This window comes from Pinus tabuliformis, chromosome 2_2 (genome assembly GCF_031772625.1).
Source record: "Pinus tabuliformis cultivar Carrire ecotype Pingquan chromosome 2_2, CPIR1, whole genome shotgun sequence".
Classification (NCBI taxonomy): Eukaryota; Viridiplantae; Streptophyta; class Pinopsida; order Pinales; family Pinaceae; genus Pinus; species Pinus tabuliformis.
In genome coordinates, this window is record NC_142300.1 from 813,693,295 (window position 1) to 813,764,733 (window position 71,439).

At 39.3% G+C, this 71,439-nt stretch overlaps 5 protein-coding genes across 8 annotated transcripts; 1 reads left to right on the plus strand and 4 right to left on the minus strand.

The window, feature by feature from the left end:
• The first annotated feature begins 12,549 nt into the window (after positions 1-12,549).
• Positions 12,550-13,587, plus strand: LOC149195440 (uncharacterized). The gene has a single exon (XM_089407920.1). The coding sequence runs from the start codon at positions 12,550-12,552 to the stop codon at positions 13,585-13,587; it is 1,038 nt and encodes a 345-aa protein (XP_089264046.1).
• Positions 13,588-18,406: 4,819 nt separating this feature from the next.
• LOC149195441 (uncharacterized) lies at positions 18,407-19,624 on the minus strand. 2 transcript variants are annotated; one of them, XM_089405270.1, is made up of 2 exons: positions 19,045-19,624; positions 18,407-18,890 (listed from the first exon to the last, which is right to left on the minus strand). In XM_089405270.1, the coding sequence occupies exons 1-2, from the start codon at positions 19,181-19,183 to the stop codon at positions 18,487-18,489; spliced, it is 543 nt and encodes a 180-aa protein (XP_089261396.1). In that variant the 5' UTR covers positions 19,184-19,624; the 3' UTR covers positions 18,407-18,486. The 2 variants fall into 2 exon arrangements, with proteins under 2 accessions (XP_089261396.1, XP_089261397.1); XM_089405271.1 differs by having other exon boundaries at positions 18,407-18,912; positions 19,045-19,518.
• Positions 19,625-20,903: 1,279 nt separating this feature from the next.
• Positions 20,904-24,603, minus strand: LOC149195442 (uncharacterized). 3 transcript variants are annotated; one of them, XM_089405269.1, is made up of 8 exons: positions 24,330-24,603; positions 24,107-24,201; positions 23,438-23,904; positions 23,151-23,306; positions 22,786-23,042; positions 22,474-22,634; positions 21,372-22,365; positions 20,904-21,285 (listed from the first exon to the last, which is right to left on the minus strand). In XM_089405269.1, the coding sequence occupies exons 3-6, from the start codon at positions 23,849-23,851 to the stop codon at positions 22,517-22,519; spliced, it is 945 nt and encodes a 314-aa protein (XP_089261395.1). In that variant the 5' UTR covers positions 23,852-23,904; positions 24,107-24,201; positions 24,330-24,603; the 3' UTR covers positions 20,904-21,285; positions 21,372-22,365; positions 22,474-22,516. The 3 variants fall into 3 exon arrangements, with proteins under 3 accessions (XP_089261395.1, XP_089261394.1, XP_089261393.1); XM_089405268.1 differs by having other exon boundaries at positions 20,904-21,221; positions 24,107-24,603; XM_089405267.1 differs by having other exon boundaries at positions 24,107-24,603.
• Positions 24,604-56,876: 32,273 nt separating this feature from the next.
• LOC149195443 (uncharacterized) lies at positions 56,877-59,479 on the minus strand. The gene is made up of 3 exons (XM_089405273.1): positions 59,084-59,479; positions 58,448-58,770; positions 56,877-57,457 (listed from the first exon to the last, which is right to left on the minus strand). The coding sequence occupies exons 1-3, from the start codon at positions 59,165-59,167 to the stop codon at positions 57,391-57,393; spliced, it is 474 nt and encodes a 157-aa protein (XP_089261399.1). The 5' UTR covers positions 59,168-59,479; the 3' UTR covers positions 56,877-57,390.
• A 7-nt stretch (positions 59,480-59,486) lies between these two features.
• Positions 59,487-64,551, minus strand: LOC149195444 (uncharacterized). Its single transcript, XM_089405272.1, has 9 exons — positions 63,997-64,551; positions 63,341-63,820; positions 63,029-63,184; positions 62,038-62,919; positions 61,644-61,951; positions 61,025-61,526; positions 60,675-60,938; positions 59,782-60,583; positions 59,487-59,631 (listed from the first exon to the last, which is right to left on the minus strand). The coding sequence occupies exons 2-4, from the start codon at positions 63,554-63,556 to the stop codon at positions 62,782-62,784; spliced, it is 510 nt and encodes a 169-aa protein (XP_089261398.1). The 5' UTR covers positions 63,557-63,820; positions 63,997-64,551; the 3' UTR covers positions 59,487-59,631; positions 59,782-60,583; positions 60,675-60,938; positions 61,025-61,526; positions 61,644-61,951; positions 62,038-62,781.
• Positions 64,552-71,439: the final 6,888 nt, after the last annotated feature.

Genomic DNA, 71,439 nt, shown 5'->3' on the forward strand with positions numbered 1-71,439 from the left:
AGGAAAGACTCATTTTGAGTGTTTTGTTCAAGGGCGACACAATTGACGCTTGTTGCCATCAAATACAGAAATAAATGCTTTGTTCCCACTCTTTTTTGGAATATATAATTTTTTGTCTTTTTCATATTTAAATCCTGAAAAATAATAAAATAATGCCTATAGTACAATGGAAAGAATGAGTGTTAATGGAAAATGCATTAGTTCCTAGGACTGGAACATCCATATGCTCAATGCAAGGTGGCGAATATTGGTCGTCAACACTCAAAGGAATGTTCTTTCCGTGGATAAAAGGTGTCAAATCACATAGGCTAATGAATGCATGGTTTGAACTTGTAGAAATGTCATTGTAAAAAATGGCTTATACACAAGTCCAAATGAAGTCGGCGTAAGGCCAAAAGGGTACAAGTAGTCAATATGCAATGCAACATTACAACTTAACACATGGGAGTCTCTAGGGTATAAATCCATAATAATAGCGAAAAATAAGAGGAAAGAGGCTTCATCGCAAAGTCATGGTGGGACTAAAATGGACTCCCGAGCCTAAGAACAAATTTTCAACATGAGTGTCAAGTGACAACAAGGTACTATCTAGGGTGCCCATGATAAGGTAGGATCCTGTTAGGCCACCATACTACTAGTGTAACCCCTTATTGTTATTAGTACAACCCCCTTATTATATTGTTGTGCCCATGTAGTCCCCATATTGTTATTATTGTTCCCCATAGAAGCCCACTATTGTTATTATTGTGCCCTTACATTATTATTGTTATGTCGGCTTTGATTATATTATGACCCCTTAGACTCTATATATAGAAAGGAGGTCTTGTCATTTCTGTCATCCAAGAATTGTTCATTTGTGTAATGTAAAGGAGGTTTCCCCCTCGAAGAGGCTTATTTCTAAGGCATTGATCTATATTTTATATCTTTTTGTGAGCTGGTTTCATAACATTTGGTATCAGAGCTTTGGATTCTAGGGTTTCGCTGCTCCAAATAGGTCATCGAGGCATTTTCGCTATAGCTTGTTTTCTGCGACGTTTAAGAAGTGAAAAAAAAGTTATTTGAGATGAACATGTGCTAAACCTCGGGTCCAAATTTCAGAGCTTGTCTCGCTATATTTTCGAAGAGATTATCTATGGAAGTTAGGGTTTTTGCAAGCTCTAGAATTTCAACTAAAACAAGTCATCATGGGATTTTCACTATAATTGTTTCTCTACGAAATCGTCATAGTTGTATCTCTGAGCATCAGATTGAAATTTCGTAAGAAGTTACAGAAAGAGGACGAACTTTAGTTTCTTGTGTATATTTTTCATATCCAAAGGTCAAAACAGTGACACGTGGCACTTCATACAAGTTCGCTCTTCGGAAAAAGTATATAATCATGTCATCACGTGAGATTGGCAATAAATCTTTCATCGAGAATCCAATTGTAATTAGACTTGTGGAGGTACAAAGATGACACAGAGGGCTATTATACGTCACGATTTTAGAATTGGAAGATCTGAAATTACAGAGTTACAATCGTTTCAATATCAAGCTCCTAAAATCAAGAAAAGGAAATATGAGGAAGTTTGATGGCAAGGATCCGGTAAATTGGATACTACATATGGAACAATATTTTGATCTACATGAGGTTCCACTATTACAAAAGGTACATATTGCATCTTTATATCTAGAACCAAATCAATTTTTATGGTATAAAGGGCTTTGTTATCGTAAAGCACTTGTCACTTGGTCAATTTTCACGGAAGAAATGATAGCACATTATGAGGATACAAAGAGTAACACCTTCTTTAGCCAATTGATAAATCTTGAACAAAAAGGTTCAATGGCAAAGCACATTGAGGACTTTGAAAAATTGAATATAAAGGTAAATGATATTCCAAATAAGTAAAGGATCGATGTCTTCATAGGGACTTTAAAGGATAACATTCAACATGAGGTTCGTCTTTAGGAACCTGATTCATTGGAGAATGCATTCAGGTGGGCGAAAAAAATTGAAAGCGAAATTATGGAAACAAGGAATTCCACCACTCATGACTATAATTATGGAAGTGTTTTTTCTCCTAGACTTCCACAACCTACAAGTTTACACGACAACAATTGGAAGGAAAAAGAGAAAAATGTCTTTGTTACAATTGTGATAGCAAATACATTAAAGGTCATAAGTGTGTTGAGAAGAAATTATTTTACATTGATTATGAAGAGGAGGAAGAAAATGATCAAGAAACGTCAAAAGAAGAGGATATACACTAGGAACCAACCCGAGAGAAAGAAGAAATGAATCCGACCATATCTTGTAAAGCATTGACAAGAATTACCACTCCTCAAACTCTCAATATAGAAGGACATATCAAGAAGAAAAATGTCCAAGAAGTGAAAGATCACATCGAGCATCAAGAAATGAATCTGACCATATCTTGTCAAGCATTGGCAAGAATTACCACTTCTCAAGCTCACAAGATAAAAGGACATATCAAGAAGAAAAATGTTCAAGAAGTGAAAGATCACATCGAGCATAAAGAAATGAATCCGACCATATCTTGTAAAGCATTGGCAAGAATTACCACTCCTCGAGCTCGCAAAATAGAAGGACATATCAAGAAGAAAAATGTTCAAGAAGTGAAAGATCACATCGAGAAAGAAGAAATGAATCCAACCATATCTTGTAATGCATTGGACGGAATTACCACTCCTCAAACTATCAAGCTAGAAGGACATATCAAGAAGAAAAATGTTCAAGAAGTGACATCGAGCATCAAGAAATGAATCCAACCATATCTTGTAATGCATTGGAAGAAATTACGACTCCTCAAACTCTCAAGATAAAAGGATATATCAAGAAGAAAAAGATTCAAGCAGTGAAAGATCACATCGAGCATCAACAACAAGTTCTCCAACTTTTAAAGGATAATGCCACTTTAGTGCAGAATTGAATGAAACAACAAGTAGATCAACATCATAGTGAAAGAAGTTTTGATTTAGGCGATTGGGTATTTTTACGGCTACATCTCAAGCAAGCTATTTATGAGAAGAAAATGTTGGCAATACTACATGCACTTAAGAAATGGCGACCTTACCTAATGGGAAGACACTTCAAGGTAAAAATGGATCATGATAGTATTAAATACTTTTTAGAACAAAGATTATCTTTAGAAGAACAGAAAAAATGGGTCACAAATATGTTGGGTTATGACTTTGAAATCATCTACAAAAAAGGGAAGCAAAATGTTGTGGCAAATGCACTTTCAAGAAAGGATGAGGATGTGGAAGCATTATTGTGCGCCATTTCTATTATCCAACCAGATTGGATAAACGAAGCAAGGAAGGAATGGAAGAATGATGAAGAAGTGTGGGCACTTATTCGAAAGTTACAACAATATTTCAGTACATCTGATACATTTAGCTGGAAAAATGATTCATTATGGTACAAAGATCGCTTATACCTTTGTAAGAATTCCCAACTCAAACAAAAGATTCTTATGGAATTGTACACTTCTCCCTCAGGAGGGCACTTAGGATTTTTTAAAACTTACCACAAGGTTAAGAAGGAATTTTTTTGGGATGGCCTTAAATCGGATATTCAAAAGTTTGTGGCAAAATGTTTGGTTTTCCAACAAAATAAGGTTGAAACAATTAAGACCCCAGGTCTGTTACAACCTTTATCCATTCCAAGCCAATGTTGGGAGGAGGTTTCAATGGATTTTATCACAGGTTTACCCAAGTCTGAAGGAAAGAGTGTCAACATGGTGGTAGTTGACAGACTTACCAAGTATGCACACTTTTGTGCATTATCACATCCATTTAAAGCCAGTACAATTTCTACTGCATTTATGCAAACAATTCAAAAGCTACATGGAAACCCAAAGATTATTGTAAGTGACAGAGATTCCATTTTCACTGGAAATTTTTGGACAGAATTATTTTCTTGTCTTGGTACTCAATTAGCTCATATTTCATCTTATCATCCTCAATCTGATGGGAAAACTAAGATAGTAAACAAATGTTTGAAAGGATATCTTCGTTGCTTTGTATCTGATAAATAGACACAATGGGTCAAATGGTTGCCTCTGGCTGAATGGTGGTATAACACTTCCTTCCATACTGCAACAAAAATGACCCCATTTATGGCACTTTATGGATATCAACCACCATCCATCACATCATATTTAAGAGAAAATTCTAAGGTTCAAGCAGTTGAACATCACATCGAGCATCAACAAAAAGTTCTCCAACTCTTAAAGGATAACCTCACATTGGCGCAGAATAGAATGAAACAATGGGCAAATCAGCATCACAGCGAAAGAAGTTTTGATGTAGGTGACTGGGTATTCCTACAGTTATAACCATATAAACAAATGTCCCTCAAGCAAGCTAAGAAGGATAATAAATTATCACCAAAGTATTATGGTCCGTACAAGGTGGTGCAAAAAATTGGTATTATGGCATACAAATTGGAGCTTCCCGCAGCTTCTCGAGTGCACCCAATTTTCCATGTTTCATGTTTAAAGAAGGTTATAGGTGACAAGCTCCTAGTTCAAACAATATTGCCAAAACTTGACGAGGAAGGAAAAATTATATTGGAACCGGAAGCGATCACAGAAACAAAAACTCGATAGCTACGAAATCGATCAATTTCAGAGTATCTCATCAATTGGAAGAACTTATTTGCTAAAGATTCCACATGGGAGGATGAGAATTTTATACAGAAGCATTCAGAACTACTCAAGCATTGAGGACAACACTTTTTTGAAGGAGAGGGACATGTTAGGTCCCTATAATACTAGTGATTCCCCCATTACTATTATCGTTGTATCCCTTATTAATATTCTTGTGCCCCTATTGTCCCCATATTGTTATTATTGTGCCTCGTAGAATCCCTCTATTGTTATTTTTGTGCCTTTATATTATTATTGTTAGGTCGGCTGGTTATATTGTAACCCCTTAGACTCCTATATATAGAAAGGAGGTTTTTTCATTTGAATCATCCAAGAATTGTTCATTTGTGTAATGTAAAGGAGGTTGCCCCCTCGAAGAGGCTGAATTATAAGGCGTTGATCTATCTTTTCTATCTTTTTGTGAGTTGGTTTCATAACAGAAGACCAACTCCTTGACATCCTCGCGATGATCGAAGGTGGCGAACTGATGCCAAGCTTGGTTGTCTTTGATGGTGTTCGCGTGCTCAATGGTGACATCCCGTTGAAAGTGAACTCTTGCCTCCGTTGCATCCGGGTACACTGATATGGCTCCTCTGTCCAACTCGTCTGATAACATGCGCATCATCGTCTTGAGTACAACTGGACCAATAACATATTGATGCATAGTGTTTGTGCTGATCTCCAAGAGTGTGTTGGTGATTATGCACATCAACTTGTTGACATACATGTTCAGCTCCAGTCGGACTTGGTTGTTGTCTTTGCCTCGGTGAGTGTGCTGATGGGTGGGATGGCATGCGCGCGCACAATGACATCCATGCTCCTGAACACCCTTACATGTGATCGACAGCGCTGCTCACCTTGTTTGCTCTGTGCCAACTACTGGGATGAATTTATAACTTGTATGGGAGCAGTTTCATCAGTATATGCATGTTGTGTCTCATGTTGTACATGCTCCTGCTGTAACTCCTCTCATCTGTGCAGCTCTTGTTCTTCCTTGAGTTGTCGCTTCAACACCTGCAACTCCTTCTCTGTTTCTCTCTCTGCCTCCACGCGATCCTCTTGTCGCATCGTCACCTCATAGCCTCAATCTCCAACGCTACTTTCATCACGAGTGTATCTGCTTTAACTCGCAGCTTTGCTCCGCCTCTGCACTATCAACAACATTCCTCTTGCATTTGTCGCATGCATGTCTGCTACCTTCTGTTGTTGCTGATGGTGTTGCTTGTTGTGATGTCGTTGTCATTTCATCTTGGCATCTTTGTCTATGAACAACTCGATGTCTTCATAAATAGGCAAGCTCATAGACACTTGCTCAACTCTATCACCAGTTGCGCTCTCAACAGTGTCCTTTGACTATGCTCTCCTGGAGGTCATTGTACCTGTGCTGCTGAGAGGCAAACGAACACATGTGATGTCTAGAGACATAACAACACTCATAGCAAGCAATCTGTCAGTTGAAAACCAAAACAAACTTGAGGACTGACTTGCAACATACCTGTGTGACTGATTGTGAAGATTGCAAAATTTTCACCGGGAAGTTGGGAGACTGACTGCCAAAACTGCGTAAGGCACAGTCCTAACTGTCAGGAGGTTGGATAAGTGTTGGAACTATGCAATGCATAGTCCAGTCTGGCCTGCTGAGGACTGAAACTGCACAATGCACAATTTCAACCAGTAGTGACATGAAAAACCAGCAAACTGCATTACGCAGTTTCTAGGGCCAGCAAGGCACTACCTCCCAGAATTGCGCAATGCAAGCCTGGAGGTCAGTGCTAGGCCAGACTTGCGCAATTTCCAGAGGGAAGGCAGAGCCTTCACTTCAAAAAATGCACAATGCTAGCCGGGCAAAGCAAGGTTCGAGCCAAGGCATCCCAGACCCACCGATGGGCGACTGAAAACATGAGAAGTCTGAATGCATTGTGAAACTGAGTGTAAACAAGAGTGAATGATCATGCATGCAAACAGTAAGTGCAGGATCCAGTAAACGGGAAAACATGCATGTGCGTGAAGTGAGTCACTGCAACAGCGACCGTTGGTGCAAAAACAGTGTCATACATGTGACAAGAGTGAGATTTAAACGAAAACTAAAACGGTGCTCCTACAAGCTAACATACATTAAAACGACAGCAAGGGTTCATTGAAATCAAGCAGACAACATTTACACAAAGCGAAAAACAAAAAGCGACAGAAACGCAGCGCAAGACATGAGAAACAAACTTACCCTAAAATAGTTAAGCTGAAAGTGCTGAAGACTCTTGGATGCGATGTGGGATGTCAGAGCTGCAAAATCGATGTGAGGTATGAACTCTACAGCGTCCAGTACATAAGATTTGATAAGATCAAGGTTATGATGCGCATGCCACAAATCTAGGAAAAAGCGACACTTGGCGAGAGGTTTCTAAAACGATCTTTGCATGTAACCTCCAACTACTAAAAATAGATCCCTAAAATCTAGGGATTCCTTTTGCATGCTGCCTTTTGCTATTTCTAGAAAAGCAGGCCATGCATGCAAACCAGTTTTTCTCAGCCTAGAGGGAACCTGTCAACATGAAAGCACATGCATCGGTCTGTGAATCAGGGATGAAAATTTGCGGAGTTTCTAGGCTGAGTAGAGTTGGTTGTCTGTCAGACATTGCAGAATTTCTGGGCTGAGGCCTAGTGCCGGGTTAGATTGCCAAGTTTTTTTGAGGGAGCACTGCTTCACTGTTCTGCGCAATTCTGGAGCCCAGCAGGCTACCTCGCTGATTTGCACAATTTCTAGAGGGAAGGTTGGTTCCCCTCCAGAATTGCACAATTTTCTAGGGGAGTCTCTCAACCAGCAAATACTCTAAGTCTGGAATGCCGATCTGCGGGAGGGAGACAAACACGCTGACATGCACAGGTCGGCAGGCCACTAAAACTCAATTGAAGCTTGTGTGCTTGACAGTGCAAGACATGCTGCTAAGGATGGTTGGTAGGGAGGCTCCAAAACGAAGCTCAGGCAAAATTTTGGAGGGTGGTTGTAGCCGCTACAACACGATTATACATTCTTAATGTGGAATTGGATAGTATATAGTTTGAAAGATTTGAATTTGGTTTTTGTATATAAATGTTTAGAATTTTTAAGTACCTATACCTCAATGTTTACTTCAATTTAGTGTTATAGTCCTAAACAACTTGCAGAGCAATGGTAAGGTAGGCAATGTCGGTTTTTTTATACTTTGGAAATGAAATTATTATGTGTTCTGGAAAATTATAGAGTCGGGTCCATCAAAAGGGAGATCCAGGGCCAATCGCTTGCAAAACTATTCAGTAACGCTCTGCCCATGTTCCTGCAACAAAGTTGGAAATCTACATGGACATGAAAACAACTTTTGTGAAACTATTCAACATAGATCGTAGATGACGATTTGTTAACTCATAAAACATTCAAAACAAAAATGGAATCTCCCATATACGATGTCAATTAGCCCATTACAAATCTATCCAGCAATGGAAATTAAACATTCAAATGTTCATTGTAATTCTTATCTACATTTTGACTATTCAACAAAACATAAACTTAAATGCCACTCTTTCATCAAATCAACACTTCACAATATACTATGGAAACCCTTGGCCCTCCACACGTTGATCACATTTCAATGGTCGTCTTCAATTTTCCCTTTTAGAAAGTACCCAAACATCTGATCCCCTTTACAGGACTTATAGATTCCTGTAGTTACTAATTACAGGAATTTCTTGCTCCATATATGTGTGTGTGTGTGTGTTGGAATGATGAATGTGTCCTAGTCAAATGCATTCTCTATCTTTGTGATGTGAATTGCATCACAGTTCAAGTTAATATAGAGTAAGCGAAATTTGATGTTATGGTTTAAAACCTGAGACTAACCCCGCTCTTGGACACCTATTTCACACTCCACTTGCACTTTAAATCTTTTATTTGTTTTCATTGGCCAAGGAGCATGCAAAATAAAACGTGAGTAAAAGTATGCAATCAGTTAAGGAAGAATCATTATTGTCGAGCTTTGAAAATTCGTAACATATTTCTTTATAGTTATTTTCAAGCCTTGACAACGGATGTCGTCCAAATGGTATATTTATTGAAACTTTGGACAATTATGTTAAAAGACAGGAGCCTCTGCATAATTTTGAAATTAAAAGCAATTAGCTTCTACACTTTACAACTTGGAGCGTGATTTTAACCATAAGAGAGCTAGCATATTCTTTAACACCTATAGAGAAGTGTGAGCTAGAATATTCTTTAACACCTTTAGAGAAGTGTGAAAGATTAGTTTGGAAGTTGGGAAGTCGACAACATGAATAGGTGGAAGTGGGGGAATAAGACACTTGGACGGATCTTGGTATCTCTGTCCGAATGACATTGTTGAAGACACATATGCATGGCCATTTGACATGTGGTTAGATATGTTGCAGCGTCTTCGTTCTCTTGTCGTCTTTGTCGTTGGACAGAGCATCTCATTGATGATTTGATGCGGTGGCCATCTGTAACTCAACTGAAGCAACCTATGTGCAAATGGAATTTGAGACACTGAGACACAACCTACTATTGAGACATTGAGACACTCAGATCTTTGCAAGAGTTGCAGACAGTGAGACAGTGAGATGTTTGAAGGTGAAAAACATACCAGGATTGGCACAATGGATGAGGGGGTTGGAGCTTGCGGCAAAGCTTCGGAAGCCATCTATTAATGAAGGGAAGCTCTCTATTAATGAATGCTCTGAGTTAGAAGAGCTACAGAGTATCGAAACATTGATACCTTTGGAAGAGTTGCAAGAGCTGCAGAGTATCGAAACATTGATACCTTTGGAAGAGTTGCAGGCAGGTAAGCATATGTGTGAAGCTTAAGAGCATCAAGGGGTTTGAACCTGCTAGAAAGCTTCAGAAGCTAAGTGTTAATGGTTGGGTGCTCTACATTAGAATAGCTTCCAAGTATGGAAACATACATTGGTATCTTTGGAAGAGATGTGTGCAGCAAAAGAACATCAAGAATTTGGAGGCTGTCACAAAACTTCAAAAGTTAAGTATGATGGATTCTGCAGAACTCAGCTTCTCGGGGTTGGGGTCAAATATCAGCGTGAACATTTTCGAATTCAGCAAAATTCAAATGGTCTTGAGATCAACTCTCGTCATGAACATTTCCCACGCCATCAACAAGTATGCCCAAAACACAAACGCAAGCGCAAAACTCAGTTGGTCTCGAGGTCAACTTTCGACATGAGCATTTCCCATGTCGTCGGCAAGTATTCACAAAACTAAGCTGGTCTCAAGGTCCACTCTCGGCATGAACATTCCCATGTCTTCGGCGAGTATGCCAAGTGACTTCCGCTCAACCCGATCTCTTTACACATGTCATATTTTAAGTGGACAAAAGGATGAAAATGGAGCGCATGGATTGGCTGGCTGAACAGTGTTTGCCCAACCAATTCCATATAGGGAACACTTTCGCCCAGCGAATTCCATATAGGGAACACCTTCGGTGTAATAATGTAATAAACAAAATTACCATCGCGAACCCAGGATGATGTTATCAAAAAATAAAATAATGTAATAAATAAAATTTTCACTGGACTATCCACGTTATAGTGGCCCGTTCACATCATTGTGGTCCCGTAACCCCATCAACTATGGAAATTGGAAATTGGACTAAGGAAAAGCCCAATAAGCGCAAATTTGGAAATTGGAATAAGGATAGGGCTTGAGGTTCCCGAGTTTAAAGGTTTAATCCCGAGCCTCTCTCGAATAGTGAGTCATCTGTCAGAAGTGTCTTAATTCATACTTCCAGCATTACCTAATCCAGGTCTTATTTTCAATGCTTAGTCAGATTCTCATTTATAGTTGGTACTATCTCCTGATTTGGCAATCCATACCCTAGTTATTATCCTTGGAAGGGAGGTTTTTCTATATCTGTGCCCATTAAAACATTCCTTTCCGCGTCTTCAGATCGCCAAGTTCTTTGTCAGAAAAGTCTTATCCCCCACTTTTGGCATTATATCATCCAGGCATTTCATTCAGAGGCCGGACTGCTGCTCATTTGTTCTTGGTTTATAAAACCTGATTTGGAAATCTATCTAGGACAAAATCCTACAGTTAAAGCTACGTGGTCGAGTTGGAGGTGCATGGAGGGTGGGTCAGACGTATCGGCCATGGAGGCCATGATACGGGCTGCCATACAGGCTGAGAAAGAATGGGGAGGCTCCACGTTAGCAGGAGGTTGGAAATCAACTTTGGATGATGTGGTCGTTCAATCAACAATGCCAGATGCTGACAAGGATAAAAATCGATTACAAAATGTCTTGCATGAACATGCAAATCGTTATAACAAGTCCCGGAACCCCGTTAAAACCACTCCTCCGCCTGCTGCTTTAAAACTGGATAGTATATCCTTATCTGAACGTATAGAAAGCCTCCAGGACCTTGCCTTAGTGGGTAGATGGCACTTTCCAGAAATGGATGATGCCGCGATGAGAAATTGGCTTGTGTCACAGTGGAAACCACTGATAGGATACCTTCCCATTGTATCAAAGCTCATGAAGGAGTGGTACTGCTTTCATTTTTTAAGCGCTGGTGATGTAGAAGCCATTCAGTCTCGGCCTTGGGTACATGGAAGAAGTTTCCCCGCACTCCACAGGTGGTATATTGGATACAACCCTTTGAAAAACACCCCCTCGAATAATTTGATCTGGGTAAAGCTCCCAAATCTTCCTCTGGAGATGTGGTCCAAAGAGACTTTAACAGAGATAGGTAATTCTATTGGAAGATTTGTCTACGTTGACCCATGGTGTCTAGGGGAAAAAGACAAACGCATTGCATGGATACTTATTGAAAAGGCCTACAGGGGTGGATTTCCGAATCACATAGAGATTGCCTGGAGGGATTTAAAAATAAAACAAAGGCTAGATTTCTAGGGTATCCCCTTCAGATGTGCCGCTTGTCACAAGACAGGACATCTAATAAGAAATTGCCCTCGGCGCCCGATTATAAAAAGAAGGGTGTATCATGAAAAGGCCCGGGCGGCTTCACCACTGTCCTCTGATCAAGAGAAGCTATCTCCTACAGCCAGTTTGACTCCGACAGATCTGTAGGTTGTTCAAGATCTCAAGAATCTTGAAAACAGAACCATTCAATCTCCTCAGTTTTTCTCTCAAGATCGCTCTCTGTGCCTCGGTTCCAAGCCGGAATCTTTCTCTATAACTGATTTTAGCGCCAAAAAAGAGTTACAACCTTTTCTTTGCTCGCCCCCCCTGGGAACCAAAGGATGAAAAAGCAATTCCTCCCCCCCTGAACCTCCAAGCCAAAGGATTTTAAAGTGGGATCCCAAACCATCCTCATTTCATCTTCCTCGCCTATGCCCGATAAAATCCTTTTTCCCTCCTCAAAAGGCAAAGAGCCGATGGTATCTGCCACTCCTTTAAATTCCCCGGTCTCATCTCCAACAAATTTGTATGACAGTGACTTAGATTTTCTTCTAAGCAAGAAATCTCTCGAGATGGAGCCCTTAACCATCCATAAGCCTCGGTATCCCTCGCCCCCGCTCATTAGCCCAAACTCTGCTAAAAATATAACAGTGAGGAAAAAAAACAATGGGGGAAGCAGACACTATCGGGGGAGGACAAAAGATGCGGCCTGTGGAGTAAGGACCCTGTCCCTTGTGGACATTCCCATCATTGACATGACAGAGAATCAGCCTCTTAGAGCAAGCGCGGCTGGAAAACTCCCCAAATGACTTTCATCATATCAATGAATATTCGAGGTCTGGGAGCAGATCTCAAATTTTTGGCGCTCAAAGAGCTTTTCTTCTCAACCAAGCCAAAAATCATTCTAGTACAAGAAACCATGCACAACAAACAGGCGTCCATTACCTACTTCAGGAAAATGTTTCCCTCATGGCATATGGCAGCCTCGGAAGCCAAGGGCCTTTCGGGAGGGCTAGCGGTTATGTGGGATCCTTCCTGGATCAAAGCTAAAGCCTACAAATGTTTTGCTGGAATTCTCATCACAACGTTTATTAGAGGATATAATTGTCCCATCAATATCTTGAATATCTATGCCCCTTATAAGAACAGGACTCACTTTTGGGATAAATTTTTTGATTCAGAAATATTTGACATTGAATCATTAATGATTGCAGGCGATCTAAACATTACTCTAAGCTCGGAAGAACGATGGGGAAAACGCAGGAAGACAGATCCGCTCTCAGATCGAATTAAGTATGAATTCCTCCACAGGAATCTTGTAGATGTTGCCCCGCCCAAAATGTCGCCCACGTGGGATAACGGAAGAATGGAAGAGGCCTACATTGCAAAAAGGATAGACCGGTTTATAGTTCATGTCAGCATTATTGACAAAATGGGCATGCCTTTTTCGTCCATTGAAAATGTCTTCATTTCCGACCATAGGCCAATTTCTCTCAGCTGGAGGGATAAGGGGTATAGGAATGGGTACCCCTTCAAATTCAACAGAACATGCCTAGAGGACCCAGCTTTCAATGAAGAAATAACAAAAGTTAGGAAGGAATTATCTGCAAAAGGCTCGCTTCCTCCTTTTATGACCTTTAGAGACAAGATGGCCTCAATGAGAAAAGTGGTAAAGGAATGGCAACATAAAAAAAGACAGTCGGACAGATTGGCTCTACAAGAAATACAAAAGGAACTGGACGATATTTCCAAGTTTTTGAAAGCTAACTCTCTCCCTTTTAGCATGAGATGCCGCCTAAATGAGCTAGAAAGAAAAAAACAAAATATTCTAAAGAAGGAGGAAGCCTTATGGAGATTAAAGAGCAGGGCGATCTGGCTCGAGGAAGGTGATAGGAACACTAAATTTTTCACAAGTATGCAAATGCCAGGCGGGAGAGGAACACTATATGGAAAATTAGTGATGGTCAGGGAGGTTTTCTCTTCTCTCAACAAGAAATCTCAAAGGCAGCAGTGAGACATTTTAAAGACCAATACAAAAGAAGGGAAAATAGCAGCTTTCAAGATATCCTATGGGGTATTGATCCGGTCCCTCAAATGTTCGATGATGGAAAAAATGAAGATCTCTTCCAGCCTATAACAGAGGAAGAACTTTTAAGAGTTATGAAGGCCTTCAAGAAGGATAAATGTCCTGGCCCGGATGGCTGGACAATAGAATTCTTCATACATTTCTTTGACATCATCAAACTTGATCTGTTAAGGATGGTTGAAGCAGCAAGAATCTCAGGCAACATTCACCACATTACATCATCCACGCAGATTGCTCTCATCCCAAAGAAATTGGAAGTGGACTCCTTTAAAGATTTTAGGCCGATTTCCTTGTGCAACATAACTTTCAAAATTATCACAAAAATCATAGTAGAGAGGATCAAAGCGACATTATCCAGCTCATTATCAAAGGACCAACATGTGTTTTTAAAGGGAAGAAATATAATGGATGTTGTCGCCAGCACTCAGGAATGTCTGTTCTCCATGATCTCAAATCAATCTAAAGCAGCCATCTTGAAAATTGATTTACAAAGAGCTTATGATTGCTTAGACTGGGGTTTTATCAGGTATTTATTAGCAAAGATTGGGCTGAAATCAAATATCATAAATTGGATTATGGCATGTATTGAGAACGTGAACTATGTTGTCATTATAAATGGGATCCCTTCCCATTTCTTCCCAGCAGAAAGGGGTCTGCGTCAAGGTTTCCCTTTGTCGCCGTTGTTGTTCATCTTAGCAATGAACTTTTTAAGCCTTCATATCAATAAGGCAGTTTCAGAGAACAAATGCAAGCCCGTGAAGATTTGCAGGAACAACTTCATCTCGCACAATTTATTTGTCGATGATGTGCTTATTTTTGCAATGTTGTGCAGGATATCGTGGATATGTCTCAATGACATTCTTTATAGGTTTCAAAGTGCCACCGGCTTACAAATAAACAAGTCCAAGTCCATTCTCTACCACAATGACGCCAATATGGAAACAATGGAATGGATTTCCACCTTGTTTGGAATCGGTACGAGGTCAATTAAGGATGGATTAAATTATTTGGGTTTTCATCTAAAGGCAAAGGGTTACTCTAAAGATGATTGGCAATGGCTTATTGATAGATACTACAAAAAGATATCCGCCTGGGAATATAAGTGTCTATCTCTGGCTGGAAGAATCGTCCTAACTCAAGCAGTCCTATCGCAACTTGCTGTATACTGGGCTCACATTTTCTTCCTCCCGGCAAGTATCATTCAGAAAATGAACAAGGTCACTGCAAATTTCATATGGGGCAGCAAATCAGTTCAAGGAAAATATCATCTCACTACTTTGGAAAAGATTTCTAGGCCGAAGACTACAGGTGGATGGGGATTATTGGATATGAGGACCTTCGGGAAAGCACTCCTGTGCAAATCTTTGTGGAGGGGTATCTTCGGGGAAGGGCCGTGGAGCACTACCATTAAAACAAAATATTTGAGAGGAAAAGGCATGGAATACTGGTTCCGTTTAGGGAGGATTGGAGCAATGCATGGCTCTGCCATCTGGCTCAGTTTCTGCAAAATAGAACAATATTTCTTAAGGAACCTGAAATGGTGCTTTCAATCTGGCACAAGAATCCTGATCGGAATAGATCCCATCATGAGTAGGCGCGAGAGCATTTCAATTCCCGAAAGGATCCTAATTTTCCTCCATAGAAAAGGTTTCTTCACGTGGGATAAGTTGATTGCAGGTTGGCAAGGCCCTCTCCCTGTATGGAAAACGGCTAAAGATCTTGGTATGTCAGAGTCTATGGTAAGTCTTTGGAACTCAATCAGAATCGTACTGAGAAGCTATGGGTTTATCCGGTCCAGGCCGCAGGATTATTTAATCTGGAAAACGTCAAATGCAAATTTACAGGTATGCGTAAAGGATATTTATACAGATTTGATTGGTTTGAAGCCCTTGTATTCTAATCCCACTTTCCCCTCAGCAATTTGGAAATCAAGATGCTCTCCCAAATTAATATACTTCTTATGGTTGGTGTTTTACAATAAAAATTTGACCTAGGAGAATTTAAAGAAAAGGAAGTGGCATGGGCCAAGCAGGTGCCTGATGTGCGAATTAGAAGAGGAAACAAACTTTCACATGTTCTTTCAATGCAAATCTATTCTGCAAATATGGCACGAATTGGCAATTTTATATGGTTTCCCTCTTGTCTCTCATGCTTCTACACATGCTGCTTTTGATTGGTGGAGCAGGCAAAGAGATTCATGGAGATCACTCATTATTACCATTCTATGGTGTGCTTGGAGGTGGAGGAACAACATAATTTTCAAAGAAGCAAAGGAGCCTCTCAAGGATATATTACAACACATAATTCTCATCTATGACTCCGTCCCAAAATAGTTGCCCAAATTGAACGCTGTCAATAGAAATGCACAACTAGTTTCTCTTTACAGGTCCCCGAGGGCCTTTTTTGATGGTGCCGCTCAGCAAAACTCTTGCAGCTGTGGGGTTTTCATAATTATGGACGAGAATCTTCAATATAGTCTTTTTTGGAATGCAGGTAAGGGCACAAACAACATGGCAGAGGCGAAGGCCCTTGCGGGTCTTCTCGCCTTCTGTATTTTTTTTGACATTCATTCCATCTCTATTTATGGGGACTCCAAAACCTTAGTCGATCATGTCAATGGTAAAAGCTCCATCAGGTGCCCTCACCTGGTGGATTGGATGGACAGGATCATGTTTTTTTGGGGACTTATGAGAGGGTGTTCCATTCAGCACATCTTCAGAGCACAGAACCAACAAGTCGACTGGCCTGTCAAAGGAGGGTCTTCAACTAGGTACAGGTTCCTGGTCCATGAAGGTAATATCTGGCGAGGAGTCCTTTATCATTCAGGATTTTGCTATCCCTGGCTTTTAATCTCTTGCTTATGTCCTTCAAGTCTGTTTTTATTTATCTTTTTGGTACTCAAGCATTTGTATGGTATGAATGACTATATCTATCTCTGATCATCTTCCTAGTTTCGCAGGAGGTGTCTAATATATTTGTATCTGTGTATGCTTTTAAGCTTCGGCATCCTTCTCAGAGGATATCTTCCTCTGGTTTTGTGTCATATGTTCTTAGTCTCCTCAATTAGCATGTAAATGTACTATCTGGAGCAGTTATATAGACTCAATATAATACAATTTCGCTTTTTCTCTCTGAAAAAAAATATATAGCTTAAATCTGGCACGAATCCGAGAATTAGCTTAAAATCTATGTTAATTTTTAACTATTTTAAATCAAGAACCATATGAAAATATGTTTTAAACAAATGATGCCTTAGAGTATCATTTTTAGAGTATAAAATATTATAATTAGTGTTAAATGAAGACAGAGACTAAGGTGCAATAATTAAATTAATAAAAAAGAATAACAATTTTAAAATAAAGTGACATTATATTATAGTTATGTCCATTACTAAAATTTAACCCTCGTTAAACTGCTTCCACTCATAAAATCTCATCATGTGCTCGTATATCTCATGTTTCAACAACACAGAGTGTTCTTGCCAAAAAAAATTAATTCTGGACCTGCACCATGTATTAACTAGAAGACAGTAATGCGTTGAGAAAACACAAGAACCCCAATATGGAACAAGAGAAAATATACTCAAAATATTTTGTAAAGGAAAAAAATACAATACACGGTTGACATTAAAACTAATTGCATTTTTTTCTTAAATATATTTTTAGGGGCTGTGGAAAAGGTTAAGAGAAATATCGGATGAAACAGAATTGCATTTTTTTCTTAAATATATTTTTAGGGGCTGTCGAAAAGCTTAAGAGAAATATCGGATGAAACAGTAAACTATCTTTAGCATCGTGAACATTGAACATTAAAATAATTTCTTTACCTTCGCTGATTGCCTTGGCCATTATGTCGCAATTTTTCATTAATTGCCATTCAGCTTGCTCCAGCCTGTCCTTGTAGACGGTCGCTACATCAAACCTAGTCATAGTCAGGCGGGCCCGGTGTAATCAGAGTTTTCGAAATTTATTTACACCGGGCGCGGGCCCACACGTAGTCATAACTCACAACCTATTAATTCAAGGGAATCATTTAGCACACCACCCATGGCAACTCCAAAATTAACTTTGAGAGAAATATAAATGCAAGGAAACTGTTATTTCCCTAGCATGTCAGACTGCATTAACTATTCTATGGGGTAAGAAATAGGAGTTGCCCACCACCCATGGCATATAATTTGTTTCTGAACACAAAAACACATTAACTCTCTGAATAATATCTACGGTGACTCAAAGGTATTGATTGATAAACGGTATCATTGGGAATATTGATTTTTGCCGCGCTTTTCCTGCGGTGGCTCATGAACATCAAGCACATTCTAAGATTGCTTTTCACATACACCATCACGGATATATACAGGGAAGGTAAGACAAAGGCTGATAGCCTCTCCAAGGCCTGCCTGTGATAGTCTGGTTTATTTATAGATATTATTCTGGAACTTTCTTAACCAGCACATGGTTTGACTGGATGGATGAAGCTATGAACCAGGTATATGTACTGTTTTTATTTTTCTGAAAAATATAATTTGTTTCTAACCACCACTATTGTTAACATTAAAGTGGAAGTTTGGATTGATCAATTTGAGTACAGCACTTATGGAGGATGCAACTATAATTGCTGTTGCTACACACTTCATCTTTCTCCACAACCCAGGCTTCTGATTTAACTGCCGAGTATATTTGGCCAATCTAAACATCTTGTCTAAAACAAACAGGCATTAAATTCGGTTGCCAGAAACAGTTTGAAATCTCTCCGGAACATCCGCCACCGTAAGAAGACCTGCAAAAGCCCCGTTTGCCTATTTTATGCCCTTCAGAAAACTGTGAATTACGATCGTCCTCTGAAAGCTGCAACCATTTCGCCCTGCTCGTCCATGAAGGCAATGGATCCGTACCTGTAGTCTTCAGGCTTAGGTTGAACAGAATGTAAAAGACTTTTCAGTTCAAGCAACTGCTTATCGCTTTCGTCCATTCCGTTAATTTCTTCTTCCAAATGGTGAAGCCGCATTGAAAATTTCAGAGTTTCACGCATTGATAAATTTAACAAAGAAATCCCTTCCATCTCAGTTCTAATTTCCAAGGGATAATAATAATCCTTGTAAATTTTTTGAGTGAAGATAATAGTACGGCCAATCTGAATAATGTGAATGCGGTCTCTGAACTGCTCCATTGCATTCCATATGGAACATATAACCTCCTTATCATTCCCGCTATACCAGCATAGCAATTTTCCTTGAAACAATAGTTTTTTCACCTACTCGTAAAGAAAGAACAAAATAAAAATTATATTTGAAAATCAATTACCTGTCATCTATTCATTATTATTTTCCCTTTCTTATCATTGTTAAAAATATACAGTAATGGAAAAACAAGTAAAATTATTTACCTGAACTGACACACTTTCTACTAAGTGGTTGAAAAGAAACTCTGAAGTCGACATCAAATACATCGCATTCCTCGCTTGGCTTCACAAGAGGAATGGACATAATTTCAAGATCAAGTTTCTCTTTCTCGTCAAGGTACATTGCCTTCAAAAATGGTGCGCGAATGTCATAGAAGGAGTTGGGAGGCCTCAGTTCTAAAAGAATAGTCCTTCCTTTCAATTTGTCAACTCCACAAGTAGTTTTCGGTTGGATTTGCAATTTGAAAAATATAGTTCCTGCAAACCATTTACTAGGTCACCCAATTCAGGGAGATTTTTCAATTTTTTGAAAAGTTGACCAATCTTAGTATTCTCAAATGTCCAAGTCGTTGAAGATGCTTGGAAAAGATTTGAAATACATGAAAATGTGAACTTCCATCAAATTCCATGTGTCTCAAACTGGAAGGCATCTGCAAGTTATGTGCTTGATACGTTACAATCATATGAAACCATTAAAAGTAGTAAAACATTTACTTACGTAGAATCAATTTTCTCAGGAAAAGTGAATGGGAAATAGAATCACTTGCCTTAGATAGCTTGAAGTCATTTGGTTCATAGCTGAGGTACCTCAATTGCTTTAACTTTCACACCATCATGAAACGGAAGCTGGGGAACAACTTTCGCTTCAAAAAAATACCAAACTCCTTAAATGTTTCACTGCACTTGCCCTTCACCTTCGCCAGTTTCTCAAGCTGAAGAACTCTCAATGACTTATGCATTGAGTCGAGCGTTTCTGCAGATATTTCCAATGCATCCTTATGATCACTTAACCAGATGCCTTTTATCTGATGAGCATTCTGCATGCCATTATAGAATATAGTTAAATTAAAATAAAAACAAAGACTGTATAAACAAACATGTATATTGTTCATATATTTGTTACCTCCTCTTGGAGGAACTCCTTAAGTTTGCTTGCACTGGTGAATGTCTTTCTCGCTTTCTTTCCTTTTGACTCTTTCTTTGACATTTGGCGAGCGAGTGTTAAGATGACATCGTGTACACTTGAAACGCCATTTGTGGTTCTAGTGACAAGTGCCCTGCTTTCTAACATTTCCAGTTTATCTTTTCCCACAATATCTTCCACACTGTCCCAAGCCCATCCTTTGAAAAATGAACAGAGGTCTAAAAATGGATCTTTACACTCAGGGGGAAGAGCATCGTATGAAACGCCATTTGTGGTTCTAGTGACAAGTGCTCTGCTTTCTAACATTCCCAGTTTATCTTTTCCCACAATATCTTCCACACTGTCCCAAGCCCATCCTTTGAAAAATGAACAGAGGTCTAAGAATGGATCTTTACACTCAGGGGAAAGAGCATCGTATGAAATGCCATTTGTGGTTCTAGTGACAAGTGCTCTGCTTTCTAACATTCCCAGTTTATCTTTTCCCACAATATCTTCCACACTGTCCCAATCCCATCCTTTGAAAAATGAACAGAGGTCTAAAAATGGATCTTTACACTCAGGGTGAAGAGCATCGTAGGCAAAGGCATAACGCATCTCCTCAAAGGCCTCACTCGGCCATTTATCTTTCTGAAGCACCAGTGTAGAATAAGCTTCCTCCTTATTTTTTGTGCGACCTATGAATGGTGCTGTTAATGTTAACATGAGGGGAATTCCGCCACATGTCTGTATGATGTCATTGGAAAAGATTTGAAATACATGAACTTCCACCAAATTCCATGTGTCTCAAACTGGAAGGCATCTGCAAGTTATGTGCTTGATACGTTACAATCATATGAAACCATTAAAAGTAGTAAAACATTTACTTACGTAGAATCAATTTTCTCAGGAAAAGTGAAATGGGAAATAGAATCACTTGCCTTAGGTAGCTTGTAGTCATTGGGTTTATAACTGAGGTACCTCAATTGCTTTAACTTTGACGCATCATGAAACGGGAGCTGGGGAACTTTCGCTTCAAAAAATACCAACGAATCACTTGCCTGAGGTAGCTTGTAGTCATTGGGTTTATAACTGAGGTACCTCAATTGCTTTAACTTTGACACATCATGAAACGGAAGCTGGGGAACTTTCGCTTCAAAAAATACCAACTCCTTAAATGTTTCACTGTACTTGCCCTCCACCTTTGCCAATTTCCCAAATTGAAGAACTCTCAATGATTTATGCATTAAGTCGAGCGTTTCTGCAGATATTTCCAATGCATCCTTATTATCACTTAACCAGATGCCTTTTATCTGATAAGCATTCTGCATGCCATTATAGAGTATAGTTAAATTAAAATAAAAACAAAGACTGCATAAACAAACATGTATATCATTCATAGATTTGTTACCTCCTCTTGGAGGAACTCCTTAAGTTTGCTTGCACTGGTGAATGTCTTTTTCACTTTCTTTCCTTTTGACTCTTTTTTTGACATTTGTCGAGTGAGTGTTAAGATGACATCGTGTACACTTGAAACGCCATTTGTGGTTCTAGTGACAAGTGCTCTGCTTTCTAACATTTCCCGTTTATCTTTTCCCACAATATCTTCCACATTGTCCCAAGCCCATCCTTTGAAAAATGAACAGAGGTCTAAAAATGGATCTTTACAATCGGGGGGAAAGCATCGTAGGCAAAGGCGTAGCGCATCTCCTCAAAGGCCTCACTCGGCCATTTATCTTTCTGAAGCACCAGTGTAGAATAAGCTCCCTCCTTATTTTTTGCGCGACCTATGAATGGTGCTGTTAATGTTAACATGAGGGGAATTCCGCCACATGTGTGTATGATGTCCTTGAATTGATTATAGTTTATTCCAGCCTTTATTTCCTTCTTTGAAATAATCAATCCTTCTTGATCCTGAATGCCCTCCATCTTATAGATTTTGAGTTCTGTACACGGCCTTGGGCATGCATTCTTCACATTTTCGTCACGTGCAGTAAGGAGGAGCCTCACCTTCTTTGCTCTACTCATATCCTGTGGCAAAAGCTTTTTAACCGCATCTCCGCTCAAAACGTTATCAATGTAAATGAAACGTTGCACTTTCTCTAACATTTCTCCCAGCTCACGCCGTCCATCTTCATACGTGCTAAAATTTGTAATAGGCTGTCCAGGTTCCATCAAATTTTCTAATATCTGTTTTTGCAATTTTTCTATAACACCAGTTGACTCTATATCTTCAAACAGCCGAACCTTGGAATATCTACATCCCCCAGCTTCTGAAACGACCTCATCTGCGAAAGTGGCTTTACCCATCACTCGGAAACCATGGAGGATAACCGTGACAGCATTCTGGTCACTTTCAATTCCCAAAAGATCAAGAACCTCTGTCATCGACTTCTCGATTCCAACTGTTGCAACAGTTTTCAACATCAGATCCATATTTAAGGTAATTCATAGAAAATTAATATTAATAATAAACTTAAATATGAAATAAATTAACTTAACAACACATTTACCAGCATGTGTAGGATATTTTTTTGACAAAGGGGAACTCCCCTATCACTCGATGGTCGTTAAAACACGAAAACCGATTTCGACATTAATTTGCATGTATTTGACATTTAACTTCTGCCTAATGTCACTCAACTCGGCTTTGTGTTTGGACGTTAAGAAGAAGCTGCAATCAAGCAATGAAATTCCATGAAAAACACTCTTTCATATCTTTGAATGTTAACCATGGGCTCTCTGTGCATTTGACTATGACAACAGCCCTATACTTTATACAAAGCGTGGTAAATAAGATGAACCACAGAATATTGAGTATTTACCTTTTCCAGGCGGAACGGTCAATCTGAGTACAGCACATGATCGCGCCTTCAACTATCAATGCTGTTGCATATTGGATTACATCCTCTGTTCCTTTGGGGCTTTCTTTGTATCTTTTAACAACAGTGGCAACGTAACTCATTGAAAGATCGTCAAATCTTTCCAAAGTATATGCAACCACCAGAAGTCTTGCAGTAACAACGCTTACCTGCCCTATATCCTTTAGGAATGTGGTAACAGGTCCAGATATAACATCTTTCTGAACACCATAAAAAAGAAGAGAAATTTGGGCTTTAATATAATTACACTCGACATTCAGTTTTAGTTGCAAGTGATGAACATCTCAATGTGGACTAATTATACACACCAATTTAGAAGCAAAATCTAATGCCGATGACAGTAACTCCTTAAAGTTCTTCAAGTCGGTTCCCCGTGACAATATGGCATTTAATTTCTTGAAGCCTGGAACATCAGGCGAAGGGAAATTGCTGGGATTCGATGCTTTTTTATTTCGAAGCATTTCCTAAGAAAAGCACGAAATGAATTTATATATTTCAAATCCGATATCACACAGTAATTATAATACTATCGAATAATATAATTCACAATCTAATTGTAATTTAATTCGGATGGATATGAAAGATTGTGATGTACCTCCTCTCTCAGTTTCAAAAGCTCAGATATGTGCTCCATAAGGTTATCGAGATTGACATCGACTTTTTTCCCGTCGATTTCCTCAATATCTTTATGTAATATGGTGTTAATGACATCTGATTTAGTTGCACCTCTGGAATAGGAAGAGGACGGATCTTCATCACACCAGGGGGCTTCTGAAACGTTAAGATTGACATCCACGTCTTCTCCCTCATATTTCATTGAAACATTAGAAGATCCCGAGGATGAAGCTTCATTGCACTGGGGGGCTCCTGGTACATTGAGATTGACATTCACGTTTTTTCCCTCAGATTTCCGCAGAAGATTCATAGATTTGGAGACTGGAGCTTTATCGCACTGATGGCTTCCTGAAACATTGAGATTGACATCAACATGTTCTATCTCATATTTCATTGAAACAACATTAGAAGATCCAGAGATTGGAGCTTCAGTGCGCTTGGGAGCTCCTGGAAGGGTTTATGCACAATCACAATAGCCATCAGCATCAATATTATCCGCAAATTGTAGCAGCAGAAGGGCCTTCTGTGAAATGACTACATTATTCTTAATAATAATATCCATGAACATAAATAAAAACATTCAATCTGTTGCGCCATCAAAACATTGTAACTATTGTATTATCAATTGCAGAAGGCCAGCTCCGGGTACCTGCTGAAGTGGAATCTTGTCCCCTTTAATCCGATGAAGCTGAAGAAAAGCAGGAGAAGCGCATGCAACAAGGGCGTTTGGTTGCCATTTCTCCTCTTGAACACATAAAAATGAATGATGGTAGAACCAGACTCTTGCTCTTGGCTTACTTATGAAAAATGATAAACAGCAAATGGAATGTTTAGGTCAAAGGCGTTCTTTTAAGGGACGGATCCCCACTGACCTTAGTCCTCTGTCGAAGGCCACTCACAGTTAGCCAGCTATTCATTGTGCAGGCCCTCGTCTCCCAGGCAGGGCATGGCTGGACGATGGCTGGTCTGGGGATCCACACGCGGTTCTTCGATTTTGGAGGAATCGATATCTTCAAGACCATGGAAATATCCAGTGTAGGACGGGCAGTAAGCTTCAATACGCAAAGGAATCAGTGTGAGAAGGAGTCGGGATGGCTTTCCAGGTATATATATCAATCAAGGGTTAAATTTGACTGGTAATCCTACTCATCCCTAAATTTTCAGGGTTAAATTTAACAGGTAACCCTATTCATCATTGATTTTTTTCACTTTTTGAGAAGGGTTTTATTTTTGAACTGCTTTTCACAAGATTTTTAGATTTTTAATATTTGCCTTTACCTCTCGGTAATATTTTTCATTTAAAAACATAATCAATAAAAATTATCGTGGAAATCTTTCAAAACCATGTTATTTCAAACATTTCATTTAACTTCTACAAATTATGTTCATAATTACTCTCAAAATAGTGATGGTAGATTTGGGTGGATTCATAAACTTGGAAGATTAGGATCAGGATAAAAGGAAGTGAATAAATTGTGTTTTTTTCACCTATGCATAAATTTATTGGAGCATTTTTTTTAGAATAAGATAAGATAATTATATTTATGTCTAACTAATGTCCATAAAATGCCAGTGAACCAAACAATGTCCTATAAAAAATACAATGCATGAACATAAAAGATATAATGTATGGAATGCCCTGGAAAAAATTCCATAAAGTTTGCTGGCCTGATGAAGGGTTAGTGGGAGGTACAGACTCTCCACTAACTCATTGCCTGGGGGAGTTTGTGCACCGCTGAGGTCTGGAGGACCTAGTTCGTATACAATGCATGAATATAAAAGGTACAATGCAGAAACATAAAAGATACAATGTATGGAATGCCTTGGAAAAAAATCCACAAAGTTCGCTGGCTTGATGAAGGATCAGTGGGAGGTGTAGACTGTCCACTAACTTGTTGTCTGGGGGAGTTTGTGCATTGTTGAGGTCTGGAGGACCTAGTTTGTCTCCCAAGGACAGATTTGAGAGGGTTTAGCTGCTGAGGTCTCGTGTGGTGGGGTGAGGTCCCACGGATCCTCACTAGTCTAGAGTCTAGGTATGAAACGGTATCAATCGTTCTCCTTGTGCCCCACAAGACAAACAAATAAAATCTAACAGGACTAAGACTATCATTTACTTAAAACTAAAAAAACTTCAGAGATCAAGAAAGGAAAAAATTATGGCTTTAATAAATCTATGGAATAGGTTGTGTGGAATTTTCATTTCAAAAAGGCTTTACTAGATATACAAATTTGCCTGCTCGTAGGCTTTAGATCTAAGTTGTAATCTCCTCAAACACTGGCATGTAATGATATATTTATTGGTTGGAACTCTCATCTATGGTTTTAATATTTTCTAGCATTTTCAGAGCTTATAAATTCGTAGTGATGCTCAAATGAAGGATTTTGGAATTGTTATTCATACTCATGTTTAAAAAGAATAATCTGACGAGAACGGGAACTGAGGACTTATCTGGGTCCCTCCGCTTTTCATATGGCGTCCCTTGCGGGCGACCTCAGCCTCAAGATGCAGATTATGTGGGTCGACGAGTTCAAGGGGCGGCCAAATTTCCATCAAAACTTAAGTGATGACACCATTTCAAGCAAAACACAACGTCCATGAATTTGAAGCGATGTTTCTAGACGCGAGAAAGATAAAGAAAGGGTACGCAAATGGAAATGTTTATCATAGTCTATAGATGACAGGATGCGCAAAGAAATCAATGGTGCCTCCTTGGTTGTTGCCTTTGGCAGTGAGGCAAGAATGAACATTCCTGCTTTTTGGATGCCCTTGTTGCCCACAGCCCCAGTACAGCCCTATGCAAGGATAGGGGATACATTTTCCTCGTATTTGCAGGTTATTGTAGCTTTGATCACTCTGACCCTTAATTGAAGGTCGTTTGTCGCTAAAACCGCGAGGGTTTTATGGTGAAAACACTGGAAATGAAAAAAAAATGATTTGATTTCTTCTTCGCCCATGTGAGTATTCAAAAGTTGCATACACGACATGGATGTCTTTCTTTTTCCTCAGAAATCCCCTCCACTCTGCAGTACCAATACCAGGAGGCCTAGGAAGAGATCCAAATCAAATGTTGTTGTCACCACCAGTAGGGGCAGAAACAGGAATAAGAATGAGATAGGTAAACTAATTTCCTTGAGCATTAACCTTTACATGGGTACCGAAACTTGGAACTGATCTTTTCAAATCATTGTTACTTACTTGCATCCAATTGGTCTTGCTTTACCTCGACCCTACAACCATGTTCTCTCACACTTCCAACCTTTATGATATTCCTAAGCATGCCAAAATTCATGTTACCTCTTCACTCTCTTCCTGTCAAATTCATGTTACCTCCTCACTCTCTTCATGTTACCTATTCTCAGACAGAGATATTAAAGAGGCCATTTGGGTGATGAACAGCAGCGAAGCAGTCGATAAGGAAGGCTACAAAGCGGAGTTCTTTAAGCATGGTTTCCATGCTTTGGTTAGCTACTTGGCTGATTTCTTCAATCATGTAGTCCGTGAAGGTTTTCTATAGGCATGGTCACACCACATCATCCATCCAATCCACAAATCACGGTCCAGCACAAATCCCAATAACTATTGAATGATCATGTTGGACCACGACCACATGTTCTCAAAGTTGTATGCTACTGTTCTAAATAAGAAGCTCTCCAATGACCATGAGCAGAGACAACTAAGAGCTAAAAGCATGTTAATGTGTCTCATTATATGGCAAAAGCAAAAAGGTACTCAAATGAAAAAAATAATAATAATAATAATTATTATTATTATTATTATAATAATAAAATAAAAATATCAATTAAATGAGTTGAGTTTCATACTTGTTAATTATAAAAAAATAAATGCTAAATTTGTAACAAAGCTAACTCACAATAAATTTTGGTAAAAGCTATAGTGAAGCTATTTAATGGGTTTAGAAAATATAAATAATGTTATAAAAAGTAAATTTGCAAATAAGTCAACTCATAGCAAATATTGGTAAAAAGTATGGTTAATCACTCACAAAATATAAATAACTTTATGTAAAGTTAAATGAAATGCTAAAACTCTTTAAAATATATATATAAAAATAGAAGTAGAATTTCTAAACAAATAATTTTATATATTATATTTTGAATAATATAAAATACGTTATTATAATCATAATTAAAAAATTTATTATAAAAAATATAAAACATATTTTAAAATTTTTCAAAAAATAATTTTAACATTTTGTTATATGTTATTTTCAAATTTCCATTAAAAAAAATTGATTTTATAAACTTGAAAGGGTAGTTTCTTGGGTCGCGGTTTTATATATACGAAAATATGATCATTTTTACTAGTATTTTAATAATAATTAAAAAATATGCTTACTTTTTATTTTTAAATTTGTTTAGCAATCTTTAGAATGTTTACAACACATCTCTTAAAGAAATTGGAATTAAAAAACATAAATCAATAGAGAAATGGGGGGTCACGGTTTTGTCACTACTTAAAAATTTATGTAAAATATTAATGATACCTTTTAAAGAAAATGAATAAATTAGATAAAAATTATATATTAAATTTTAGAAAAAATATGACATGAAATTGAATTTAAATTGACATCTTTTGTTTTCTTTTACCACCACCTAGTTTTTGATGATTTTGTAAATTTAAGAGTAAACATTCCAACTCCATCTATTTTTATAAAACTTCTTTGCCACAAAAAGGGAAAAAGTGATACACATTAACATGCTTTTAAAATGCAAGTTTTCGACTGGCTCATTAAACCATTAACCACATCTTCACCCTTTGTGATGTGATTGAGGAGGCACGACACCGCTCTTTGAAAGTCTATTGTTGTTTCGTAGATTTTTGGAAAGATTTTGACTCTGGTTTGAGGGAAGCCTTACTCCAGAGACTCAGAGATATTGGTATCTCTGCGACCCTATTGACAACTATTATGCGCTTATATGAGTCTATCCTTGGTGGTCTTCGTGCGGCTCATGGGATGTATGATTTCATTCGAAGCACCATTGGGGTTCAACAAGGTTATTCATTGTCCCATAAATAGGGTTGTCCATTGTCCACTACCCTGTTTGGGATCTATATTGATGAGTTGGAGGCATTCCTACACGAACATATCCCCCCTGGATCTGTCCTCCAGGCCTGGCTGGCAGGGCTGCCGACAGCCCCTGCCCTCCCATCTGTTTGCTCCTGACACGGGCCTCCTGCCGATGCTGCTCTGGGGCCCCTGCACTTTTGTTTCTTCCATCCTGGCTTCGCAGTCCTAAATGGCTGGGAACGCCATCCCCACCCCTCCGGACCCTGAAAACTATGAAGTTCTTTTCGCCTCTTTGCTTCCTGAGAGAGCTGCCTCAAGACCGCGACCCTCTGAATCGAAGTTCATCAAGCGTCTCGATGAAATACCTGAGGTCTCTCTCCCTCCATCCCTTCCACGAAAATTGGCAATAACACTCGCTGAAAGAGGCCTGGTTGGACAGTTCACAGGTTTATGGCCATCTCCAAGAACAGTGCAGAAATGGGTGGAGCGCAACTGGAACGCCATGATCCAAGGGAAAATAGCTATCAGATTCTGCGAAAGGGGCTATTACACCTTCATATTCGAATCCAAGGAAGACAGGAACCTCATATTCAGGAATGGGCCTTACTTTATGGACTCAAGAGGCCTCTACCTAAACAGATGGACTCCGGACTTCGATCGGGAAATGGACATCCCAAACACAGTCCCGGTTTGGGTCCGCCTCCCTCATCTTCCGCTCCACTGCTGGGGGGATGAATCAGTCAAGGCAATAGGGAATGCAGTAGGCAAATTCATTGACAGATCTAAGACAAGGGAGAACATGCATGCATGCGCCAGGATTTGCGTTGAAGTAGACCTCGGGAAAGGCCTGGCGGAAGCCATCAAGATTAAAGTTGATCAATGGACGCACATCCAACAACTCGACTATGAACAGCTCCCCTTCAAATGCAAGGTATGTCACGAATATGAACATTTTGCAAATAGATGTAGCAAGCTAAAGATAAATGAACCCACTGAAAATGAAGAACAACCAGAAGGTCACTGGGAACAAGTCAAGAGAAAAAAACCCTCAGTCAACGAAGGGACATCCTCAAAGCCCCCTTCAGGAAACCTCCCTCCTCCTCCTCCCCCTCCTCCCAGCTCCACTCCATCCTTTCCATCCTCTTCCAATCCTTTCAAATCTCTGGATGTCGAAAACCTCCCCTCCCCCCCTCCATCCCCCCGAACCACACTCGCTGTAATCTCCTCGCCCTCAATCCCTCCTCCCTCCCCCCCTCCAACTATAGAGAGAATCCTCACTAGAAACAAACTGAAAGAAGCCAATATTCTATCAGACCCGCCAAGAAAAGTAGGCAGAAAATCAAATAAAGAGCTCAGAGATGAGGCAGCAGTGAAAGATATGGCAACTGGAGCACAGCAACCAATGGATTCCTATCTAGATAAGCAAAAAGGAAGTGGAGAAAAAGCAAAGGAGCGGATTGGGACACATCCAAAGTCTGGGAAATGATGAATCTGGTCTCTTGGAATTGTAGGGGGATGGGCTCCTCCCCAAAAATAAACGCAGTCCGGGATCTAATAAGCTAGGAGCAGCCAGAAATTTTCCTCATCCAGGAGACCAAGCTATCAGACCAAGAATTCCAAAACCAAATAAAAAGATTCAAAAATTTTGAAGGTTTCTCTACAGGCTCAGAAGGCGCCTCAGGAGGCATAGGAACACTCTGGAACAAAAATAAATGGACTCCCACCAACTTTCAGTCTTGCAACTGGTGGATCAAATCCGATCTCAGAAACAAAGTTTCACAAGAGGTCTTCAGCATTTACAACATCTACGCACCTAATCACTATCGGGACAAAGCATCCTGTTGGGACTCTTTATCCTCTGAACTACTAGCCTCTCCGGATAGGAACATAATCCTGGGAGGAGACTTAAACCTCATAAGAAACACGAATGAAAAGTTTGGAGGAAATTTTCATTCGGACCCTTCAAGAGAAGCGCTGGAAGTCATAATCCAGACTCACAACCTCATCGACATCCCTCTCTGCAACGGGAAATATACATGGAGTAATAAAAGAACAGGCAGTCACAACATAAAAGAAAGGCTCGACAGATTTCTAATACAGGAAGGAATAGCAGCAAGCCACGCTCTCATCAAAAGCAAAATAATTCAGGCTTCGGCCTCTGACCACAAACCTGTGGTGTTGTATATGGAAAAAGGGAGAAATCTGGGACCTCTCCCATTCAAATACAACAAATCGTGGGACCAGAATGAAAAATTCAGTTCTCTCATTCAAACTCAGTGGGCAAAGGAAGTTGTGGGATCCCCAAGCTATGTCTGGGAAACCAAACTAAAAAATCTGAGAACAGTCATTAAAAAGTGGGCCAAGGAAAATGCTGCAATGGAGAAGAAGAAAAAGGCGGATCTCAAAGAGCAGATGGAACAGTGGAACAAAGAAAAAGAAAACAGTCAGCCTACAGCTGAAGACATAAACCATGAAAACGCAATGTACAGAGAATTATACAGGCAAAATAGACTTGAGGAAGAAGACCACAGGCAGAAATCAAGATGCTTATGGCTAAAGGCTGGAGACAAAAATACATCCTTCTTCCATAATAGTATAAAGCTCAGGCGTGCAAGAAATCAGATAGACAAAATAGTGGTCGATGGGAGAGAGATCAATGAGCAAGAAGAAATCAAAGAGGCAGCTTTCAACCACTTCAACTCCCTTCTAACAGCCCCTCAGCAATCGGACAGCTCAGACTTTCTCAGTGGGGTAGAGAAGAAAATCTCTGACCTTCAAAACCAAGAGCTGGATCAGGAGATCACAGAAGAAGAAATCAGACTCGCAGCATTTAGCATGCAACAGGATAAAGCCCCGGGGCCAGATGGCTTCACGGTGGCCTTTTTTCGAAATCATTGGAACACCATTAAGAAAGATTTTGTAAGGATGGTCAAGAATGTCTTCAAAAAATTCAAGATGGGAGACAACACTAAATCCTCCCACCTTGCTCTTATACCCAAGGACCCTAATCCCCGTTCCTTTGACCGCTTTAGACCAATTTCCCTTTGCAATGTCTCTTACAAGATTGTAACCAAAATCCTAGCCAACAGACTTAAAAAGCTCCTCCCCCATCTCATCTCTGAGAACCAAGGAGGCTTTGTCCCCCACAAGCAGATCACTGACAATGTCATCCTTATCCAAGAGGCAATTCACAGCAGTATGAGCAGAGAGGAAAGAGGCATGATAATAAAACTAGACATGGCAAATGCCTTCAATAGAGTCGATCATCATTTCCTATCAGTTGTCCTTAAAAAATTTGGGATCTCAAACAAATTCATAAACATCATTTTTGGTTGCATTTCCAATCCATGGACTACCCCACTGATTAATGGCCGCCCGAGCAGATCCTTTAGAAGCACCCAGGGGCTGAGGCAAGGCTGTCCTCTCTCCCCGTTCTTGTACATCATCATGGCAGAAACTTTGAGCGCCCAACTGGAAAAACTCCGCAAACAAAAACTGATCACTGGAATCGGCATAGAAAGAGGGACTAAAGAGATCAATCACTCTCTCTTTGCGGATGACACCCTCCTCATCGGGGGTGCCTCAAGCATAATGGCCAAAAGATTTAAGAACGTCCTGAACGCCTTTCTAGATGCCTCAAGAGGATTATTGAACAACAAAAAATACAAGATTTACACTTGGAATGTCCCTGACCAAATCAAGAAAAGAATCTCCATTATCCTGGACATTCCAATTCAAGGGAATTGGAGCTATTTTTCATACCTTGGCTTGCCATTAGCCAAAGCAACAATCAAGGCAGAGATCTGGACCAGTCATATTGAAAAAATGAGAGGCTTACTTGTGAGCTGGGGAGTCTCTTGGCTCAACCTAGCGGGTAGATCAACTTTAATAAAGGCAATCCTTTCGGCCCTCCCCATCTATCAGTATGCGGTCACCTTGGCTCCAGCCAACATTCACAAGCATATGGAACTGCTCATGAGAAGTTTCCTGTGGCAAGGGGGGAGGCAAGATTCAAAAATATTCAGTTTAGTCAAATGGGAGCAGGTCATTCTTCCTTATGAAAAGGGAGGCCTAGCCATAAAAATTCCAAGCCTCTCCAACCGCGCCATGGGACTCAAACTGACCTGGAGATTACTCACTGACAAAGGCGCCTGGTGGGTGGATGTGTTATCAAAGAAATACCTCAATGGAACAAACTCAAATCTTCTCTAAGAAACAATTGCTAAGCGGCCTTGCACCTCAGTCTGGAACCTCATTAAAAAGGTCCTCCCTCAGTTTAGGGACAACATATCCAAAGTGCTTGGAAGTGGCAAGGAGATTAACATATGGAAGGATAAAATTATGGGCACAAAACCGAGAAACCTCAACCAAAATCTCAGGCCCTTGCAGATTTGGATGGAAACAAAAAACTTACACACCTTGTACGATATCTCTACCTGGGAGCACAATGTTTGGCTGGGCAGGAAGGATATAAAGCCTCCCACAGATTTTGAAGATTTGTGGCTCAACCTCAAGGCCTCTCTCTCAGGTGCCGCTCCTACCAATTTAGGGGATGTAGACAGGTATATATGGGAACCAAGTGGAGGTAAATTCACGATCAGAGATGGATACAAATTCCTTTAGACTCTCAACCCAACCGAGAATTGGAATCTTTCCACAACGGTTTGGAAAACAGAATGCATTCCCAAAGTCAAACATTTTAACTGGACTCTCCTCAAAGGTAAAGTGCTCACAGCTGAAAACTTAAGGAAAAGAGGCATAGTAGGGCCTTCAATTTGTTGTTTCTGTCGAACTGAGGAGGAGAGTAGTCACCACTTGTTCTTCCAATGCCCTCTTGCTCAAAGCTGCTGGAAACAGATGACCAGCCCTTTGGAAATCGAAGATACAAATAATCAGCTTCCATCCCTGCAAAAAAAATGGGCAAGACTTTACCCCTTCTCCAAGAAAGGCAAAGGCATCATAACCCGAGTTTGGAAATGCATCCCAGCCACTCTTTGCTGGCAAATATGGCTTGCCAGGAATAACTGTATCTTCAACGACAAAAAGCCCAATCCTGCCCGAATTTTGGCCAAAACAATTGCCCTCATCTCTGAAACAGTAAGCGCAAATTTAGCAGCTCCCCCAGAGAGAACCAACTGGCACAAAGAAGAGGAGGAATGGCTCAGCAAATTCCATATCAAATTCAGCAAATTATGCTCGGACTATCCCAAAGGCAGTATGAGAAGAACTCAATGGAAGATCAAGGGCACAAAGGAAGAAATAAGTCAGTGGATCCTTGACCAAAAACGACACACTTTGTTCTTCGATGGTGCCTCCAAGAACAACCCAGGGAAAGCAGGAGCCGGGGGTATCATAAAGGATAGCCAAGGGAAAACCTTAGTGAGCTATGAATGGGGATTAGGACAAATGTCCAACAATTTGGCAGAAGCATACAGTCTCTATTTAGGCACCTCCATTTTGAACAGGTTAAAACTTAGGAATCCTATAATAGTTGGAGATTCGGCCATTGTTATCGCAGCCATGGTGTCGGGGACACAGTTCAAAAAAGAGGTCCTTAACAACGTAAAAATCAAAATTCTAGACAATCTCCAGGAACTGGGGGACACATTATTCAAACATGTTTTGAGAGACAATAATAAGGAAGCAGATCATTTCGCCTCCATGGCAACACTCAAGCAAATCGGTCAAGTCAAGGAGAACGAGCTCATCTATGGCAAAGCAATCCCGTAATCAACCCAGAGGTCAGTTAACTCCTCAGACAAGTCTAATCAACTCCTCTTTAAACTCTGACGCAATCATCCTCTGCAATCCTCCTCGTGATCTCAGGCCACACTTAACTATGCTGCAAGAAATTCGTCCCGCCTCGAACCAAACTCCTCCTCCTGCATCGAGCCTCACCCGAAGGCATTGGTACGCAAACAGGACCTGTATCTCTCAATATTCCCGTGACTTAACTAAGCTACCTCCTGACATTAGTCAATTCAAGATCTTTATAAACTGCGACAAAAATCCTTCCCCTGATCTTCATCCAGTGCAAATCCACATCTTCACATCACTCCCATCGCCCCCTTCCACCTCCACTCTGATTTATACCCCCCCCAACCCTCTCAATCTCGCGCGCCTCACTATTTCGATTGTCTTCCTCCGGGAGACCAGAGATCTCTCTTCATACAAGCGGTTCCAGAATCTCTGCAACAAGCGAGGCAGTTCCCTGAGCATCATAGAAGCGCGCTTCCCATTTAAAGTATTCAGGTATAAAATCTGCTATCTTCAGGTTTATTTCTCGCTGTCACTCTTCTCCTCCACGGCTGCCCTAATCTTCCCTGCACATTCTTCTTTCTTAGATCCCGTGGTCAGCCCCCTCGGCGTTAACCACTTCCCTCCCCCATCTTCTGTCTTTTCTTATCCATTTTCCCCTGCCTTCCCGGCCTGTTTCCTCTTAGCCATGGCAGAGACTTCAGAAAACATAATGCAGAACGTGAATCAGGAAGGCAGAGACCAACCTGAGAACCCGCTGGACCGTGTGCTTGGCAACAACACCTGCACGCTCTGCAAACAGCATTGCTTCATGATAGCCAGGTTCATTAAACATTTCAATGAACTCAAAGAAGATTTTCAGGCAGATAGTAGATCCAAGAGAAAGAAACTGGAGAAACAAAGAGCCGAGATCGAGAGCCTAAAAGAAAAATGTAATCACATGGAAGAGGCCATATCTCACATCAAAAATATCACCCAGAGCATGCAAGCTGAGGCATCAACCAGAACAAGCATCAAGAAGGAACCTCAGATCAAAGACTCTCTCAATCAGTTTTGGTAATCAGTCAAATGTCTAGTAAATTTTGTTTACTCGCATGTCTCTTTGTAAGGCAATACAGCCGCTTTTTATTTCAATCTATCCTCATCAAGTTTACTCCCAAGAAGTCAGGGTCTGCGCACCCATTTTGGACTTCTCTTTTTCTTCCTCTTTCACTCTTTGTAACAGCACTCGCTCCTAGCAGTTTTTTATAATAGAAAAGTATCCGATCGTGTTAAAAAAAAAAAAAATACATTTAAAAAAACAAACATTTAATATTCAATTTATAATCCTATTATTTCATTGATCAAATAATGTCCCAAAGAGTGGCTTCTTATTATGGGCTCCCATCGAACATTTTGGCACATACAAAGTTGCGGGAGTTGAATATTCAGGCACCCCTCTTGAGCATTCCAAAGTATATAGGAAAATTGAAGCACTTACAATGGATCGTGATTGGTCGTGCTATTTAATATCCATTTGAAGAGGACAAGGTTAATCTGACAAATTTTCCATGAGAATTTTGTCTTATATAGTCATTAAGAGCATTGGACAATGCTCAGAAATGAAGTCACTACTTGAGCACTTTGGTAACAAATCTCTAAAACATCAGCTTGAAAAAGTGCAATCAATTGGATACATTTCCATATTATTTTTGTTATTTAAACAATCTCCAACAGACTGAGTTGTTTAAGCGCCAAGCTTTAAAGAGGTTTCCAAATTCCTTTAGTAAGTTAAACAACCTCCAACGAATTCAACTGATTATGTGCCAAGATTTCGAGAATCTGTCAAGTTATTTTTTTAATTTAAATAATCTCCAACATATTGAGATGTTTGAGTGCGAAGATTTGAAGAGGTTGTCATATTCCTTTAGTAAGTTAAACAACCTCCAACGAATTCAACTCATTACCTACCAAGATTTCAAGAGCCTACCAAATTCTTTTAGTAATTTCACTGAACTCCAACAGATTCAACTATCAAATTTCCCAACTTTGAAGAGACTTCCAGAATCTTTTGTAATGTAACCAACCTCCTACGGATCAAGTTCTCATGGTGTCCTACTTTGGAAAAGTTGCCATATTCCTTTTGAAAATTAATTAAACCCCAACATCTTTATTTGGATTATTCCACCAATTTAACCATGTGAAACGAAACACTAAGAAATATAAGCATGCTCAAGTATGTAAATATCTTTGAATATAGGAAAATTGAAGTGTTCCATCTGCAGGTGGCACATCAAAGGTCACTAAAAATGTTATATATGAGAGGTATAAATTTAAAAGAACTTCCAAGTGCAATTGGAGAGTTCAGCGATTTGGAAGTCTTGAATGTAGGCCCTTTGTTGGAAACACTACCATATGTAACTTAAAGAACTCGAAGAAATTACGCCTCTATGCATGTAAGAAATTGAAATGCTTATTAGCTTCTCGAAGTGACTTAAATAACTTGAAAGAATTGGAGCTTCATAAATGTAAGGAATTGAAATGTTTTCAAAATGTTGTTATCAAAGAATAAAATAATGTAATAAATAAAATTACCATTGTGAACCCAGGATTATGTTGTCAAAGAATAAAATAAACCCAAGCTAATCCAAACCTAGAGAACAACATGCTATTAACAAAAATAAAATAATGTAATAACTAAAATTACCATTGTGAACCGAGGATGTTGTTAGCAAAGAATAAAATAATGTAATCAATAAAATTACCATCGCTAACCCAAGATGTTGTTAACAAAGAATAATAATGTAATCAATAAAATTACCATTGCTAACCGAGGATGCTTTCGCTATTTCAAACCTAGCGCGAACTCAAAATGCCGTTATCAAAGAATAAAATAATTAAATAATTAAAATTATCGTTGCAAACCCACGATTATCAAGTTATCAAACAATAAAATAAACCCAACCTAATCCAAACCAAGAGTGAACCCACGATGCTGTTAATAAAGAATAAAACTAGCAATTGTCCTTAAAGGTGCAAAAATACATCGAAGGGAATTCAAAGAATTCTATAAAATTCCTATAAATAATAAAATTCTCCTCTGGAAATTTTGTAAACTCTCAAATACAAGGATTGCCACAGTTTTCAATCAATATAATAAATTTTAGGTCTAAAACAAAACCAAAAACAAGAAACAAAAATGAAATTTTAATTTTAATTTTTTAATAATTTAAAGTTTTAAATTTTTAATGTTGGTAAATATTGAAACCAAATTGTAAAAACAATTCTTAATAATTTAAAGTTGATATTAACTTGTGATCCATTTTAGTAATTTAAAGTTGGTATTAACTTGTGGTCCAACTTAATAATTTAAAGTTGGTATTAACTTGTAGCCCGAAAACTCAATATTTTTCCATTAAAACATAATAATTACATGCTATCTATGTACATAAAAACAAAATATGAGATACATCACAACTATTAAAGGGTAATGTGCCATTCTTTAGTGGATGCTTAATTTGACCCTTGCAATAATGCTAGCTAGTTTGACCTGTGCCAGGTGTAATATTTATTGCGAGGTTACATATTAATCACAGAGTGTATTACTTTTGAATACCTGTTAGTAATTACGGTATTAGAGTGTTCAAATGACTCACTTCGACGTGCGAAAAACATAGGAAGAGTGGTTGATCTAGAATTACAAAACTAATAGAAGTCTCGATGAATCTTTCTATCTTGGCTAGAAGAGCAACAAGACTATTCCTCCTCTCATTACCGAACTGGAACAAACTATCTATGGGAAAAGAGTCTCTCCCCAATGCTGGTTACTTAGGTTCGAGTGGTGGATAAATCCACATAATGAGCAACAATGTGATAGGTCAATCAGACTGAGAGCACAAGAGGGCCAACGTGTACAGTGATGAGCCATATGTGGACTCTATTTACTTCTTCTTTGCCCACTTGAGAGAATAAGAGAGCCCGTGTGTACTGTTGTAACTTCTATTGTAATTTAAGTCTCATTTCCAGTTTTATCACAAAATGAAATAAAAATTAAAAGAAATGAAAAATCAAAGCATTGTCTAAAGGTCATGCAGGTTTAAGAGGCGCGATCAAGTGATAGCTTGATGAGTACGATGAGGTGTGTTGCGGGGAGACAATAAGCACGAAGGTTAATTAAGGCTCAACCACCGCAGTTGACCGTGATGTTAGCATGGTTGACCACAATGTGTGGCCTAAAATTACTACGGGGGTTCAATCCCAATGAAGCTCCCATACATTCTTTACCCCCGCAAAGTTTAAAGGAAATAACTTATTTTATTTGATTGATAGAATGACTTTGAATGTGAACCCGCGAGAAGATATGGGTCGTCTGATCAACAAGCCACATATACAACGGTAATCGCATAAGTTAACTAGAATGGGTTTATTTCGAAGATCGGATATGACAGTGTACCCGCGAGAAGATCTGGGCCGTCTGATTCACGGGCCACAGATCCGACGGATATCGGGTGAAAAATTAATCGGGTTTTAGCGTTAAAATCGAACCCGATAGATTATTCACTAGTGGTTTATATTTCCCATCGGGTCCATATGGGAGTCAATAGAGCATTGAAAAGGCGGACTAGATAAAGTTTAATTCAAATAGGTTTAAAGTCTCGTGAGTTCCGAAAGATTGAACCGTTGATTAAATGAGTGATTGAACGGTTCACGTACAACTAAAGCAGACCCATCAAGTTTATGAATCAGATTGCTAATCCTTTTCAGTTCCGTGGTAAACTAATGTTCCATGTCAATTAGTTGATTCCACTGTTTAAGCAAAATAATCAAAATTAGAGGGAGATGACTAAAACTCCAAAGGAAGGTGATTGGTCGGGTTTCCTTGTGTTTTGGCCTCTCAAAACACTCCCAATACATACATGGGCCCAGGTCCACGCATGGGGTTTTGTCAAATACAGCTTATTACGATTAAAACAGTTTAATCATTATTAAAGCATCTATAGAGAGACTTCATCAGCAACCAAGCAACGGAGCCAAAAAGCTAACTGTCATCATCATTTTCTAACTTCCGTTACTTCCTGTTATTCTATGTTCTTTAGAGTGAGGTGCCGTTTACCCTCTGTGTAATGTTCTGTAATAATTTTAACTCTAGACAATTAGGAAAATAGTTAAGCCGTTTGACAGTTTTGGTGATCACCCACTGTCTTATAATGTATAAAAAGAGGAAAATTTACAGAGAAGAGATTCTAACTTTGGAGAACCTGGATACTAGGCCACTGAATTCCTGATACAACTATTGATCAATGAAAGAATCAAAAGTTTTCCATATTGTTGGGTATGATTTTGTCTCCTTTGTTATGTGTCATCTTATGATTTCTTCCTTTAAGTATGTTAATGAAGCTGCAGGTTTTTATTTGCTTGTGTAAATAAAGTTAAAATCCCTTAAAAGAGTGCTCCCATACTTGAAGTTCTCACCTCTGCAATTCTCCTAAGTTACAGATAGTAGTTTCTATGTAAGACAACATATTATCTTTAACTTCTCCAAGTGTCATAGATAGTAGATTCTGTGTAAAACAGCATATTGTCTATGACTCCTATACTTGAAGTTCCCACCTCTGCAATTCTTTTAAGTTACGGATAGTAGCTTATGTGTAAGACAACATATTATCTATAACTTCTCCAAGTGTCACAGATAGTAGATGCTGTGTGAAACAACATATTGTCTATGACTTCTTCAAGCTTTCTCCATTCATCATTTATATTCAACAATCAAATGGCATTCTGATATTTTCTTGTAACCTAAGTATTGAGGGTTAAGAACCAGATTTCCTAGGTCCTTCATTTTAGAATACAACATATAATTAAGTGACAATCATCATAATCGTTAATGTCTTAAGCACAATTTCTACACAGCCAGGAAATTGGTTTCTTAAGGTACAACATTAATTGGCGTCGTTGCCGGGGAGAGAAGACAAGAACACTTTTACTTGGGTTTTCAATAGTTTCCTCTGGTTGTTCAGTGAGGAGGAAATATTTGGTTGTTCTGAACAAAAGCAATAACTCTGGCTCTAAAAGATGACTCCACAAGAACAAGAACCACAGCCTGCAAAACAATTGAATAAAAATACTTTTCCCTGGGTTTATTAAGTTTGAAGTTGATTCTTGAGAGTGACAAGTTTCAATAGTTGGTTGTACATTCACACCTGTGATCTTCACTTTGGAATTTTCTTTTTTGGGATTTAATGGCTATCCCTGCATTCTTAGCCAATAAATTTAGCCCACTAGATTTTACTGAGATCACTGGCTATCCTCATCATATGCTTACATTTCATGAGTGGAATGAGTATCTTCTAAGATTCAATGGAAATGAATATGAAGATCATGTTCAGCATCTCCAGGAGTTTCATGAATGCATGGAGCAGCAGAGTATCATTCATGAAGATGTGAAGATGAAGTTGTTTATGTTTTCTTTGGACCAAGAAGCTAGGGTTTGGTACAGGTCTCTGTCTCGCTCAATCATTTCATCTTTGAAAGATTTCCATTCAATGTTCAATTCTTTTTGTAGAACTTCTTATGCACTCAAGTTTCTTTTTGAAGGTTGTTGTGATTATTATGATTCTAAAGAAACTTTAAAAGCTCATGATAATCCTGCTGAAGAAACTAATGATCATGTTGATAATATATCAAGTATTCAAAGAGGTTATAGCCAAATTAATTATGATCAAGTCTCTAAAAGCAAAGAACTATCATTTTCTCAAAATGATGTGGAAAAGTTTATAAAAAACTTTTCTTCAATAACCTCACAAGCAGAGAATTGGTTGACCCTGTTCCAAGCAAATCAAGAGAGTATTCAAATGGAGAAAAGTTCAAACATGCATCAAGAATTTCTGCCCAACAGTCGATAAGAGGGAGAAATAATTAAGTTGCAAATAAATCCCCAGAGATCTTATTTTGTTAAATTTGATGGTTCTCCTATTTATAACAAAAATGGTTCAGATGAAGAACAGGATGAAGGTCTTCAAGTTCATCAGTTGGGTGTTGAACATAGAGAAGAAAACCAGTGAGTGGGAAATGTTGGACAACAATATGTTGAGCCATTTATCATAGCAAAAGAGGCTATCTTATGTAAGAATAAAGTTGATAAAGAGATTGTATATCATTGCATTGAAGAACACAATGATACCCATGGATCAGAGGTAAACAATCTATTTGAAGTTGGCCATATGTCATATAGTGATGTGAAATTTATTTTTTTTTCTTCCTGAGGTCATAATTACAAATTATTTTCAATCAAAGCTCAGAGATGAAAAGTTGATACATAAAAGTGGCATAGATCATTTTTTTAAAGATATTGATGATTGTTCTATTGAGAATATTATCTCAATAGAAGGTTTATTCGAGAAAGAACCTTCATACATAGAGTTTCTTTCTTTTGGGGCTGATCAGGACCATATTTTTTCTTATATTTTTGAAGATCCTGTGGTAGATTACATGGAGAAATTTATTAACAGCCTATACATACCATTTTGTGGATATATTCCTAATTTTTGTTGTGAGTTGCCCTTATGCATAGTTTATTTTCCGTTCAGGATGAATTGTATTTTCAAAATTCACTAGCAGAATGGTTCTAGAGCAGGCACTCAAATGCTAACTCGGTACCATTGGAAGATTGACTTCACTTGATTGAGATCAGTGATGTACATAGGTAGGAACCTGTACATAAAGAAGCTCAGGTGTTGAGCATTTGGTTTCCAATTGTAGCGCTTTAGTTTAATTTTAGGTGATAAATAAGGGTGACTGTCCCAGTTGGAAACCGGTTTGCAAAGGTTTTAAACTTCAAGAATGTCAGGTTTCAGTCTTTCAGATTTCAGGGTTTTTAGAATTTTGGACTCCATGCCCAACTAAGGCCACTAATATACGATTCTTAGCACTTTGCTATTAGAGCACAAACATCCAATTATTGTAGATACTGGAGTGAATTCAGTGTACAAATGCCATAGAATTTGAATTGGTTGAGCAATATACAACTCCATGCTCGAGCTGAAGGCATTGATCTGTAGTTCTTAGTGCTTCTATGGAAAAAGCACTGTCCCCAAGTGGACCCAGATATTGTAGCTTCTATTGTAATTTAAGTCACATTTCCGGTGTTATCACAAAATGAAATAAAAATTAAAAGAAATGAAAAATCAAAGCATTGTCTAAAGGTCATGCAGGTTCAAGAGGCGTAATCAAGCGATAGCTTGATGAGTACGATGAGGTGTGTTGCAGGGAAACAATAAGCACGAAGGTTAATTAAGGCTCAACCCCCGTAGTTGACCGTGAAGTTAGCATCGTTGACCACAATGTGTGGCCTAAAATTACTACGAGTGTTCAAGCCCAATGAAGCTCCTGTGCATTCTTTACCCCCACAAAGTTTAAAAGAAATAACTTAAATAACTTATTTTATTTGATTGACGGGGCGACTTTGAACGTGAACCCACAAGAAGATCTGGGCTGTCTGATCAACAAGCCACATATCCAATGGTAATCACATAAGTTAACTAGAATGGGTTTATTTCAGAGATCGAATGCGATGATGTACCTGTGAGAAGATTTGGGTTGTCCGATCAACAGGCCACAGATCCGACGTATATTAGGTGAAAAAGTAATCGGTTTTTAGCATTAAAATCAGACCCGATAGATTATTAAATGGCGGTTTATATTTCCCATCAGGTCCGTATGGGATTCAACAGAGCGTTGAAAAGGCAGACTCGATAAGGTTTAATTCAAACAGGTTTAAAGTCTCGTGAGTTCCGAAAGATTGAACCGTTGATTGAATGAGTGATCGGATGGTTCACGTACAACTAAAGCGGACCCAACAGGTTTATGAATCAGATTGCTAATCCTTTTCAATTCCGTGATAAATTAATGTTCCGCATAAATTAGTTGATTCCGTTGTTTAAGCGAAATAATCAAAATTAGATGGAGATGATTAAAACTCCAAAGAAAGGTGATTGGTCGGGTTTCCTTGTGTTTTGGCCAATCAAAACACTCCCGATACATACGTGGGCCCAGGTCCATGCACGGGGTTTTGTCAAATACAGCTTATTACGATTAAAACAATTTAATCATTATTAAAGCATCTACAAAGAGACTTCATCAACAGCCAAGCAACAGAGCTGAAAAGCTAATTGTCATCATCATTTTCAAACTTCTGTTACTTCCTGTTATTCTATGTTCTTTATAATGAGGTGTCTTTTACCCTCTGTGTAATGTTCTGTAATAATTTTTACTCTAGACAGTTAAGAAAATAGTTAAGCAGTTTGACAGTTTTGGTGATCACCAACTGTCTTATAATGTAAAAAAGAGGAAAATTTAGTGTTAGGTCCCTATACTACTAGTGTAACTCCTTATTGTTATTAATACAACCCCCTTATTATATTGTTGTGCCCATGTAGTCCCCATATTGTTATTATTGTGCCCCATAGAAGCCCACTATTGTTATTATTGTGTCTTTACATTATTATTGTTATGTCAACTCTGATTATATTATGGCCCTTTAGACTTCTATATATAGAAAAGAGGTCTTGTCATTTGTATCATCTAAGAATTTTTCATTTGTGTAATGTAAAAGAGGGTTCCACCTCGAAGAGGCTTATTTCTAAGGTGTTGATCTATCATTTCAATATTTTTGTGAGCTAGTTTCATAACATTTGGTATCAGAGTTTTGGATTCTAGGGTTTCGCTGCTCCAAACAAGTCATTGTGGAATTTTTGCTATAATTTTTTTCTGCAACGTTTCAGAAGCTAAAAAAAAACCCATTTGAGAAGAGATCGGTCTGAACCTCGAGTCCGAATTTCAGATCTTGTTTTGCTATATTTTCGGAGATATGATCCGCGGAAGTTAGATTTTTTGCAAGCTCCAGAATTTCATCTCAAACAAGTCATCGTGGAATTTTCGCCATAATATATTTTCTACAAAGGTTTAGATTCTGAAATTAAAACCCATTTGAGCCGAAATAGTGGTGAAGCTCGGGTCCGAATCTCAGATCTTGTCCCACTATATGTTCGGAGATATAATGTGAGGAAGTTAGGGTTTTTGCAGACTCCCAAATTACATTCTAAACAGGTGAACTTGGGAAAATCGTCATAACTTTCTCTCTGAAAAACACATTGAAATTGCATAAGAAGTTACAGAAAGAGGATAGACTATAGTTTTCTGTGTATATTTTTCAGATCTTAAGGTCGAAACAGTGATACGTGGGACGTCATACAAGTTTGCTCTACTGAAACATTATATAATCAGGTCATCTTAGGAGATTGGGCATAACTCTTTCTTGGAGAATCAAATTTTCATAAGACTTGCGGGGTTAAAAAGAAAGACTCAGAGGGCTACTGAAGGACGAAATTTCAGAACTTGGAGATCTGAAATTACCGAGTTACAGTCGTTTCAAGATCAAGCTCCTAAAATCAAGAAAAGAAGATATAAGGAAGTTTGATGGCATGGATTCGGTAAATTGGATACTACAGATGGAAAAATATTTTTATCTACATGGTGTACCACTATTACAAAAGGTATGTATTGCATCTAATTATTTAAAACTGGATCAATTTTTATGGTATAAAGGGATTTGTTCTCGTAAACCACTTGTTACATGGTCAATTTTCACGGAGAAAATGATAGCACATTATGTGGATACAAAGAGAAACACCTTCTTTAGCCAATTGATAAATCTCAAACATAAGTGTTCAATGGCAGAGCACATTGAGGACTTTCAAAAATTGAATATAAGGGAAAATGATATTCCAGAGAAGCAGAGGATTCACGTCTCCATAGGGACTTTAAAGGATAACATTCAACATGAGGTTCGTCTTTGGGAACCTGATCCATTGGAGAGGGCATTCAGGTTGGCAAGAAAAGTGGAAAGCAAAATTATGGAAACAAAGAAGTCTACCCCTCACAACTATAAAGATGGAAGTGTTGTTTCTCCTAGCCTTCCACAACCTACAAGGTTGACACCACAACTATTGGAAGAAAAAAGAGCAAAAGGGCTTTGTTACTAAAGGTCATAAGGGTGTTGAGAATAAATTATTTTACATAGATTATGAAGAAGAGGAAGAAAAACCTCAAGAAACATCAAAAGAAGAGGATATACACTAGGGACCAACCCCAAAGAAAGAAGAAATGAATCCGACCATATCTTGTATTTCAATGGCAGGAATTACCACTCCTCAAACTCTCAAGATAGAAGGACATATCAAGAAGAAGAAGGTTCAAGCAATGAAATATCAAGAAGAAAAGTATCAAGAAACATCAAAAGAAAATGATACTCACTAGGAACCAATCCCAGAGAAAGAAGAAATGAATCTGACCATATCTTGTAATGCATTGGTCGGAATTACCACTCTTCAAACTATAAAGATAGAAGGACATATCCCAAAGAAAAAGGTAATAGTGTTGATTGATTCAAGTAGTCCCCATAATTTTATTCATTGTAAGATAGCCAAGGAATTGAATTGCTTCATATATCTAGCACCACAGTGTCAAGTGATGGTTGCAAGTGGAGGAACCATAAAGTTATCTGGAAAGTGCCATAATATCAAGCTATCCATGGGAGAATATGTAATGAATAGCGCAATGCTTTCCATTCCAATGGATGGTGCTAATGTTTTACTAGGAGCCCAATGGCTACAATCTTTGGGTACGATAGCTTTTAATTTTCAAGAACTTTTCTTGAAATTTTTTTGGGAAGGAAAGAAAGTTGAATTGAGGGGTATCGAAGGGAAACCTGGAAAGATAATCAACTCTAATAGCATGACAAAGCTTCTAAATAAAGAACAACAGGGTGTAATTGCACAATTATGTTCACTAGAGGATCCCACATCGAAATCATGTATTTCTCCAGATCTCCAAAATGTTTTGGACAATCATTCCAAGGTATTTGAGACTCCCAAAGGCCTCCCACCTATTCGTGATCATGATCATGCTATTCATTTGATTCCAAGAAGTGCTCCTCCAAACATCAAGGCTTACAGATATCCATATGCCCAAAGGAGTGGGAACTCATTCAAAAGTTGCAGAAGATCCCAGTTCAAACAATATTGCGAGAACTTGACAAAGAAGGAAAAATCATATTGGAACCTGAAGCAGTGACAAAACCGAGAAATCGATAGCTACGAAATATATCAATTTCAGAGTATCTCATCAGGTGGAAGAACTTACCCGCTGAAGATTCCACATGGGAAGACAAGAATTTATACAGAAGCATCAAGAACTACTCAAGCGTTGAGGACAACACTTTTTGAAAGAAAGGGGCATGTTAGGTCCCTATACTACTAGTGTAACCCCTTAATGTTATTAGTATAACCCCCTTATTATATTGTTGTGCCCATGTAGTCCCCATATTGTTATTATTGTGCCCTTACATTATAATTGTTATGTTGGCTCTGATTAAATTATGTCCCCTTAGACTCCTATATATAGAAAGGAGGTTTTGTCATTTGTATTATCTAAGAATTGTTCATTTGTGTAATGTAAAGGAGGTTGCCGCCTCGAATAGGCTTATTTCTAAGGCGTTGATCTAACATTTCAATATTTTTGTGAGCTGGTTTCATAACATGTAGCATCTGCCATGCTCTTGATCGGTCGACACACATTCAAAGTCAAGCCAACACAGTTGTTTCGATTGGGATGAGGGATATATTGGTGCACAAGCCATATGATAGTCAGAGTTTAAGTTTTCATCTCCAGTGTTGCGCCGCTGCCAGCAAGCTTGGACAGTACCCCGGCGGAGTCATGTAGGAACACAAGCATCGCTCCACTGCCAACGAACATAGTCTGTACCCCGGCAGAGTTACTTGTATCACCTCTCTGTGCAGGAAGTCTTTCTCTTCTTTCGCCTTATTCATTTTCATTTTTTCGAAATTTTTTCACATTTTCGTTTTCATAACTGTGCATAACACTTATTCATTTCAGAGGCGAAAGAGGGATCTCGACTTATTGAGAGTAAAGAGGTTGTTCCTTCAGAGAAGTAGTTTGTATATACCTCTAACGTGCGTGTTAAGCTTTCCCCCTCACCTTACTCTATTTGACTATGCTAACAAGGGTTAACCCAAAACAACCGACTAGAGTATGTGACACTAGTTAGTGCGCAAGCATTGTGTTTTCACCAAAGCTCACTTCAATCAGAACATATTTTCCATTGATGTATTATGGACTGAAGACAACAAGTTCTTCATACAGAGGCAAGACGACAGATAACCAAGCATTGATCACTGCACAAGTCCTCTTGTATTTTACCCAGCTTGTTTCAAGAGTCGCACATGCTTTCATGTGAAACTAACCTACGAACGTAAACAAGCAAACAAACAACAAAACAAAGTAAAAGCATAAGTAAATGCATAAGCAAAGCGAATAAGAAATCAAGCAAGAAACAAACAAACATGCAAAGTAAGAAGCAAACATGCATGCAAATAAACAAACCAAAAGCAAACACTACTCCTACTACTAAGCTAACGGTGCATGGGTCTGCTCACATAAAGTGATACTTCCAATGCAGCCATCGGCGTATTGGTCAACCCATGTTGGTGAAGGCATGGTTCGCGAACAGTACAGTTGTGCAAACCAGCAAACATGAAAGATATAATAGTGAAGTCAAACACACTCCGAGTCTAAATATGTCCACAGAACATAAGTGAGTGTAAACGCATGACATGGAATCCGTGGACTTACCATGGTGTTGTGCTACATTGCGTGCAGATGTTAAGTGTACGCATTCTCTTGATTGTGATATGCAAGCAAACGTAAGGAAAGTAGACCACTTACGTTGCGCAAGTGTGCTAGTTGTGTAAGATTCCTCCAATGCAAGAGCGATGGGATCGTGTAATTCGAGTGGAGGAAGCAAAATCTAGGTGTTTGGTTGATCTTCAATGCAAAGCAGAGAGTGATAAGGAGCCTTGCGTTTTTCAACAATTTCTTGATCAGAAGTGAAACCAACCTCATGACAGCGAGAACTTGACATAACCATCAGCTCAGGCTGAATGCCTTGACAGCCTGTGTGTTTCGACCTCGTCGATAGGTAAATCATCGGAAACAAGTGGCTTAGACATATTAAAAACGAGTGAATCAACATCATGATCAAATGAAGAAGTACAGAGGTCATGACAACCATGATTAGAAAATTTGGGATGTTCGTCGACGTCCTCATGATTTGATGAATCGTGCAGAGGGGTAGATGAGAAGCAAGGATGTTCACCCTCTGTGTTTTCAGAAATAACAGATGACACATTGGACGGATTTTCAAAGGAAGATGTGTCCTCTCCGCAATGTAACGACATACTCACCTCCGATGTGTCTTGTGCACGATCGGAAGTAGAAACATCCGGAAATGAATTTTCACAAGGGAAATCAACAGTGGCTGAATCACAAGGGATGTCAGGATAGAGCGGATAATGCATGGATGGAAGGGAGTCATCCTTCATTGCGGGTTCTTCTTTAGATTCCCGCACACACTCATCATGAATGATGGCGCAGGTTGGCTGCATAACACCAACTTCGTCGACAACTTGATCCGTGTTCACAAGAGGGGAGGAGTCTGAAACGAAAGAACACAAGACAGTACAATCTGGAGGATCAAGAGAACGTGGGGACAGAGGTTGAGGGAGTGAATCCACGTGATAACTAGCAGGCTTGTAAGCCAAATCTACGCAGATATCAGGAGTAGGTGGGGTGGGAGGATGTGACAGTTCAACAAATGTGTGTGCATTTTTTCCCTTATCACTCTGCAGTGGTGGAGTTGTTTGATGAGGTGAAGTCGAACAATCACTTGTGACAACAACTGTGCCTACCTGTGATTGCACAGCTCCATCACCGAATTGTGCTAAGCGGGATTCGAGTGATCTCAAGAATTGCGGATTTTTAGATATGTAAAGAAGATACTCAAAATCTTCCATCGAGAAATTCCCAATCAATTTCATCTTGGGAAATCAGTATGCACAATTACGAAAATGCATGTAAAAATGTTCAAGAGATTCATCAGGTGCTTTCCGTAATTCCAGAATTTCTTTATTGAGTGATTTACGGTCAAAATGATTGAAAGCACGGTCTATCTATGTGATCGGATGAGAAATAGAATGAATATATTTTTCGGGCTACATGGCACACCAATGCATGGGGTGCCCTCGAAGCGTGTAGGCGAACAACGCGCAAGTCATGTACTCTTCAAAGATTCCATGTCTTTTTCATGAGCCTACAACGCCCACCGTGTGCCTAACCAAGGCTACGTAGCCTCCACCATCATATGTTTTATGTGACAAGTTATCCTAGAGCTCTTATGAGATTTTGAAGTCGTTTCCATAAGACATACACTCTGGAAGACGAACTCTATAGTTAGTCATGATGGATATGCAAAGATTCAAAACAGATTGTGAGGACTCAGCTTGTCAGCTGGCCCACCTTCTAGCGCCAAAATGTTGACGATGCTAGACCCGCCAACATGTCAGGGGATCTCCCCAGTAAGAAGTCTCAACTAGACCTCAAACTATTTGGTGTAGGAGTCCCAACAGTGGGTCGTATGGTATAGCCTTGACCGCGGTTGCACGCAGAAGTAAATAGGGTGCCCTTGTTGGTAGCAAGTGTGTGGCATGCGCAACAAGCCAAGGAAGGTGCAAGAATGGTTCTAACACACAGAAAGTGGGGTGAGTGCACCCCTTGGAAACCTATGGAAACACGCGGCTTGGAAAAGAACACATGAGCAAAGATGCATCACAAACTGGAAGGCGGGTGAACCAACAGTGCAAAGTGATGGTTAAGCCAACAACACATCAAAGTAAGATTCATACATACATATACAGAAAGAGTCTATACATACATGCGTATGCAAACAACTACATATATCATTAGAGTAACCAAGATAATTGAAATGAAATAACAACACATGCATGAAACATGATGGTTCTATTTTATTAAGAAGTGAAAGTTCCAATCATACAGTACAACCATGACCAACCACTAGTCTCGATAACGGAACATTACAGTCACTGCCGCATGCTCCTCTAAAGAGATGTACTAGCTCTGCATTGTGGAGAAGTCAAGGCTCGTTACAATACACTTCAAACTCTCTAAGATACTCCTATCAGAAGCTTGGCTGCCCAAAAACCCGTACAATGAGTTATGAGATTCTATAAATAACAAAGGGTGGGGTGACCCTTGACATTCCCCTTTATGACTCTTCACCTAACCTCATGACTCTTAACCTACTACATGATTGTTACATTCAACTATTGAAATTTGGACTTTCACTTTACAAGATTTTACATACAATCTGCATATGTACCCATGTGAGACAAAATAGGCTTGAGCAAGTCATGCAAGCTATCACTAAGACTCGAGCAATTATGGGAAGACCAACTCTTCGACACACTCGCGATGACCGAAGGTGGCGAACTGATGCCAAGCTTGGTCTTCTATGATGGTGTTCGCGCGCTCAATGGTGACATCCCACTGAAAGCGAACTCTTGCCTCCGTTGCCTCTAGGTACATTGATATGGCTCCTCTATCCAACTCGTATGATAACATGCACATCATCGTTTTGAGTGCAGCTAGACTAGCAACATACTAATGCATAGTGTCTATGTTGATCTCCAAGTGTGTGATGGTGACTATGCGCATCTTGTCGACATACATGTTCAGCTCCAGTCGGACTTGGTTGTTGTCTTCGCCTCAGTGAGTGTGCCAATGGGTAGGATCGCATGTGCACACACAATGACATACATGCTCCTGAACATCCTTACATGCGATCGACAACACTACTCACCTTCTCTGCTCCGTCCCAGTTGCTGGGATGGGTCTATAACCTGTATGGGAGCAGTTTCCTCAATCTGTGCATGTTGTGCCTCCTGTTGTACTTGCTCCTAATGCAACTCCTCTCGTCTGTGAAGCTCCTATTCTTCCTTGAGTTGCTGCTTTAGTGCCTGCAACTCCTATGTTTCTCTTTCTACCTCCACGCAATCATCTTGTCACGTCGTCACCTTATAGCCTCAATCTCCAAAACTGCTTTCATCACGAGTGGATATGCTTTGAACTCGGAGCTTTGCTCCGCCTATGCGTTGTCAACAACCTTCCTCTTGCATTTGTCGCACAAATGTCTGCTACCTTCTGCTGCTGCTAATGGTGCTGCTTGTTGTGATGTCGTTGTCATTTCATCTTGATATCTTTGTCTATGAACAACTCAATGTCTTCATAGATAGGCAAGCTCATAGACACTTACTCGATTGTATCCCTAGTTGCGCTCTCAAGGGTTCCCTTTGACTCTTTTTTCTTGGAGGCCATTATACCTGTGTTGCTGTGAGGCAGACGAACACCTGTGATGCCTGGAGACATAGCAACACTCATGGCAAGCAATTTGTAAGTTGAAAACAAAAACAAACTTGAGAACTAACTTGCAACATACATGTGTGACTAATTGTGAAGATTGCGCAATTTTCACTGGGAGGCTGGGAGACTGACTGCCAAAACTGCGCAAGGCATAGTCCTGGTTGTCGGGAGGCTGACTGACTACTGGAACTGTGCAATGCACAGTCTAGCCTGGCATGTTGAGGACTGAAATTGCGCAATTTCAGTCAGCAGTGACACGCAAAACTAGCAAATTGCATTGCGCAATTTCTGGGACCAGCAAGGCACTGCCTCCTAGAATTGCGCAATGCAAGCCTAGAGGTTAGTGTTGGGGAAGACTTGCACAATTTCTGGAAGGAAGGCAAAACCTTCACTTCCAAAAATGCACAATGCTAGCCGGGCAAAGCAAGGTCTGGGCCAAGGCAGTCCAAACCCACCGATGGGCGACTAAAAACATGAGAAGTATGAATGCATGGTGAACCTGAGTGTAAACAAGAGTGAATGATCATGCATGCAAATAGTAAGTGCAGGATCCAGTAAACGAGAAAACATGCGTGTGAAGCGGGTCGCTGCAATGGCCACTGTTGGTGCAAAAACAGTGTCATGCATGTGACAGTAGTGAGATGTAAACGAAAACTGAAACGATGCTCCTACAAGATAACATACATTAAAACGACAGCAAGCGTTCATTGAAATCAAGCAGACAACATTTACACAAACCGAAAAACAAAAAGCGATAGAATCGCAACGTAAGACATGAGAAGCAGACTTACCCTGAAACAACTAAGTTGAAAGTGTCGAAAACTCCTAGATGCAATGTGGGATGTCAGAGTTGCAAGATCGATGTGAAGAATGAGCTCTGCAGCGTCCGGTACATAAGTTTTGATAAGATCGAGGTTATGATGCGCATTTCACAAATCTAGGAAAAAACGACACTTGGCGGGAGGTTTCTAAAACGATCTTTGCATGTAACCTCCAGCTGCTAAAAATAGATCCCTAAAATCTAGGGATGCATTTTACATGTTGTATTTTGCTATTTCGGGAAAAGCAGCCCATGCATGCAAATTAGTTTTGCTCGGTCCCGGAGGGAACCAGTCAACCTGAAAGCACATGCATCGGTCTACGAACCAATGATGAAAAATTTGCACAGTTTCTGGGTTGGGCAGAGCTCGTTGTTTGTCAGGCATTGCGTAATTTCTGCGCTGAGGAGGTCACTGCCTCCCATAATTGCGCAATTTCTGCGCTGAGGCCCAGTGCCAAGTCAGATTGCGCAGTGTTTTTTAGGGAGGATTACCTTACTGTTATGTGCAATTCTGGAGGCCAACAAGTTGCCCAACTGATTTGCGCAATTTCTGGAGGGAACGCTGGTTCCCCTCCATAATTGCACAACTTTCTGGGGGAGTCTCTCAACCAGAAGTACGAAATGTCGATCTACGGGAGGGAGACAAACAAGCTGACATGCACAGGCCGACAGGCCACTGAAACTCAGTTGAATCTTGTGTGATTGACAGTGCAAGACATGCTGCTAAAGATGGCTGGTAGGGAGGCTCCAAAACGAAGCTAAGGCAAAATTTTGGAAGGTGGTTATAGCCGCTACAACACGATTATACATTCTTAATGTGAAATTGGATAGTATATAGTTTGAAAGATCTGAAATTGGTTTTGGTATATAAATTTTTAGAAATTTTAAGTACCTATACCTCAACGTTCAATTTAGTGTTACAGTCCTGAACAACTTGCCGAACAATTTAGTGTTACAGTCTTGAACAACTTGCCGAACAATTTAGTGTTACGGTCTTGAACAACTTGCAGAGCAATGGTAAGATAGGCAATGTCAGTTTTTTTATACTTTGGAAATGAAATTATTGTGTTCAGGAAAATTATAGAGTCGAGTCCATCAGAGGGTAGATCCTGGGCCAGCCACTTGCAAAACTATTCAGTAATGCTCTGCCCATGTTCTTGCAACAACGTTGGAAATCTACATGGACATGAAAACAACTTTTGTGAAATTATTCAACATAGATCGTAGGTGACGATTTGTTAACTCATAAAACATTCAAAACAAAAGTGGAGTCTCCCATATACGATGTCAATTAGCCCAATACAAATCAATCCAACAATGGAAATCAAACATTCAAACGTTCATTGTAATTCTTATCTACGTTTTGACTATTCAACAAAACATAAACATAAATGCCTCTCTTTCATCAAATCAACACTTCACAATATACTATGGAAACCCTTGGCCCTCCACGCGTTGATCACATTTCAATGGTCACCTTCATTTTTCCCTTCTAGAAAGTACCCAAACATCTGATATATGTGTGTGTATGTGGAATGATGAATGTGTCCTAGTCAAATGCATTCTCTATCTTTGTGATGTGAATTGCATCACAGTTCAAGTAAATATAGAGTAAGCGAAATTTGATGTTATGGTATAAAACCCGAGACTAACCCCACTCATGGACACCTATTTCACACTTCACTTGCACTTTAAATCTTTTATTTGTTTTCACTGGCCAAGGAGCATGCAAAATAAAACGTGAGTAAAAGTATGCAATCGGTTAAAGAAGAATCATTATTGTCGAGCTTTGAAAATTTGTAACATATTTCTTTATAGTCGTGTTCAAGCCTTGACAACGGATGCCATCCAAATGGTATATTTATTGAAACTTTGGACAATTATGTTAAAAGACAGGGGCTTCTGCATAATTTTGAAATTAAAAGTGATTAGTTTCTACACTTTGCAACTTGGAGCGTGATTTTAACCAAAAGAGAGCTAGCATATTCTTTAACACCTATAGAGAAGTGTGAGCTAGCATATTCTTTAACACCTGTAGAGAAGTGCGAAAGATTAGTTTGGAAAAAAAGGGCGGAAGTTGGGAAGTCGACAACATGAATAGGTGGAAGTGTGGGAATAAGACACTTGGACGAATCTTGGTATCTCTGTCCGAATGAGATGAAGAAGACACATATGCATGGCCATTTGACATGTGGGAAGATATGTTGCAGCAACCTGTGTGCAAATGAAATTTGAGACATTGCCTACTATTGAGACACTCAAATCCTTACCAGAGTTGCGGACAACGAACCTGTGTGCAAATGAAATTTGAGACATTGCCTACTATTGAGACACTCAAATCCTTACAAGAGTTGCGGACAACGAGACAGTGAGATGTTTGAAGGTGAAAAACATACCAGGATTGGCACAATGGATGAGGGGGTTGGAGCTTGTGGCAAAGTTTCGAAAGCTCTTTGTTAATGAAGGGAAGCTCTCTATTAATGAATGCTCTGAGTTAGAAGAGCTGCAGAGTATCGAAACATTCATACCTTTGGAAGAGTTGCAAGAGCGGCAGAGTATCGAAACATTGATACCTTTGGAAGAGTTGCAAGTAGGTAAGCGTGTGTGTGAAGCTTAAGAGCATCAAGGGGTTTGAACCTACTAGAAAGCTTCAGAAGCTAAGTGTTAATGGTGGGGTGCTCTGCATAAGAATAGATTCCAAGTATTGAAACATACATTGGCCTCTTTGCAAGAGGTGTATAGAAAAATGTGTGAAGCTAAAGACCATCAACGATTTGGAGGCTGTCACAAAACTTCAGAAATTAATTATTATGGATTCTGCATAACTCTAACTTTTGTCTCAGCGTTGGGGTCAAATATCAGCGTGAACATTTCCGGATTCAAAAAAATTCAGATGGTCTTGAGATCAACTCTCGGCACGAACATTTCCCACGCCATCAAACAAGTATGCCCAAAACGCATACGCAAGTGCAAAACTCCGCTGCTCTCAAGGTCAACTTTCGACATGAGCATTTCCCATGCCGTTAGCAAGTATTCGCAAAACTCAGTTGGTCTCGAGGTCGACTCTTGGCATGAACATTTCCTGTGTCTTCAGCGAATATGCCAAGTGACTTCCACTCAACCTGATCTCTTTACATGTGTCATATTTTAAGTGGATAAAAGGACGAAAATGGAGCGCATGGATTGGCTCGCTGAACAGTGTTTGCCTAGCCAATTCCATATAGGGAATATAGGGAACACCTTCGATGTAATAATGTAACAAATAAAATTACCATCACAAACCCAAGATGCTGTTATCTCAGTCCCGTGACCCCATCAACTATGGAAATTGGAAATTGGACTAAAGAAAGAACCTAATAAGTGCGAATTTGGAAATTGGAATAAGGAAAGGATGCGAATTTGGAAATTGGAATAAGGAAAGGGCTTGAGATCCCTGAGTTTAAAAGGTTTATAAAATAAAAAATAAATCAAACATAAAAATAAAAAATAACTTAAATCCAGCCAGAATCTGAGAATTAGCGTAAAATCTATGCTAATTTTTAACTATTTTAAATCAAAAACCATATAAAATTATGTTTTAAACCAATGATGCTTTAGAGTAATAACTTAAATCCAGCCAGAATTTGAGAATTAGCGTAAAATCTATGCTAATTTTTAACTATTTTAAATCAAAAACCATATAAAATTATGTTTTAAACAAATGATGCTTTAGAGTATCATTTTTAGAGTGTAAAATATTAAAATTAGTGTCATGCTATTTCTAAATGAAAACAAAGACTAAAGTGCAATAATTAAATTAATAAAAAATAATAACAGTTCTAAAATAAATAATAACAGTTCTAAAATAAAGTGAACATTATATGATAGTTATGTCCATTACTAAAATTTAGCCCTCGTTCAACTGCTTCCACTCATAGAATCTGATCATGTGCTCATAATAACAGTTCTAAAATAAAGTGAACATTATATGATAGTTATGTCCATTACTAAAATTTGGCCCTCGCTCAACTGCTTCCACTCATAGAATCTGATCATGTGCTTGTATATCTCATGTTTCAAGAACACAGAGTGGCCTTGCCAATAAATTTCTGGGACTGCGCCATGTATTAACTAGAAGACAGTACTGCGCTGAGAAAACACAAGAACCCAAATGGGGAACAAGATCGAAATATTTTATAAATGAATAAAATACAATACAGGGTTGACATTATCTCAAAACTAATTGCATTTTTTTTATATATATTTTTAAAGTCACTGTAAAGGCCAAGACAGCAAAAAAATATATATTTTTTTTTTTTTGGAAAAGTAGAAACAGAAAAATATTTCATTTTAGAATGTGAGACGTTAAAAGATAACAAGGAAAGTTATGCAGATACGTTGGTAGCTAGCTCTTGGCATAATCTATTTAGCCAAGTGTTTGTCTAAAATCCAAAAACATTTATTGTGAAGCTTCACAAGAAAAAAAACAAAATATCTCAAGCAGATGAAGAAACAATCTGTCTCATAGACTATCTTTAACATTATGAATGTTAAAATAATTTCATTTTTTCTTTTTAATAATTTCGCTCTATTGACTCTTTTCCCAAACAAAAAAAAGAAGAAAAGAAAAGAAGACATACCACCACATCAATTATGTTTGTGGAAAATTTTACTATCCATACATGAAATCCGTGACTGTCATATGTAGCATTTTGCGCTACTATACAAGAAGTAGATGAGGTTCCGTCTTATTATTCTTCTCCGCTCGTACCTGTGTAACAGGCCTTGACAGAAGAGAAACCACTTTCACCTGCTCCGCTCGTACCTGTGTAACAGGCCTTGACAGAAGAGAAACCACTTTCACCTTCAGGAGATGGCCCATCTTCATCTTCACTTTCAAGGAAGAACTCCAAACCGTAGCAGTGGTCGCACATTTCCTCTAAGAGGGATCCATTTTCATTACTAAGACCTTCGGTGATTGCCTTGGCCATTATGTCGCAATTTTTCATTAACTGCGATTCAATTTTTCACTAATTGCGATTCAGCTTGGTCCAGCCTGTCCTTGTTGACGGCAGCTACATCAAACCTGCCAATAGTAAAAACTAGCATTAGGAATATTTTTTTTAAGTCCTGTTTGTAATCAGAGTTTTCGAAATTTATTTACGCCGGGCTCTACCTTCAACACAAATCAACGAACCGACTTCTTTGTTCTAAAGATTTATTTGATTGTATAGAAGGCCCGGTTCTACACATAGTCATAACTCACAACCTTTTATCTAAAGGGAATCATTTGGCACACCACCCATGGCATATAATTTGTTTGTAAACACATAAAAAAGGCTATGGTTTTATGGGTTGCTCTGGTTATAGCTACACAAAAAAACATGAACTCTCTGAATATCTATGGTGACGACTCAAAGGTATTGATAGACGGTATCATGGGGACTCACAGGTTGCTTTTCACATACACCATCACGTATATAAGTATATATATAGGGAAGGTAAGACAACGGCTGATAGCCTCTCCAAGGCCGGCCTGAGCTGCGATTCTGGTAAAATACAATATAGGTATTTGGTTGGAAACAGGATCCTGGAGGAAGGTTGGCTCTGCCTGCCCTGAACGTCTCGTCTCCCCTCTATATTGCTACATTTTTTCTGATGGTTTCTATCTTTTAGTATTTAAAATAAGCTGCAATTCTGTTTCCATAGTACTCAGATTATGCTTGACTTTGTGCTAATTTCGGACAATATCTCAGTTTTTTGGTTAGATAGTTTGGTTTATTTATTGATATTATTCTGGAACTTTCTTATCCAGCACATTGTTTGACTGGATGGATGAAGCTTTGTGCTAATTTCAGATAACATCTTAGTTTTTTGGTTAGATAGTCTGGTTTATTTATTGATATTACTCTGGAACTTTCTTATCCAGCACATTATTTGACTGGATGGATGAAGCTATGAACCACTTGTACTGTTTTTATTTTATAATAGAAGCAGCGTTTTTTTTTCTGAAAAATATAATTGGTTTCTAAACACCACTATTGTTATTGTTAACATTAAAGTATCCACTACTCACAAGGCAAATTTGGATTGATCAATTTGAGTACAGCACTTGATGGACGATGCAACTATAATTGCTGTTGCTACACACTTCATCTTTCTCCACAACCCAGGCTTCTGATTTAACTGCCGAGTATATTTGGCCAATCTAAACAGCTTGTCTAAAACAAACAGGCACTCAATTCGGTTGGCAGAAACAGTTTGAAATCTCTCCAGAACATCCGCCACCGCAAGAAGACCTGCAACAGCCCAGTTTGCCTCTTTTATACTCTTCAGCAAACTGTGAATGACACTTGTCCGCTTATCTTTTTCTTCAGGATGACCAGAGATGACATCTTTCTGAAAACCATAATATATGAATTTATATTAAATATTTCATATAGAAGTTGGACATGATCCAGCAATGAATTTCATGTTAGGACAAAAAATTAATCAATTGAGAGGTTTAATACCGACAACCCAATCGTCCACAGCTCCGTCTGACAGGAAATTATTTAGCCTACGGAAACTTCTGGAAGTGGGCCAACTGACCTTTGGCTGGGACCACTTTTTACCCTCCTATTAGGAAATGAGAAATGAAAAGTCGTTTTGTTAATAGAAGATAATATGATTCAGAAATCCAAGGAGGGATACCAAATAAAAACCAATCTACCTTGTTGAATTTGAAAAGCTGATAAAGTTCCACTCCCCAAAGCTCAGATATGTATCGTGTCCAGCTATCAAAATAGACATCCATATTTTCTTGCTCAACTGCTGCAGCGGATGTTGTTTGCGTGTTCTTTATAAGGCTGGCAGAGACCCCCTGGGTCCTGATCACGTATTGCTTTTTCTCCTCCTAAATCCTTCATCATTACCTTTATGCATCGCTGTACTCTATCTTTCCTAATTGGTCGGAAAATCGACCGGAAAATCTCTCCTCTGAAAGCTGCAACCATTTCGCACCCCTCGTCCATGAAGGCAAAGGATCCGTACCTGTAGTCTTCAGGCTTAGGTTGAACAGAATGTAATTTCCAATTGATAATAATAATCTTTGTAAAAAAAATTAGTGAAGTAAAACCTGCTCATAATAGTACGGCCAATCTGAATAATGTGAATGCGGTCCCTGAACTGCTCCATTGCATTCCGTATGGAACATATAACCTCCTTATCATTCCCGCTATACCAGCATAACAATTTTCCTTGAAACAATAGTTTTTTCACCTACTTGGAAAGAACGAGCAAAATAAAAATTATATTTGAAAATCAATTACCTGTCATCTATCCATTATTATTTTCCCTTTATTTTATATTTATATTATTATTATCATGGTTAAAAATATATTATAATGGAAAAACAAGTAAAATTAATACCTGAATTGACACACTTTCTAAGTGGTTGGAAAGAAACTCTGAAGTCGACATCTTCCTTAGTTGTTCCCATTCTTCTTTTCTGGATTCTTCAATTTTTTCAGACATGGTAGGAAAAGCTTTTACTCCTCATCTCACTTGATATGATGCACTTTGTAGATGGTTAAAAAGAACCCTAAACGACTATCCCTTATCTAGAAGGGATATAGAATGTCTATAAAAGCTGATTCTCCCGTTTGGTTCTACAATCCAATTTATAGTTGGATACCATTATTCAGATACATCACTTTCTCCCCATCCACACTGGTTCTCAAAAAAGAACTCAACTACTCTTGTTATTACCATCCATGAATTTTAGAGAACAAACCAAGGAACTTCTCTTGAAAACTGCTCATATACATCAAATACATCACATTCTTCGCTTGGTTTCACAAGAGGAATGGATATAATTTCAAGATCAAGTTTCTCTTTCTCGTCAAGGTACATTGCCTTCAAAAATGGAAGGCGAATGTCATAGGAGGAGTTGGGAGGCCTCATTTCTAAAAGAATAGTTTTTCCTTTCAATTTGTCAACTCCACAAGTAATTTTCCGTTCGGAGATTTCGGTTAGATTTGCAATTTGAAAAAGATGGTTCCTGCAAACCATTTACTAGGTCACCCAATTCAGGGAGATTTTTCAATTTTGAAAAGTTGACCAATCTTAGTATTCTCAAATGTCCAAGCTGTTGAAGATCCTTGGAAAAGATTTGAAATACATGAAAATGTGAACTTCCATCAAATTCCATCTGTCTCAAACTGGAAGGCATCTGCAAGTTATGTGTTTAATACGTTACAATCATATGAAACCATTAAAAGTAGTAAAACATTGAAAAATGAATAGGAAATAGAATCACTTGCCTCAGATAGCTTTAAGTCATTGGGTTCCTAACTGAGGTACCTCAATTGCTTTAACTTTGACACACCATGAAACGGAAGCTGGGGAACTTTCGCTTCAAAAAATACCAACTCCTTAAATGTTTCAGTGCACTTGCCCTCCACCTTTGGAAATTGCCCAAGTTCAAGAACTCGCAATGATTTATGCATTAAGTCGAGCGTTTCTGCAGATATTTCCAATGCATCCTTATTATCACTTAACTAGAGGGCTTTTGTCCGATGAGCATTCTGCATGTCATTATAGAGTATAGTTAAATTAAAATAAAAACAAACACTATATAAACAAGCATGTATATCGTTCATAGATTTGTTACCTTCACTTGGAGGAACTCCTTAAGTTTGTTTGCACTGGTGAATGTTTTTCTCACTTTCTTTCCTTTTGACTCTTTCTTTGAAATTTGGCAAGCGAGTGTTAAGATGACATTGTGTACACATGAAACGCCTTTTGTTGTTCTAGTGACAAGTGCTCTGCTTTCTAACATTTCCAGTTTATCTTTTCCCACAATATCTTCCGCACTGTCCCAAGCCCATCCTTTGAAAAATGAACAGAGGTCTAAAAATGGATCTTTACAATCAGGGGGAGAGCATCGTAGGCAAAGGCGTAGCGCATCTCCTCAAAGACCTCACTCGGCCATTTATCTTTTCTGAAGCACCAGTGTAGAATAAGCTTCCTGCTCATTTTTTGCACGACCTATAAATGGTGCTGTTAATGTTAACATGAGGGGAATTCCGCCACGTGTGTATGATGTCATTGGAAAAGATTTGAAATACATGAAAATGTGAACCAAATTCCATGTGTCTCACACTGGAAGGCATCTGCAAGTTATGTGCTTGATACGTTACAATCATATGAAACAATTAAAAGTAGTAAAACATTTAGTTACGTAGAATCAATTTTCTTAGGAAAAGTGAATGGGAAATAGAATCACTTGCCTTAGATAGATTGAAGTCATTGGGTTCATAACTGAGGTACCTCAATTGCTTTAACTTTGACACATCATAAAACGACTGAGATACCTCAATTGCTTTAACTTTGACACATCATAAAACGGAAGCTGGGGAACTTTCGCTTCAAAAAATACCAACTCCTTAAATGTTTCACTGCACTTGCCCTCCACCTTGGCCAATTTCCCAAGTTGAAGATCTCTCAATGATTTATGCATCAAGTTGAGCGTTTCTGCAGATATTTCCAATGCATCCTTATTATCACTTAACCAGATGCCTATTATCTGATGAGCATTCTGCATGCCATTATAGAGTATAGTTAAATTAAAATAAAAACAAACACTGTATAAACAAACATGTATATCATTCATAGATTTGTTACCTCCTCTGGGAGGAAGTCCTTAAGTTTGCTTGCACGGTTGAATGTCTTTCTCACTTTCTTTCCTTTTGACTCTTTCTTTGACTTATACATTTGTGACCTCCTCTTGGAGGAAGTCCTTAAGTTTGCTTGCAAGGTTGAATGTCTTTCTCACTTTCTTTCCTTTTGACTCTTTCTTTGAGTTTTGGCGAGTGAGTGTTAAGATGACATCGTGTACCCTTGAAACGCCATTTGTCGCTTTCTTTCCTTTTGACTCTCTCTTTGACTTTTGGCGAGCGAGTGTTAAGATGACATCGTGTACCTTGAAACGCCATAGTGTACCCTTGAAACGCCATTTGTCGCTTTCTTTCCTTTTGACTTTTTCTTTGACTTTTGGCGAGCGAGTGTTAAGATGACATCGTGTACCCTTGAAACGCCATTTGTCGTTATAGTGATAAGTGCTCTTCTTTTTAACATTTCCAGTTTATCCTTTCCCACAATTTCTTCCACACTGTCCCAAGCCCATCCTTTGAAACAGAGGTCTAAAAATGGATCTTTACAATGAGGGGGGAGAGCATCGTAGGCAAAGGCGTAGCGCATCTCCTCAAAGGCCTCACTCGGCCATTTATCCTTCTGAAGCACCAGTGTAAAATAAGCGCCTTCAACTATCAATGTTGTTGCATCTTGGATTACATCCTCCATTCCTCTCGGGCTTTCTTTGAATCTTTTAACAACAGATGCAACATAACTCATTTCTTTTATAAGAGCCTAACACTTTTCTTTGTTGGTGGAAAGATCGTCAAATCTTTCCAAATTATATGCAACCACCAGAAGTCCTGCTGTAACAACGCTTACCTGCTCTATATCCTTTAGGAATGTGGTAACAGGTCCAGATATAACATCTTTCTGAACACCACAAAAAAATAAAAGAAATTTGGGCTTTAATATAATTATACTCGACTTTCAGTTTTAGTAGCAAGTGATGAACCTCTGAATGAGGACTAATTATACACACCAATTTAGAAGCAAAATCTAATGCTGATGACAGTAACTCCTTAAAGTTCTTCAAGTCGGTTCCCCATGACAATATGGCATTTAATTTCTTGAAGCATGGAACATCAGGCCAAGGGAAATTGCTGGGATTAGATGCTTTTTTATTTCGAAGCATTTCCTAAGAAAAAACACGAAATGAATTATATATTTCGAATCCGATATCACAGTAATTATAATACTATCGAGTAATATAATTCACAATCTAATTATAATATATATAATTCACAATCTAATTATAATATAATTCTGATCGATATGAAAGATTGTGATGTACCTCCTCTCTCAGTTTCAAAAGCTCAGATATGTGCTCCATAAGGTTATCGAGATTGACATCCACCTTTTTTCCCGTCGATTTCCTCAATATCTTTATGTAATATGGTGTTAATGACATCTGATTTAGTTGCACCTCTGGAAGAGGAAGAGGACGGATCTTCATCACACCAGGGGGCTTCTGAAACGTTAAGATTGACATCGACGTCGTCTCCCTCATATTTCATTGAAACATTAGAAGATCCCGAGGATGAAGCTTCATTGCAATGGGGGGCTCCTAGTACATTGAGATTGACATTCACGTTTTTTCCCTCAGATTTCCGCAGAAGATTCAGAGATTCGGAGACTGGAGCTTTATCGCACTGATGGGTTCCTGAAACATTGAGATTGACATCAACATGTTCTATCTCATATTTCATTGAAACAACATTAGAAGATCCAGGGATTGGAGCTTCAGTGCGCTTGGGAGCTCCTGGAAGAGTTTCTGCACAATCACAATCGCCATCAGCATCAGTATTATAATTTGCAGAACCATGCGCTGATGGCCTCAAATTGTAGCAGCAGAAAGGCCTTCTGTGACATGACTACATTATTCTTAAAAAAAATATTCATAAACATAAACAAAAACATTCAATCTGTTGCACTATCAAAACATTGTACCTATTGTATTATCAATTGCAGAAGGCCAGCTCCGACTACCTGCTGAAGTGGGATCTCGTCCCTATTCATCCGATGAAGCTGAAGAAGAGCAGGAGAAGCGAATGCAACAAGAGCGTTTGGTTGCCATTTCTCCTCTTGAACACACAAAAATGAATGATGGTAGAACCAGACTCTTGCTCTTGGCTTGCTTATGAAAAATGATAAACAGCAAATGGAATGTTTAGGCCAAAGGCATTCTTTTAAGGGAGGGATCCCCACCGACCTTAGTCCTCTGTCGTAGGCCGCTCACAGTTAGCCAGCTATTCATTGTGCAGGCCCTCGTCTCCCAGGCAGGGTATGGCTGGATGATGCGCCGGTCTGGGGTTCCAAACCCGGTTCTTCGATTTCGGAGGAATCGATATATTCAGGAGCATGGAAGTATTCAATGCAGGACGGGCAGTAAGCTTCAACACGCAAGGGAAAAGAAAACGCCCTAGGATGTCTATTCCGGTGGTGGATATCAAAGACCTCGATGGCCCTAATCAGCCGTTCAAGGAATAAGGAATCAGGATGGCTTACCAGGTATATATATCCATCGAGGGTTAAACCCTACTCATTCCTAAATTAAATTTAGGGTTAAATTTGACAGGTAACCCTATTCACCAGTAAATTATTTCACTTTTTCAGGAGGGTTTTATTTTTAAACTGCTTTTCACAAAAATTTTAGATTTTTAATATTTGCTTTTACCACTGTTAATATTCTTCATTTAAAAACATAATCAATAAAAATTCTCAATAAACATAGTGATGGTAGATATCGGTGGATTCATAAACCTTGAACATTAGGATAAAAGAAAGTGAATAAATTGTGTTTTTCCCACTCACACATAAAAGTAGTAGAACATTTTCTCTACATCTTTTTTTAGGGAGGGATGATCTTACAAGATAAAATAAAATAATTATATTTATGTCTAATTAATGATCATAAAGTAGGTCAAAAGGACTCTTGAGCACAATGATGTCCATAAAATAAGGGAGAACCAAACAGTCTCCTATAAAAAAATACAATGAATGAATATAAAAGGTACAATGCAGGAATATAAAAGATACAATGTATGGAATGCTTTCACGAAGAGGATCACATTTATCTCTCCTAACATCCAATATTGATTGAAGAGCATTGAAAAAAATTCCACAAAGTTTGTTGGCATGATGAAGGGTTAACTAACTCGTTGCCTGGGGTAGTTTGTGCACTCGTTGTTTGGGGGAGTTTGTGCACTGTTGAGCTCTGGAGGACCTAGTCCATCTCCTAGGGACGGATTTGAGACGGTTTAGCTATTGAGGTCTCGTGTGGCGAGGACGAATTTGAGACGGTTTAGCTGCTCAGGTCTCGTGTGGAGGGGTGAGGTCCCACGGATCCTCACTGGTCTAGATAAGATAAGATAAGATAATTATATTTATGTCCAACTAATGACCACAAAGTAGGTCAAAGGGACTGTTGAGTACAATGATGTCCATAAAATGCGGGAGAACCAAACAGTGTCCTATAAAAAATACAATGCATGAATATAAAAAGTACAATGTAGGAACATAAAAGATACAATGCCCTAACGAAGAGTATCAGACCCATCTCTCCTAACATCCGAGACTGATTAAAGAGCACTGGAAAAAATTCCACAAAGTTTGTTGATCTGATGAAGGGTTAGTGGGAGGTACAGATTGTCCACTAACTCGTTGTCTAGGGGAGTTTGTGCACTGCTGAGGTCTAGAGGACCTAGTCTGTCTCCCAGGGATGGATCTGAAACGGTTTAGCTTCTGGGGTCTTGTGTGGTGGGGTGAGGTCCCACGGATCCTCACTCGTCTAGAGTCTGGATATGAAACAGTATCAATCGTTCTCTTTGTGCCCCTATCTGAAGGTAGTACCCTGAAAAGTGTTGTGTCCCTCTGTGTGGGGTCTGGTCTGATGGGAGGCTGAAGAATATGTGCTTAGAACCTAAGAGCCTCTTGCATATATAGGGCCAAACATCTCTGATCGAGATACCTAAAAAAGTTGGTGAGGGTCTGAGAGTCTCTGAACAAGCAATGGAACCTTCCTCTGATCTCTTAGTATATAGGGCATCCAAAAATGAAGTGCACCTCGGTCTCTACTTCCTGTAAATGACATACCTGACAGATTTTGTCTGGCCTATCAATCTAGTGGTCCGTCTCTACTCGAAGTCTATGAGAACCTACTCTGAACTGGCCTAGAGGAATGCGAAGAGCATGCATCCAGTGGTGAAACGTATACTGGGGTCGAATAATGAGCCCGTCTCTCAACTCCAAGAAGTGCTCAATGTAGAAGGCCATCTTTGGGTGCAACCCTCCCAAAGGATTGACCTAGGTGACCTGGACGAACTGCATGTAGATGTCCTCCCTAATGATCTTGTTCAACTATTGTCTAGTAGGTAGAAGGTGACCAAGAGCATCCAAGGAATATCGGAAAGGAAGGAGACGATCCAACTAAATGCCCACTGACTCTAAGAGATCTGAAACTTATGTAAACCAACATCTAGCCCAGCCCGAGGGAGTATAACGAGCAATATTCTCAGAAGAGCAATATGCCAAGTAAGGGTAATAGTCCCTACTCTTTATCGAGTCTGCAAATCCCTGAACACAATGCAAGAATGAGACCAAACTGAAGACTGTCTCAAGCCGAAAGGGTTGAGCTCCAAACTCTGCAAGGATGATGTGCTGAGGTATTGTCTGTTTGCATCTCATGATGCGATGGAGAAGAAGAGTCTGGACTCTCTCATCTGAAGCCCAATCTGACTCAAGTAAAGACGGTCCCTAAATCTCTGAGCCATATAGAATAGGGGGACGAATCAAGGTGTCCATGAGGCTCATCTTAGACGAGATGTCCTGGAAGTGATGTTGAAAGCACTATCTCTCGAGAAGGGCTAAGGATCCATATCCTTTGTTGATCTGAGGCTGAAGAGTTGGTTGCAAACTGAAGCGGGGACCTGAGAATTGCACCCCCAAGTACATATATGTGTTGGTGATCTCAACCTCCTCCCCTCTGAATAGGAAGTGAAGGTCTAAAGATTTCTTCACCCCATTGAAGATCATAACCTTGGTTTTACTTAGGTTGACCGTCAACTGTCGAAGATCGCAAAACAAAGCTAAGGCATCCAACTGCCTCTGTAATCCTTTTGGAGATGAGGAGAGGAGGACCATGTCATCAACAAAGAGTAGAATAAATATCATGACCTAGTGAAGAAGGCAACCATCAGTGTCCTGGATATGCTCGTGTAGAAAAGCTTCCAACTCATCAATATAGATCCCAAACAGGGTAGGGGACAATGGACAACCATGTTTAACCCCAATAGTGCTTTCGGATGAAATCAGACATCCCATGAACCATGCGAAGATGACCAATGACGGATTCATATAGGCGCGTAATAACTGTCAATAGGGTCGCCGAGATGCCAATATCTCTGAGTCTCTGGAGTAAGGCTTCCCTTGGAACAGAGTCAAAATCTTTCCAAAAATCTATGAAACAACATTAGACTTTTGAAGAGTGATGTCGTGCCTCCTCAATCACGGCGCGAAGGGTGAAGATGTGGTCAATGGTCTGATGAGCTGGTCAAAAACTTGCATGTCCCCTAACTCTGAGTTGTCTCTGCTCAAGGTCACTGGAGAGCTTCCTATGTAGAACAGTAGCATACAACTTCGAGAACGTGTGGTCCACCATGATCGTTCTGTAGTTATTAGGATTTGAGCTCGAGCCTGATTTGTGGATTAGATGGATGATGTGGTGTGACCATGCCAGTGGAAAACCTTCACGGACTACATGGTTGAAGAGATCAGTCAAGTAACTAACCAAAGCATGGAAACCATGTTTAAAGAACTCTGCTTGGTAGCCTTCCTCATCGGCTGCTTTGTTGTTGTTCATCACCCAAATGGCCTCTCTAATATCTTTGTCTGAGAATAGGTAACGAGAAGGGAGTGGGGAGGTAACACGAACTTGGCCCTGCCTCGAAATATCATAAAGGTTGGAAGTGTGAGAGAACATGGATGTAGGGTCGAGGTCAGATGGAAGAGGGGAGCGTCATGTATGCCATAATTGTTTAAGGGAGTGGGCAAGGAGAGCAGAAAGTTCTTATTTTCTATGAGAGATAAAGAGTCGTTTCTTGCGACGAAGGAGACGATGGTAAGAAGCTTTGATGTCAGGGTAGAAGGGTTGAGAGTGGGTGAAAGCATATCAAAGTTCTCGATGTAGAGTCTTGCATTCGTCATCGTACCATTTGTTCATGGGGAAAGATCCAAATTTTCGGGAGGTGAAAGTGGGACGAGTGGAGTGAGGGAAGGATTTGAGTGTTGCTTCCCAGATGGCAGATGAAAGACGAGTGTATTTAGTGGAAGCAGAATCAAGCAAGGAGAACTCGGTTTCTGATGGGAGCATCTTGCATAGGGTAGAGGAGAAGATGTCAGGGTGGCCTTCATCAAATCGAAAGGTGGTTCGGGGTGGGCCCCGAGGGGAAGGATGGGGTGGAAGGGGAGGGTCAAACCGGAGAGAGAAGCAAAGAAGTGCATGATCAGCAAGGGGGATGGGGGAGACCGAGAGATGGTGAATAAAAGGGAGCAAGTTCTGGCTAGCGAGGACATAATCAACTACACTCGCACCCCTGCCATATGGTCAACACGATATCTAGAGTCTGGATATGAAACGGTATCAATCGTTCTCTTTGTACCCCATAAGATAAACAAATAAAATCTAACAGGACTAAAACTATCATTTACTTAAAACTAAAAAAAAAAAAAAAAAAAAAAAAACTTTAGAGATCAAAAAAGGAAAACTTATGGCTTTAATAAATATACGGAATAGGTTGTGTGGAATTTTCATTTCGAAATGGCTTTACTAGATATACAAATTGGCTTGCTCGTAGGATTTAGATCTAAGTTGTAATCTCCCCAAACACTGGTATGTAACGATATATTTATTGGTTGGAACTGTCATGTAGGGTTTTAATATTTTCTAGCATTTTCAAAGCTTATGAATCTGTGGTGATGCTAAAATGAAGGATTTTGGAATTTTTATTCATAGTCATGTTTAAAAAGAATAATCTGACAAGAATAGGAACTGAGGACTTATCTGGGTCCCTCTGCCCTTCACATGGCGTCCCTTGTGGGCGACCTTGGCCTTAAGATGCAAATTATGTGTGTCGACGAGTTCAAGGGGAGGCCCAATTTCCATCAAAACTTAAGCGATGACACCATTTCAAGCAGAACACAATGTCCATGAATTTGAAGCAATGTTTCTAGACACGAGAAAGAAAGAAATGGTAGGAAAATGGCAATGTTTATGACAGTCTACAGATGACAGGATATGCAAAGAAATCGTTGGTGCCTCATTGGTTGTTGCCTTTGGCAATGAGGCAAGAATGTCCATTCCTGTTTTTTGGATGCCTATGTTGCCCACAACCCCAGTACAACCCTTTGCAAGGATAGGGGATACATTTTCCTCGTATTTGCAGGTTATTGTAGCTTCGATTACTCTAACCCTTAATTGAAGGTTGTTTGTTGCTGAAACCCTGAGGGTTTTCTGGCGAAAACACTGGAAATGAAAAAAAAAACGATTTGATTTTCTCTTCGCCCATGTGGGTATTCAGAAGCTGCAGATGCGACGTGGATGTCTTTCTTTTTCCTTAGAAATCCCCTCCACTCTGCAGTACTAAGAGGCCTAGAAACAGATCCAAATAAATTGTTGTTGTCACCACCAGTAGGGGCAGAAACAGGAATAAGAATGATATAGGTAAACTGATTTCCTTAAGCATTAACCTTTACATGGGTACCGAAGCTTGGAACTGATCTTTTCAAATTACTGTTACTCGCATCCAATTGATCTTGCTTTACCTCGACCCTACATCCATGTTCTCTCACATTTCCAAACTTTATTATATTCCCGAGCATGCCCAAATTTATGTTACCTCCTCACTCCCTTCTTGTTACCTATTCTCAGACAGAGATATTAAAGAGGCCATTTGGGTGATGAATAGTAGCAAAACAGCCGATGAGGAAGGCTACCAAGCAGAGTTCTTTAAGCACGATTTCCATGCTTTGGTTAGCTACTTGGTTGATTTCTTCAATCATGTAGCCCGTGAAGGTTTTCCATTGGCATGGTCACACCACATCATCATCCAATCCACAAATCAGGGTCTAGCGCAAATCCCAATAACTACAAAATGATCATGTTGGGCGACACGTTCTCAAAGTTGTATGCTATTGTTCTACATAAGAAGCTCTCCAGTGACCTTGAGCAGAGACAACTCAGAGGTAGGGGACATGCAAGATTTCGACTGGCTCATCAGATCATTGACCACATCTTCACCCTCTGTGTTGTGATTGAGGAGGCACAACACTGCTCTTCGAAAGTCCATTGTTGTTTCGTAGATTTTCGGAAAGCTTTTGACTCTGTTCCAAGGGAAGCCTTACTCCAAAGACTCAGAGATATTGGCATCTCCGCAACTTTATTGACAACTAGTATGCACATATATGAGTCTGTCCTTGGTGGCCTTCGCGCGGCTCATGGGATGTATGATTTCATCCGAAGCACCATTGGGGTTAAACAGGGTTGTCCATTGTCCACTACCCTGTTTGGGATCTATATTGATGAGTTGGAGGCATTATTGCATGAACATATCCAAGACACTAATGGTTTCCTTCTTCACCAGGTTCTGATATCTATTCTACTCTTTGCTGACAACATGATCCTCCTATCCTCATCCCTAGAAGGATCACAGAGGTAGCTGGATGCTTTAGCTATGTTTTGTGATCTTTGACAGTTGACGGTCAACCTAGGTAAAACCAAGGTTATGATCTTCAATGGGGTGAAAAAAACTTCAGACCTTCACTTCCTATTCAAAGTGGAGGAGGTTGAAATCACCAACAATTATACTTACTTGGGGATGAAATTCTCATGTCCCTGCTTCAGTTTGCGACAAACGCTTCAACCTCGGATCAACAAAGGATATGGATCCTTATCCCTTCTTGAGAGATAGTGCTTTCGACATCACTTCCAGGACATCTTCTCTAAGATGAGTGATCTGTTTTTGAATTATTAGTTTATGATGTGTTAATATAAATTACAAATTTCTAAACATATGCTTGCTTATTGCTTCTTGTACTGAGGTTTCATTAGTTGTTTGTGTATGCAATCAGGTAAATTTCCTTATGTTTAAAATGAGCTTCAAAAGAAAATATTGAACAACATACATTCAAAGTACAACAAACCATCAAAGAGACACTTTAACACAGTGTTTTGGTGAAGGAGTTCACCCCTCCTGAACTACATCTCCTTGGTCAAGCTTCCATGGCTTGGGCCTCTGTATTAGCTCAATGTGGAAAAATGTTGTTTTTCAAAGCTCTATGGCTCTTGATACCTACACCAATGTGTTCAGAATGTCCAAATTAGCCAAGAACACCTCT

Excerpts from the sequence above, each read along its gene's own strand:
- LOC149195441 (XM_089405270.1), bottom strand. The coding sequence starts at position 19,183 with ATGTACCTTGACGAGAAAGAGAAACTTGATCTTGAAATTATGTCCATT. Across the intron at positions 18,891-19,044 it reads TAGAAAGTGTGTCAGTTCAG|GAAAATTGCTATGCTGGTAT; the intron begins GTAAATAATTTT and ends TATTGTTTCAAG.
- LOC149195443 (XM_089405273.1), bottom strand. The coding sequence starts at position 59,167 with ATGGATGTCTATTTTGATAGCTGGACACGATACATATCTGAGCTTTGG. Across the intron at positions 58,771-59,083 it reads AGCTTTTCAAATTCAACAAG|AAAGATGTCATCTCTGGTCA; the intron begins GTAGATTGGTTT and ends TATGGTTTTCAG. Across the intron at positions 57,458-58,447 it reads GATCAATCCAAATTTGCCTT|GTTTGATGTAGCTGCCGTCA; the intron begins GTGAGTAGTGGA and ends TACTATTGGCAG.
- LOC149195440 (XM_089407920.1), top strand. The coding sequence starts at position 12,550 with ATGGCAGCCTCGGAAGCCAAGGGCCTTTCGGGAGGGCTAGCGGTTATG.
- LOC149195444 (XM_089405272.1), bottom strand. The coding sequence starts at position 63,556 with ATGAGGGAGACGACGTCGATGTCAATCTTAACGTTTCAGAAGCCCCCT. Across the intron at positions 63,185-63,340 it reads TTTTGAAACTGAGAGAGGAG|GAAATGCTTCGAAATAAAAA; the intron begins GTACATCACAAT and ends GTTTTTTCTTAG. Across the intron at positions 62,920-63,028 it reads TAGATTTTGCTTCTAAATTG|AAAGATGTTATATCTGGACC; the intron begins GTGTGTATAATT and ends TGTGGTGTTCAG.
- LOC149195442 (XM_089405269.1), bottom strand. The coding sequence starts at position 23,851 with ATGAAATATGAGATAGAACATGTTGATGTCAATCTCAATGTTTCAGGA. Across the intron at positions 23,307-23,437 it reads TTTTGAAACTGAGAGAGGAG|GAAATGCTTCGAAATAAAAA; the intron begins GTACATCACAAT and ends TGCTTTTCTTAG. Across the intron at positions 22,635-22,785 it reads GACCGTTCCGCCTGGAAAAG|CTTCTTCTTAACGTCCAAAC; the intron begins GTAAATACTCAA and ends GCTTGATTGCAG.